The sequence below is a fragment of the Pholcus phalangioides genome, unplaced genomic scaffold (assembly GCF_987345545.1).
Source record: "Pholcus phalangioides strain wild (caught in Gottingen) unplaced genomic scaffold, Ppha-v1.0 ptg000007l_1, whole genome shotgun sequence".
In the NCBI taxonomy this organism is placed as follows: Eukaryota; Metazoa; Arthropoda; class Arachnida; order Araneae; family Pholcidae; genus Pholcus; species Pholcus phalangioides.
Window position 1 is genome coordinate 63,098,598 of NW_028301600.1, and position 54,198 is coordinate 63,152,795.

Genomic DNA, 54,198 nt, shown 5'->3' on the forward strand with positions numbered 1-54,198 from the left:
TAAACCAACCTCAGCCAACCAATGCTATGTAGTTGCTGAGTTTAAACCCTAGTTTTTGCATGTTAAATAGCTTCATAAAAACATGAGAGTACAATACTGCCTGATTGTTGAAGATGAAATTATAAATACTGAATATCACTAAATAATGGTTTTTTCATATCAGAATTATTGGGCAGCGTGATCTTGTATGATGAGAGTCATGGGCATGTCTTTTTTTCATTACATAACTGAACTATTGAAATTATATGAGTTCCTTTTTTCTGTAAGTTTTTTTTTACTTTATTTCTTGGAATTCTTTTTCCCTGGACAAAAAAGAAAAATATTGATAAATGCAGATACAGAAGCAAATATAATGCCAACTTGAACAAACTTATGCATGTTTGAATACTCTTTATACATTGAAAAACTATACCTCTTCATTTAAAACTTCAATAAAATACTGAATCCAAAGTAAAAAAATCTCGTAAGAAAATGTATCAATATGACAAATTAACAAAATGTTAACCATCTTTTCGGATTGTAAATGAGAATCTTGTCAACTAGATCTGTTGATATTCCCCTGTTCAACATTTTAGGTACCACATTCATGCTTATATGTGAATAACCATGTCCTCCAAATCTCTTCTAGAATAAATTAAAAATAATTATTAAAATTCTAATGGGACTACATTCAAGTAATTTTAAACTATTTGCGTTCAAACCACAATATTTTATTATAGTTGAACATGTGTTAACCCTTTCAGACTTGAGAATTCATTTTTTGGAATTTTCAAAATGTTTTTGTGTGCATTTTTTTATACTTAAAAAATGTATTAAAAACATAAATGTCAGCAAATCTTTATTTTTCATTTTGTTTCCAAATTTTTTAATTTTTTTTTTTTGTGAAGAAATAATTAATTTTGTTCAATTTTTTTCAACCAAGATGATGCAGAGTATATTCACCTTTACATTAAATTTTTGTCCAGAATTTCATTGCTAAATTTTATGTAATAAATCACACTTTTCCCAAAGACACTTTCTTCTCGAAGCCATCTTAAAAACATTCTGAAAATTCAACTTTAAGTGCTGCCCTCTGATGAAAGCCCCCAAAGTTCATATTCACCATATTTCTAACTCAAAACTTGCACAATATTTTTTGTGATGGTTTAACTCCCTGAGGTGAAAGGAAAAAATTCTGTGAGAAAAAGCAACCCACACATTTGTGATTACGGGGTCTGAAAGGGTTAACCGTAATCAATATCAAAAATGTTATCTAAATTTGACAGTAAAATGGAGTGGAATTTAAAAATGCAAACAGAGTAAAGGAAATGGTTATGCAAGGATCTATTGTTATTCAGTTTATCATTATCAACTAAGATGATTTTCTTAATAATCTTTTAAAATATGTTATATACAGTGGAACTTCCGTTTGTGAGCATAATTCATTCCCTGAACAGGCTCATAATCAAAAACATTTATTTTATATCACAGTGAACTTCCTCATGAAAAATAATAAAAACTCACACACACAAGGGATTTTTATTTCATGTTCCACGCTGTCTCCCTCATGCCAGCCATGATTGTTTTCAAAGATAAATTGTAGGTCTTTTTATATATTTTATATTAAAGGCTGGAACATTTTCAGAATGATGTAAAAGAGAGAAGCCTTCACTGTGAAGTCCTTGCTTGCATAAACTCCCAACAAGAAAGGGTGAGACAGTCTTTCATGCACTTGTGCTATGAATGCCCCTCCCGTAGTCAGTTACGTCTAAAAAAAATAGGCCCACATTTTCTGGGAGGAATCCCAAGTCAAACAGCAAGCTCTGAGCTATTGAAGGTTTTCATTTATATATCCATACAATTGTTTTTTAAATTTGGTCCTCCATTAAAATAATAAAAAGTGCCCAGAAAAAATGCTTGGGTCCAGCCTCCAAACTCATTATGATGGTCTTGATGCTGTCAGTGAGAGAAAGGACCGTTGGCTTGATTGCATTCAACTGATACTCAATAGAACATTGTGAAAAATTCTAAGCTTCTTATAGACTAGTTGTCATTTTGGAGGATTTGGTAAAATACTAGTCATATCAAAAAAAGCCTGAATGATGTGGTGGTAAGATGCTTGTTCATCATCGCGAAGTTTGCTATCAGTTCCCTAGTTTGAACCGTGGGAAAAAAATATAGATAACCAGATATTTTCCTTAACAAGCTTGAGGCAACCACCGATAGATGGTGACTTTATTTTCAATCCAACTTGTTAGGGGAGAAAGTGGCAGTAAATTGCAATTATAACGATATGGCTGGAGTTGGTGTTTGACAAAGTAGTTGTATCAAAAGATATCACTATCGTATGAAGTCAAAATTTATTTCAATTTTTTGCTTATATCATGAGACATTGCTCGCTAAATCAAGTCAAAATTTATTTTAAATTTTTGCTTGTATCACAAAACACTATTAAACTAAGTTTCTCCTAATCTGAAGTTTTAGTGGTTCAACAAATGATGTTCATGGCTGGAACATGTTATGGCTTACATAAGCACTGTGGCATAAAATATCAAATTCTACCTAAATTGCTAGGTTACCCAAATCAACACCATCTGTTCCAATGTACTCAGACTTGGAAGATGAATAAACGATTAATATTGCATAGTGATTTAGTTTTTAGTTACAAAGCATACATGATAAAGCAATTGTCTCTTCATTTCCTGCATCTATCCCTTATATCACGGGTGCACAGAATTTGTGTCTTGGATGCCATATTTTGCCTAAAATAAGTTTTGTAGACATATCAGAGTTAAATCACTTCAAGGGTAAAATACAAAAAAAAAGGCTGATGAAATTAATTATACATATTTGTTAGAATTGGTAAAAAGGTCTTGACAAACATCAACTGATGTTGAAAGTTTGCTTAATTCTATTTTGTATATATATATATTGCATGTAAACTCTCAAGCAGGGCTGTCTTCAGAGCATCGTGGGCCCCTGGGCCAAGTGATTTTGTTGAGGCCCCAACTGGCAAATTCTCAAAAATTTCAAACAGATCTAATTTTTGTGAGGGCCCCAAGCCATGCCTGGGTTGGCCATTTGTTAAGACGCCACTGTTCTCAAGTCTTATATCACAGTTTAAATAATTAAATATTTATCAGATTGTTAGCAGCTGACCTGAATAAAATTCTCAAATGGGTCATATTGACTCAGACGAGTTTTTGCACTCATGCTTTGTACATCTTCCTCTGTCCTAGTATTATTTGTAGGACACCCTGGACCAGCACTTTAAAAAAAAATTCCACCTAGCAAAATGAAATGCTCACAGATACCTGAAAATTGGCTCTATATATAGTTGTTTTATACCTTTGGTAGTAAAGTATTCATACTCATCTGTCAACAGAAACTAATTTTTGTCAGTTTCACAGTTAAAATAAACGTGAAAAACAAAATTAAAAGTTTCCTTCAGAACTAAGGAAGATATATCCAGCAATTTAGGTTACATGGTTTTTGCTAAGCATGGGAAGAGATTCACACCAATTACCTGCATATATGTAGCCAATTACTAATATTACCAATACCAATCACCTGCCTATATACATAATTAATTCATAATTAAATTTTAAGTCAACATAAAAAATAGTTTAAAATGATGCAAAATACTGCTCACCAGTCTGTGCTTAGTATGTATGTCATGGCTAATAACAACCATATCTTCAAATCCTTCTCCAATCAAGTACCGAATAAGTTTTATCCGTTGTGCATCACTTGGCATGTCCACATTTTCTTCGAGCTGGTAGTGAGACACTTCAATGCCAAATAAATCAAACTCACAAATACACTGTGCTGATGTTGCAAATTCAGCAAGATCTTCTTCATTGAGTAATGTTCCTGAAATAAAAATTAATTTCTTCTGTCTTTCTAATAATTACATAAAAACCATTAATAAAGACATGTGTTCAGAATTTATTATTTGTAATCAGGGCTGTCTTAAGAGCATCATGGGCCAAGTGGTTTTTCTGAGGCCCTACCTTGCAAATTCCAGAAAATTTCAACTGGATCTCATTTTTGTGATCCTGAGGTCCCCGGGGTGTGCCCATGCGTTAAGACAGCACTGTTTGTAATCAATCAGAGATTTCAGTGCAAACAATTCTATTCATTAGTTATTTATGTAATTATGAATTACTTATTTGATGTACTATAAATTTAGTAAATGAATATCAAGTTTTACTTTATATCATAAACTAAGCAATTATTCAGATAAGAACTTTTTGATAATATGTTTTTAATGCATCATAAATGGGAGAATCTTAATCCAACCTTGTCTGATTGGAATATAAAGCTCGTTCTCAAACTGCAAAAAGTTGCGGAGTGTGGAAAGCAAATATTCTTTGTTCATGTTTTGGAAACAGGAAAAGAATAATGTTTGAAATAGTTGTTTTTTCTTTCTGTTTGTCTAATTCAAGGTAAATGAATAAATATACAGTACAATAGAGTATATAGATTGGTATAGCAACAGATAGAGTATTTCTCTCATGGGTTTATATCTTAAATAGTAGATATATATATATATACATACAAAAAGCAGATTTGAGTATGTATATAGATTTAAATTATATTTATATATTCTAAATTATATTTATTTAAATATGTTTATATACTGATATAATTATATTTATATCTGGTGCTATCGTATATACAATGAAATATATAGCATATCTCTACACTATACAAGGTGAAAACTTAAGTCTGTTTCAGCTCAAATAACTTGCAAACCATTGATTACAGAAAGTTACTTTTAATTTTTAAAAAAATATTTGAATAATGTGCCCATTTTAGATGACTATTTGTCATTTTTTTACTAGAGGGGCTGTATATGTAATGAGATACAAAATTAAATTTTTCATATCGTCCCCCGTCTTTTAACTTCCAATAAAAAAGTTGTTGCCCTGTCTTTTGTGATCCCCCCTCCAAAAAAAATTCATGTTTATAAGCTCAATATTATATTACCTAAGATATTTGAGTTCAAAAATCACTGAACATGAGTGAAAGAACAGCATCTATATTAGGGATGAGCTTGCTCTATGCTGTTCATATGTTATTCTCTCCCTCATTTTTAGCGATTTTAAATTCAACTTTCTTGGCTAATAGACATGAACTTGGCACTTAGAAACATGGAATTTTTTTGTGATGGTGACTAGAAAACCTTCACAATCAGTTGACTGACTACTTTACGTGCTAGTTTCCTTAATACTTCTGTATTGTGATTCTAAAATATTTTTTTATACTTGAGATATGCCCTGTCACATACAGATGTCACACACCCATCATGTACACAACTGCTCATTTTTAGATATAATCATCATCAGGATGCCTCCTCAAGCCATCATACATGCTAATACTCTGTAAATTGTTAGGGGGTTACGTTCCGGGGGTGACCGTGAATACGGGAAATACGCGAATAACCGAAAAAAAAAGAAAACCCATAGTTTTTCCTTGTATATCTCGTTTATTCAACAGCATCACAAGAGCAGGGTAACGCAGAGGTGTAAGGGAATTTAAAAGAGGGTGCAGCGATTGGCGATGTTTTCTGAAAGAACATTGTGATTTCTGTTTGCCGTTTCTTCTTCATATCATCAAATATGTTGGAATATGATGAAAAGGCTTCCTTTATCAATTTTTCTACATGTGAAGAGCAGGGCCGCAACTAGATGCTTGGTCAGCCGGGCCAAAAACATATTCTGGCCCCCTTCCCTGTAATGCTAAATAAGGGATTAATGGGTGAAATTTGCGCCCCTCTCTGGCTCGGCACCCGAGGCACCAGAACCGCCTGCACCCACCTAGTCGCGGCCCTGGTGAAGAGCGTACCATAGAGGGATCTATGTCATGAAAACAATCTATTGCTGATTTGAACGCGAACCCTTCCGCTATGTTATTCGTGGTGAACTTGTCTTCTACTTCTTTATCTTTATCTTCATCTGGTACCGCTTCAGTTTCAGGAGCAGTCAACCTGCATTAATTCCTCCTCGGTCAATACCTCTGAATTACTATAAATTAGCTGTTCGACTTCTATATCCATATCACTGAACCCTTCTCCACCCACCTGTTTCGCTAACATAACAATGTCTTTTTAGTCTCTTCAGTTGGCTCTGTAGATATGGTTATGTCTTCAGTGCACATTGTGGCCAAAGGTTAATCCAACCCGAGGTGACTGTTTCTCTCTTGGGAGCTGCCGCGGCTCTAGTGATGACAGTAATGTCATTAGCGAGCGATCCTAAACATACGAAACTGAAATTTTGTAAACAAAACACATGAATAACGATTTCTGAGTGTTGCAAAAAAAAAAAAAATCCAATAAAGGGAGAAAAAAAAGAAGAAAAAAAAACCGCGAATATATATATACACAGAAACCGCGAATATGGAGACCGCGAATACGGGGGCCGACTGTACAATCAAATATCCTTCTCGAAAGCCGGCTTGTTCTTCAGGGATGACGTTGTGAATATTTAACCAGAGTTTGAGTCTATTATTCAGTATTGTAGTGAAAATATTTAGTGTTGACGAAAGCAAAGAAATTATCGGGTGGTAATTTTCCACTCTGTTCAAGTCTCCTTTTTTGAAAATTGGGACCACCACTGCCTCCATCCAACTGGCCGGGACCCTCCTATTGGACAAAATATTGTTAAACGCTGCCAAGGGATAATTCTTAGCATAGCTCGTGCAATTCTTTACAAACTCATTCAGCACAAGATCTGCTCCATGAGCTTTACCAGGCTTACATTCTGTGATTACTTTATTGAGCTCCACCATCGTAATCTCGCAATCTAGGATGGAGTTAAAAGAGATGCAATGAAATTTGTGTCAGGTTCCAAATCAAAATTGAATTTATTAGTGGTTTTTATGGAGTCCGAGTAGTGACGAACCCACTCAGTAGCATGTATAGGTGAAAACGATCTCTCACTTGACCTGAATTTATTGATAATTCTCCAAAATTCGACCGAATTTTTTTCTTTGCTCAGTTTACCGTCCAAGAGAGTAGGAAACAGCCGTCTTTTTTCCGAAACAAAGGGATTTGTATTTATTACGGAGAGTTCTATATCGTGTAGCTGTTTCTGGTGTATATGATTTACCCATAATCTTAAAGGTGTGATTAAGTTCACATTTACTTCTTCGGCATTCATTATCATACCAGAGGTTCAACGTTATTCGAAGACCTGAGTATATGATACCTCTGATCTGATCTGGAAATAAGTCCGGCTGATCAGATTATATGTGTGAAGGTCTCAATATTGGCATTTACAACCTCAAAATCACGTATTTAATTCATTCTCGAGAACAATGGTTTCGCATTTTCATTCCAATGCGATCTCGGAAGAGAAACAGTGACCCGTGAAATTCCCAAAGTATGGCTTCGCAAGTTAGGGAAGTTATAAACTGTGTTTTTTAATTGGGATGTGGGGGTGTTTTAAAATGGTTCTGGTTTCGATCCGAAATCTCCCACAAACTCTGAGTACAATGCTGATGAAAAGAAAAATGAATCTATAACACTAGCGCCGTTATCAGCGAAGTGCGTAAAACTTCTCTACGTCGGAGGGGCACACACCGTTTATTAAAATTAAATCTGCTTGAATAGCGAAATCAAAAAGCTTATGCCCACGGAAATTAACAATTCTATCTTTGGATCTTCGTGGGAGCATAATAGATTGATTATTTTGAAGACTCAGTGGGAAAAATACAGTTTGTCACCCATTCTGGCATTGAAATCACCCGCAACAATTATATACATATAACTTTCAGAGGTTTGTAGCTAAAGATTAAAAATCAGGTTGTTTCGACGAGAGTAGTTTTCAGCGTTGACCAGCTTCCTCGAGAGCTCATAGTTGGAACGTTGTAAACTCTGTTGCTCTGTAGGTACGGCTTATAAATATGCCGGAGTTCTTTTCTTGTGCATGCGGTTTATATACGAGCGTTTTGTCCCTGGTGTGGCCCGCTACACTGCGTCTGACCATTATGTTGGCCCTCGAACAAAGAGAAGTTGGCCACCCCAGCCCGTAATAAACCAATACCCTGGCATCTCGTAAACATCAACCGAAGTTCCGCAAATCACTCAGACAACCCATAGTTAGTGCCGTCTTAATGCATCGGTCCGGGAGCCTCAAGAGAAGAGGGGACTCACAAAAATGAGATCCGGTTGAAATTTTCTAGAATTTACCATAGTTAGGGCCTCAGAAAAACCACTTGGCCCGGGGGCCCATGATGCTCTTAAGACGGCCCTGCCCATAGTACCACCACCATCGTGTTATCTCATCATGAGGTGGTGTTATCTCTCATCGCCGCTGTGGTGGTCGAGTGGTTTTAATGACGGACTCGCGATGCGAGGATCCGGGTTCGAACCCCACGGTGGTGGTCGGCTGAATTTCGTTTTCTGTGGTTCCCAACTTCAAGGCGCAAATGTGAGCCGATCTCCCCGTTAAAAAGTCTCGCCACAGAGAGCAACAGTCCTACAACGATAAATAATTCAATCATAACACTTCACTCATAGTTTGAAAAACTGTTGGCAGATGGCAGCACTACACATAACAAGCATTACAGAGAAACAAAAAACTTCACGTCAGGTTTCACTACACGTACACGCACATTCCCGCATGTACCGATTCGTTGTGTGGTGTAGCAGTAGTTTAAGGTAGGGCCTCCAAAAAATGGCTCGGGGATCCATGATGTTCTTAAGTCAGCCACCTCGTTGGGCAATTTGCCTGTTGTGGCGTTGTATTTGTATTATTGAACGATCGTGGTTATAGTACACGCGGTGTGGACGCACGCACTTTACACATTTCCATTTCATGATACGATCCACGCATGCTTCCGACGTGATTCAAAATGGTTCAGCAATGCTCTTTTGATGTATCATGTGTAGACAGCACATAATTTTTTTTGTTGTTTAAATGTATTACCTTTTTTTATAACATAATTTTCTTTTATAATATTTCTTTCATGATATAAAACATATTGGTTTTAAATTACACACATGTTGAATGAGCATTCTGCTCCGGTCTCAAGAGTCAGAAACATCGACTCGCGCCTTGGCGACCGTTGGCCACCGTCTTTGGTGAACCGCCGCGATGGTATATAATGAAAAAAAGTTATTTTACTCAAAAAACCGGTATGTATTCTAAAAGAATACGAAATACTTTTGTATTCTTGTAATTTTGAAATACTTTCAAAACCAATTTTCTGATCAGTAATGCAAAATCCTATTTTCGTAACTCCTCAAGATAATATTAACAAACTCTTCTTGATGTCATCAAAACTGTGATATAGAAGTGTTTCCTACATACTCATGCAATGCACTGCGGCGTCAGCTTCAGTCATAATTTCTCAACTGCTGTTGTCTGAGTTTTTCTTACATCAATTATGAGGTAATCTCAGTTATTTTTATTATACTATTTCCTGTTATGTTACCCTATTTTTTTTAAATGGTCATAAAAACTGGCCTCAAGAAAGAAGACAAAATTTTTCGTTTGGGCTGCGTCTACGGTTTCCGTCAAATTATTAGGCTTTAGTAAGGTACTGAGAAATTGTAGCTCACATTTTTACGGCCCGATGTGACCACAGCCTTCGAAATTCCCTATGTTCAGTCCTTTAGTCTACTGATAGTTTTAATCTATAGTCTGAAAAATGTATTGAATTAAATCCACAGCAGAGGCACCGACATGAAGAAAACATTGGGAGGGGGCTGAAAGTTGCCTGTCATCCCGTATACATGGGACTCAAGCCCGTATGTAGAAGGGGGTCCGTTGCATTGTAATTAATGAATAATAATTAATAATTGCATTAATTATCGGTGGGGGTTAAGCCACCTTATAAAATTTATTTGGTACTGAAATTTCTGACGCCTATGATCCACAATATTTTGGTGATAAGTTGAACAATATCATAATTACTTACGGTCAAGATGGGACATCACAGTTTTACCAGCACATCCACCAGCTTCAAGAAAGATATGCATTATTTCTTCTGGAGAATGTTTATTCCGTCCAGGATGTATTATAACGGGACATTTTAATGTTTGCTGCACTGACGCTGCAGATTTCAACACTTTTTTTTCAAACGCTATGAAATAAGGAATATATAATTTAAAATACGAAATATCTATTATATTATCTCTGAAATGCATGAAAACTTAGAAGCAATTAGTCCGTCTGAGAAACACAAGTGTAAGACTAACCTCCAAACCAAAAAAAAAAAGATGGTCATCTCCTTGTCGTGTGACATGGCGCATATCTTGTTGCAACTTTCTTACTTTAAAACCGAGCATAACTCCGGAGTGTGAATGCGCAACTGCGTTGCACCTAACTTCAGTCTGAGTCTGAGTATGTATATAATGTCGTGTGTGAGTTTTCAGTGCTACCATCTATATCTCGGATTTAATATTTGTACCATTGTGTGTAGGCCTGTTGCTATCTGTGGCAAGACTTTTTAACGGGATCATTTCTTGTTGGTTCTGACCAAAATTGTGGGTTGAAGCAATTTACAGCGGAACCTCAAAAACAGACACTCCTCGTTTTAACGAACGATTTTAAGTCTGAAACAAAGCCTCATATTTCACTATTTATTTACAGACACTCCCCATCACGGACGAAACTTTCAGACCCATGATGTTCGTTATTGAGATGCTGCACTGTATCTAGAATATAGGAACACTGACTAGCTCCAGCTAGAGACATCGTTATCATAAAAGGGTTAAACCTGGTGTGCAGTGATGTTCATGCACTGGACAGCGGTGAAGGACTGCTTTTTGGGAATAATGAGTCCTAATGTGCTTCGAAAAAAACATTGTCCTCACATTAACTTCGTCGCTGCCAGAATGCTTCCATTCAACACACTACAGAGAAGCCTAGCTCCAGTGTCGCTAACAGTAAAAAATTTTTCAATTAGATTCTTCATCAAAAACAACTAGATACCACCTCAAACAACCAGAATTAATTTTAGTCACTATTTGGATGACTGTACATCCGATATTTCCGGGACATATTCATATTTTCACGTACTAATTTAATATTAGACTGCTATACACAAGAAAATTTTTGAAATAGTCTAAAAAATAACTAGCAACTAGATGGGTATTTTTTCCAATTAAATGGCCAAAAAAAAAAAGACCAGATCTTGTTAGAAAATAACCAAGTTGATAACACCATCTATAGGAGAAGGCCTCCGCGAAACTCGTGATGTCACTGAAGAAGGTCATCTCACTTATAGCCATTGGATATATTACAAAAAAGGGTAAAGATGGTGCATGCGGTGACGTCACGAGTTTCGCGGAGGCCTTCTGCTATAGATAGTGTTGGCCTAGCTCAGTGGTTCAACATGGCATCGGCGGTAAGCGGTGTTTTCCTGAGAGCAGATTTTTTTACGCCTCGTGCAACGTGAAGGTGGGTTGGCCGCAGTGCCGTCTTAACGCATGGGCTAACCCGGACACGGACCGAGGGCCTCAGGAGAGGAGGGTCTCAGAAAAACGAGAAGTAGGTGAATTTTTCGAGAACTTTCCAGGTAGGGCCTCAGAAAAATCACTTGGCCCGGGGGCCATTGATGCTCTTAAGACGGCCCTGGTTAGCCGCTATAGCTGGTAGAGTCAACTCTGCGTTAAAGACGGCTTTACAAGCAAACAGATAGAACGGCCCGAGAGGGCCGAGATGGGGTATAAGAGATTACTGTGAAAGGGCGGAGAGGGGGATCATTGTGACAACTCTCGTCAGGGGCAGGAACGGGAAAGGCAAGCGTAGACGCTCCATCAATTTGATTTAAAAAGTTACACTCAAGTTTCACGATGAAGTTCACTGTTGTTTGTTACAATACAATATAGAAACTGAAGAAAAGATGGGGGTTAGGTGAGCAGTAAAAGAGTTTGGACGAGAGAGAGCCCATTTCAGAAATCAAAAATGGGTTATTTTTCCACTAGTTATAGGATAAAGACCAAAACACAACTATTTCTTTAATTAATTCCTGAATTAATTTATTTCTTTCTGAATTTTTATTAAATATTATTGTTGTTTCATTAGTTTTGACTTTTCATTAGCTCTTAATTTTCATCCATTATGGAATTATTTTAATTTCGGAATTAATTATGGGATTCATTAATTTCAAAATTTTCATTGATACACCGAATTATCACAAATTGTGTGATTGTTTAAAAATTCTAAATTGTCATTAATTTCGAATTTTCATTAATTTTTAAAGAAAAAATCCACGTTTTTTTAAATTAACCTACGAAATAATTTTCATTAAATTTCTGAATTTGGCTTTAATTACGAATATACATTATATTTCATCAATTGATGGAGGAATTATTTTTCATTAAATCTGAAATTTAATTATTAATTTCCCTAATTCTGGTGTTTCATGAATCTAGTTATTTTTCATTAAATATGCATTTTCAGTAGTTTTAGAATTATTTATTAACTTTAAATTGCGATCAAAATCCTTCCATTTATTTTGACTTTTGACAAGTTCCAAATTTTCATTCATTATGGGATTATTTTAAATCAATTTCTGAATTTTAATTCATTCCAATTTCTATTAATTATATAATAATCGTTATTTAATTTTATTAATTGTGTGATTCATTCTAAATTTTTAATTTTCGTAAAATCTATAAATTTTCATTAATTTTCATAAATCCTGAATTTTTATTAATTTTTATCCATCCTAAATTTGCGTTAATTTTTATCCATCTTCAATTTTCATTAATCTACCTTTAGTTTTTTAATTACGAAATAATTTTCCTTTACTTCTGAATTTTCATTGATTATGATATTTCATCATCATCAATCAAGGAATAATTTATCAGAAAAATCTGAATTTTCAATAGTTTTTTAATTATTCACTAATTTCGAATTGTCATCAATCCTGATTTTTTATCATTTTTTTGTGTGCACGTTTTTATATATGGTATTTTAATAGATTTTTTTCAGCATTCCCATACACTTTATATTTTAATTAATGTTGTCTTCATTTTAATGCCAACTTCAATCTATACATAATAACATGTCCTGACTGACTGATTCATCATTACCGAGCCAGAACCACTGAAGCTATAAATATCAAATTTGGTCAATAGTGAAGACTCGACCACTAAGGGGGTCAAATGGGGGGGGGGGGTTCAAAGGTAACATATTGAAATCATCCTGAGCCAAAACCACTGAAGCTATAATCATGAAATTTGTTCAGAAGTGTTATTTCATGATGTAAAAAAAGCAAAGAAGGGGTTTTTCGAAATTCGACCTCTAAAGCCCCGTTTACATGTGCAATAAAATATCCCGGAAGTTACCTGTAACAGGGATTTTCGCTACAACCCGTTTACATGACGTTTAGTCTATGCCGGTATTCCCCCTCTTCTTTCCGGAAGTCGTCACTAATTACGTGGGTTGAACGGAAGCGGTTGGTTCAAGATGGCTGACGAAGGAGCTTACAGTAGTTTTCGCGGCATAAAGGATTATGGGAGAGGAGGTCGGAGTCACCCACTATTATTCCGCAACAAAGATGGGACGCTTTTCACGGATCTTCGTCCCTCGTTTTTTCCACAAGAGAAAAAAAAGTTGCCATGCAAGCAATAACGAAGTGGAGAAGAAGGGATAAAGAATAATAAGAAGGGATGAAGGGCGTTAAAAGGGGGGGGGGTTCGAAAGTAACATGTATATAATCATGTCGAACAAAAACCGCTGAAGCTATAGTCATGAAATTTGGTCAGTAGTTTCATTTCATGAAGTAAAGACCCACTAAGAAAGGGTTTTTCGAAATTCGACTCCTAAGGGGGGTCATAAGAGGGTTCAAAGGTTACATACAGAAATAATAGAGCTGAGCCGAAACCACTGGAATTATGCAATTTGGTCAGTAGTTTTACTTGATGACGTAAAAACAATTTAAGAAGGGGATTTTGAAATTCGACCCCTAAAGGGGTCATAAGAGGGTTCAAAGGTTATATAGTGAAATCATGCTTGGCCGAAACCGCTGAAGCTATAATTATAAAATTTGGTCAGTAGTTTTAGTTTGTAATGTATAGGCTCACAGGTTTTTGTTACACCGTGCAACGAAAATAGTACTTTCGGAAAGCTGCTGTACGCTGTTGGTCAGTGGTGTAATTAGGGGGCTTGGCGGGCTATAGCTCAGGGCGGCAAGTTCAGAGGGGTGGTGAATTTGAGGAATGAGTGGCCAAGAAAACTAGTAGGATAAGAAAAGCGGCGAAATTTGTATAACCCTCGGTAAATTCGCCTCTTCCCAGACAGCAAGGGATTAGGCCAGTGAGGGACCATAAGAATGACCTAGAGAGTTTGCAAGCACGCGAGTGAGCAAAAGAGAGACTTAGAGTGAGCAAGCATGGGAAAGATCAAGCGAGTGACCTACAGAGCGAGGAACAAGGCCAGTGAATGAATTAGAGTGTGTGCAAGCATGTGGATGACTAAAAGAGTGACTTTAGAGCACACATGCTCAACCCATGGTGCTCGGAATCATCTAATGTGGCCCGCGATTTCAAACCTAATTTTTTAAAAATTAACTACAAGCTACACAATACTAGATCACTTAAGCAACCCACAGGGCAGTTCCACATCACTTAAGTGGCCCGCGTCACATTTACAGATCACTCACGTAACTTGATGATTCACAAATCGCTCAAGTGACCTGGGGTGATGTTCCAGATCACTCAATGGCCCGCGGCACATTCTCACTTCAATTAAGTTGTCCGCAGCACATTTGCAAATCACTTGAGTGGCATGCATGAATTTACAGACCACCTAAATAGACCATGACACGTTTTCAAACCAATGAAGTGGCCTGCACTCTCCAATGGGTTGAGCACCCTTGCTTTAGAGACGTGGGTGTACTTGCAGGAGTGGAGGGGAGGCCAAGTAGGTTATGACACAGGGTTGCGAATTCGAGGAAAGAGTAGTCAAAAAAATTTGACTAGAATGGAAGAAGGGCGGCAAAATCATAAATGCGACTTTTCTAATTCTATATGTGGTATACGGATGGTCAAAATTAGACGTCACAAAATATCATCAATTTCCACCTGGATGATAAACATTTGTCACTAAAATCACCAAAAATTTCTTAGTCAGTGTTTTGTAATGATTAATTTCACAAAAAAAATACATAACATGTTATACGTGACAAATATATGTATAAGATTTAAATATTTAATTTAATTTAAATATAGTTATAAAGTTATTAAAATTATCTACAGCCGCAATTTCAGTAAAGATAATGAATTGAAATCGGTCCATTGAAAATAGGGGACAAAACGGGACATTTTTATTAAAACGACGAGATAGTTGAAAAAAGCAAAAATTACGGGGAAGTCTCATTAAGTAAAGAACGTATGATTACCTAAGGCCAATGGCTACCAGAAAATTTAGCCTATTAAGAAATATAAAAAGAAGTAGGAAAAAGAAAAAAGAAGCTAGTGAAAAATCTTTCTTTGAACATTGGACACACCCGACATTTCTGCCGAGATCAGCTAAGCTTCATTTTCACCATTTTAAATACTGCATATTATCTTATTAATATGAAAAACAGAACAAAAAAGCCGTACAATGAAGAGGCCATGAACAACCGATTTCTCCTATTACGCCACACTTGACTCCATTTCCATCTATTCCATCAGTAATATCCTTACTAATTGTGGTTTCAAGGCTTTCTTGTGACTGAGCTAAAGTGGATGATTCTTGAGCACCTGCTACATAATATCCTGTAAAGTAATACCCGTATTCATTAAAAAAATAAGAGCAATAACTGATGTGGATATGGGTAATTAGAACTAGAACGTGCATTTTAAAATCTATACAGCCCTTCTGAAGTTTTTAATGAATAATTTAAAAATGAATAAAAGAAATTTACCAGTTCCAGCGATTATGTTAATCCCCGATTCTCGAGACAATTTTTTCAAATAGGAAGATTGATTTTTTCCTCTCAATCCAATAGATGAATTTTCTACAACAGTTCCAATCCCGATAGTTTTTAAATATTTCATTTCTTCAGTAACAGCTCCAGCGACATCACAATCAGCAAACTCTAAATTTGTGTCACAGGAATACCTGCATATGTACCATTTGAAATATGATGTTACAAAAAGTTTCAACTGCACTATGCAATTATTAATTCAAAAGTAAAGGAGATATATATATATTTATTATTCCTAGGTATCATTCCTACTTTTGTCACTTGTTACTTCTAAATTGTTTTTATTTTTGAGTCATAAATTGATTATCGCAAAGCAGATTGTGTATGCAGTGCCGTCTTAACGCATGGGCCCACCCGCATGGAGGCCTCAATAGAAGAGAGGCCTCACAAAAATGAGATTTGGCTGAAATTTTATAGAATTTACCTGGTAGGGCCTCAAAAAAACCACTTGGCCCGGGGGCCCATGATACTCTTCTAACCTGAGCACACCATAGGAACCTGAGTACTCAGGGTGTTTTGTGTCCCCTCTCCCCGCTCTCAATAAACTTTTCAAGAAGGCTTGCCCCCCCCCCTCCAGAATTCATGGATGTAGGATGTAGTTGTGTTTTATATAATGCATTCCCCCATGTGACGATCCTTAATTTCGTGAACATGGGACGTTCAGCAACTATACTCAGTGATGAAAAACCGAATAGGGTCGCATTGAATAGAAAGTCTATTATAATTATTATAATAGGCCATTATAATAATTATTTTAAGAATGCCTACCATACTAAATATAGACTTGACGGCCTACAAGACCATCATTCATAAGGCACTATAAAAGTTTGATAAAAGATATTTTACAAATCTTGAAAAAAACCATCAATAAGCACATTGGTTTAATAAGCGAATTGGTTACATTAGCTTGAATGTAACCGATTCGCTTACTTATTGCATTTTTATAAAAGAACTTTTACAAAACTTTTATAGTGTTTATAGAGCGAAGGATTGTTTAAAAATTCGAGAAAATTTCTTTGATTGAAAAATGGAGTAGGTAGAATTTCTTTACTTTTTTGAATAGCGTTCGTTTGCCACTTTTGATACCATGGCGTGCCAATTGTGGCACGCTTGCCGCAGGTTGGCCACCCCTGCTTTAAGTGGTTTTTAAAATTTTCCTGATCCACATTATAACTGCCACATTGGAAATAAAAGCGTGTTAAGAACCATAAATATTTCGGGGTGGCCAAAATAAAGCAGATCAAGTTTGACGAGATATCTCGGGATTGCCGCTGTAAGGATTAATAGTTTTTGTTACGAAAAAAAAAGCCACATCCATCCTTTTTTTTAATCAGGCGGCTACGAATTTTACGTTTTTCTCCTTATCAGAATATTATCTACCACACGAAGGTTTTTAACAGCTGCCTGATGAAACGATGAATTTAGGAAAGGGAATGCGGGGAAGTACCCTAGACCACTAGACTACAAAGGCAACGAATTTCAATCTTTCCTTAGAACTCGTATGCACTGAACGTTCTTTTATTATCTACCAACCATCGGAACACTTCAAATCGTAATTCTGGATAGCCGATGAAAATGCAAAACACTCGAGTTCATAACGCCGTCTGTAAACAAATTCACCATGGAATAGAGATGGATGATGATTGTTTTTGCTCGGCTAAGATACGTGAAATCAATAGGCTTTCTTGATATTTTGCCGAGGTGAACAGGAAAAAGTGTCGTTTTCCGGTGAAGAGAAACTACACTTTTTTCCTGTTCACCTCGGCATAATATCCAGAAAGAATATTGATTTCACCATGGAATATTTATTCACGATGTCTTCACGTTAAAAAGTTTTTAATTTACGGAGGATTAAGATTCATGGAATCTTTATTGGCCTCAGGAGAGACAGGGCAACAACTTTCTTATTAGAAGTTAGAGGGCAGGGTGGGACATATAAAATTTTAGGTTTTTTTATTTTATGACACACTCTATTACCACTCTTGAAACTAGTACAGAGTGATTCTTGAACACATTTTGATCATTTTTTAAATGAGAACTCTACGACGAGAACGGTTGACGAGATAAAGGCCGGATTGATACTTGGAAGACATACTGTTTATATGTTCATAGTCAATTTCATTCAAGTTCACACACACACAAATAAGATAGATAGATTCAAGTATCTTACGGATATTGGTGAATGGCACCTAAATTTTCTATGCTGAATTTTTCAAAATGCGACGGTGGAACCAAAGGTGGTGGCGGGGTTTTAAAAACTGATTTCTTCAGTTCATGAAGTAAATGCTCATGTGTCAAAACACGACCCACTGAATCAGGATCAATCAATCCTAAAACTGAAATTCATGTTTCATTAAATTTCACAAAAAACTTGATATAAAGGGTGTCCCATAAATTCGTAAACAGTTTAAAAATTCATAAAAATTGAAGGAATTGGTATGTAATTGAAAGAGGTTTGCGAAAAAATCATTCACACAAAGGGGTTTTTTTTGTTTCATAGAAAATTTTTTTGTTAACATTTTTGTTGAGGGAAAATTAAGGACGTTGCACAAAAGTCTGACAGGAGTGATTGGATCTGAACCTTTCTTCAATCTCTTATGCATCCGAAACGTTCGTAAAGCTTCAGCCGGTGATTCTTGGCTGAAGTAAAATAACTTCACCAATAGTGCTTTATCCACCAATGTCAACATCACAATGAAAATCTAATGTAAGCAAATTCAGAAATGAGCTATAAATCGAACACCCTGCATTTTATAAGAGTCTGATTTGCATATTTCCAGTGATTTGCTTTTGTGTAACACCCTCTATGGACAAAAATTTGAACTAAATTATTTTTCTGTACCAATAAAAATCCCCTCTTAATATAAATGAATAACTTTTAAAACTGAGAATAACTTTTTCGCAAACCGCATTCAAGTATAACAATATATTTTTATGAATTTTTAAACTATTTACAAATTTGGGGCATTACACACACACACACATTTACCCTGTACATTACATTTATGCGTGCATTTATTAACTTTTATGTATGTCATATTTACAGTAGATTATGTATCTATGTAATTAGATTACAAGTTTATGTATCCTCCTCCTCCTAACTAGAACATGGCCCACGGCTCTGTCTCAACGAAAAGATATAAACAGGTGAGTAGTAGGTTGTTGTGCGTGTTTACTACTCAGGTGGTCAAAAGTTTATGTATCCAGATATCATTATTACCGTTGCATGAAGCCATAGCGTTTGTGCAGATTTAGTTAAGTTACTTTTTCTTAGCGCCATCTAGGGTCAAAGATTACGATGCCCGCGCTGCGCTCGGGCAAGTCAGTTTCGGGAAGAAGCTGATGCCCGACGGGCATCTCGTTCTGTCACGTCTCTAGGCGCTGCCGTCAATATGTAGAAGCAAGTGTCGGAAGGGTAATTCGTTCATACACCGCAACGACTTATCTAACCTTTTTTCAAACAGACATATGACCAAAGCGTCTTTAATACGCTTTGCATATGACACCTCCACATTTACCAACGTTCACGTTAGTTCCACGTCACACCCAACTGCCACTAAAGACTCCATAGATATTTCTGATTCCAGGAAGAAATCGAAGATTGTGCTTGTTCTATGCATTCAGATGTGCAGAATTCTGCTTCCATTATCAACGGAATATGCTCTTCAAGAATGCTCTGTCTACATTTTTTCCGTCCTTTTCTGATATAATTAAAGTTTTATCCTACCGTGTGTGTGTGTCCGTCGAAGTATAAAGCATTTATTTGTAGGACTTTGGTCGATTAGGAAGCTTTTCTCTCTGACAGGTATTTTTTGTATTTGGAACAAATGTACTCTTCGATGTTCTTACACTTGCAGGATGCAAGTTAAACAATAATTTAGGGCGAAACTTCTAATTGCTTCTTCGGTATTTTAGGGGGGGATTTTAAAAGATTTTTGCATTTCAGATGATACACCTTCAACATTGCTTTCACTCATTTATGTTGGACAGTAGGAATGGAAGCACTTGACCATATTTCTTCAATTTTTGAAACGACAATGTCCTCTATTTCTTTATACGTGGGCTCTTTTTATTAGTTTCATTATCACGTTTTATCTTATGTGACGGTTCCACTCATAGAACTTCATAACATCTTCGTAGGCTGATAACATATTGCATTTAATGCCACTTGAATCACAAAATAACGGACATTTCCACTTTGAACGAGTACGATCCATGATGAAAATAGCGCAAACGAGTGCAACACAACTTCGCCCTATTTCAGTCGGAGTTACACTGGAACCATGGGCGGAGATACCGGGGGGCGTGGGGGGGCATTGCCCTCCCTGCCTCAAAGGTGGAGATCTACTGATCTAATATATATATGTATATATGAGCTGACATCATCATCGTGCCCCCCCAGCAATAATGACCTTGCCCCCCCAGACTTCCAAGTCAATCTCCGCCTATGACTGGAACTGGAAAACATTGGCGTCGCATATGCGCACGCGTATGGTCTTCCTAGATTCTCCCCCACTCTATCCACCCCTCACACCTACAACGTGACGAATTGTCTATGTTTGTAGAAAGTAACGTAATTGGTCGAAACCCTAACTGAAACTTACCTTGAAAAAAAAATCAAAAATATCGAAAAAAAAAAAATCGATATTAATCCGGAGTTAGTTACCCTTATCAGAATATTAAAAAAAATCGCAGTATTATTTTGAGACCATTTAGAACCTGTTTATCGTTGCGCCCCTTAGAAAATGCGAATTTTATTTTTTTGACCCACCCTAATGTCCGTGTCAGGCAAGTGGTTAACATAATTATTCCGTGGGCTTTTTGGCTCACCAGGCGTAAATGGATATTTTGTCAAACTATACGGCGGGCAAAAAGTCCGCGTAGAAACTTTAAAAATTCATAAAAACCGGGAAAATAACCGAAATGAAAAACTGTTTGCAGGGTTAGTATCGCAAGGTCACGGGAATTATTTTAAGACAGAAAAAAAACAGCCAATAGGTGGCGCTGACGTACACAAGTCAAAGAAAAGATACGCAAATAACGAACAGAATGCCTCCAAATCGTTCATTACAGCATTATAGCAGTATATGTTCCACATGACCACCACTACCACAGGGGATAACACATTTCAGGCAAGTTACAAATCCAGCAACGGCAGAGTGCAGCACGAAGAATATTGCGTATCGAGGATGGTGGTAAGCCAAGTCTGACAGCTTCATGAGCACTGCTGGTCCCTGCAGCTGATTCGGACGCCTAAACAAGCTTTAAGAGGCCTATCGCTGTTAAAGGCCCTTTTCCAGTTCTCACATTCTTCTGAACTCGGAATTTACGCAAGGCAATGGTCGCTGATTCCTGGTTCACGTAAAACAACTTAACCAATAAAGCTTTATTTTTCGCATTCAGCATCCTTGTTCATGTACACGGTTTACAACGGTGAACTGGTTGTGGATTAGAAGCGTAAGTTCTTATAACCGTCTCATTTGCATTTCCACCGAAGTCGCTCGGACCAGTGCCACCTATCTGCTGTTTTTTGAGTTTTTTTCCTGTCTTAAAAGAACATCGTGACCTAGCAATGATAACCCTGCAAACCGTTTTTATTTCGATTATTTTTCCTTTTTTAATTCATTTTTAAAGTTTCTTTTTTCCCACCCTGCATATACAACTCGTAGTTGTGAAAAAACTAAAAATTATTACAGTTATTTCGCAGGATTTTTTTTTTTTTGAAAGGAGAAAGGGATTCGTCTTTTTTCCCGAAAGGGATTTTTCTTCGCTTTTTACTACAAAGACACACCAAAATCTCAACTCAACTGAGAATTTCGGACATCAATATTTGCTATTCAAATATAGCATATATCAATATATGCTATTTTGCCAATCACACACATCCAGCTTTCAAATTATTCATAATAAACGGTTTAGTGCACCAATATTCGGTGCCAATCCTTGTAAGACACATGGACGCAAATACATGGATTCGATTTCAAATTTGTGGGAGTTAGATTTCACTCTTTCTAATTTTTTTTCTTGCCGTGAATACTTCAATTTTAAGCTCATGAAAACTGCATTGTTATTAGACAAAATATAGTACATATCAAATTTTTAAGCCACCCTATTTTCCTGGGTTTCTTTTTTTTACCACTTTGATAGTTCGGTTAATAGGAAGTTGTAGTTGTTTGCGTTTCATGACAAAAAAAATGTGTAAAAATATTGATACCTACCAGTTTGGACCTTTCCTTTCATCATCACAGACAATATGAGCTCACAAAATTCTTCTGTAAAAAGATGTTTACGTATAAGTTTTAAAGAAAACTTATGGAAAAGTTTTTACATATGTTTAGGATTAGACATGTATAAGAATTCAACTTTGTTATTTAGCCCGAAATTTCCTGCGCATAATCTGAGGATTATATGTTGATAAAACTTCTGAATTTTTGGTGCGGAGTAAAGACCGCTGAGCAAAAATTTGCTGATTTTTCTTCGAAGAGGTTGGAATTAAAACTTGTACAGTATATTTTCAATAAAATAAGATTTCATTAAGATTCCAAAATACTTCATTATTTATGAATGAAATTTCTCTTGCCAATTGTACGCCACTGCGACCAGAGTAGCAATTGGGGGGGGGGGGGCTGGGGGTCTGTTGCCCCGGCCACCGGAGACACAAATTTCACCCTTCAAACTCTCTTTCAACATTACAAGGAGTATCAGAATGCGTGCTTGACCCGGCTGCGTTATTCCATCCTACACATAGGATTTTAACATGGGGTTACGCTCATTAACCATTAATCAAGATCACTATTACGTCACTAAAACACGAGTCGCTGTTAAAGAGGTAAGGAGTTTAAAATGCTTTAGCATACAGTAATGTTACGGTAAATGTGATAAATTGGTTTTTTGCATAATCGACAATCGTCTTCGTAAATTTTATAAATTTATCACTTTTACCGGCGATTATGCATAATACCCAAGCATCGGTAGTAAATTTGATAAATATTAAAAGAATTCTAATTTTCAGGGGTGATCATACATAATACCCCAGCGTACCTGGCTAATTTGATAAATAATTCAAATTTATCGCTTTTACCGGTGATTATGCATAATACTCTAGTGTAATTGATGGATTTGATAAATATGAAAAAATTCTCAAATGAGTACAAAATATGTTTGACCAACTCCGATTAAAAGGGAGTGTCACAACCCCTGAAGTCGATTATGCATAATCACCGGTAAAAGCGATAAATTTCAACTGTGGCCGTATCTGTCACACACCCCCGATGGTGACTGATCAGTTTAATCCAAAGCTGCATTAAGAGTTTAACCTTTCAAGCGGCTTTGGTTTAATCGGATACTAAATATGTAAGTATTATAGGTGGCGCTTGACCGCGTAAATGCCCATTTCCGCCGCTAGGTGGCGCCACCGGAAATGTTTTCGATTTTTCGCGCGTTTTTGGCCGACTTCCTTTTTTTAGCCGGATTTCGCACCAGATTACCTGTCCGATATATTTTCCGGATCTCGCACCTCTCGAACCAGACTACCTGTCGACCGTATTTATTTTCAAAATGGCGGTTGGTCTTATTTATTTGGAAAAAAAACGGGATTCCAACCCATGACAACAGATAAAGCATTTCATTCTCCAGGCTAGTGTGCTAACCACTGAACCAAATAGACTTGCTAGTCGAATGACTTATGAAATAAGTATATAAAAATAATACAACGTAGAACGTTTAAGGAAGTGTATTAAAAAACGTCGCTCATAATTTTGATGTGCCTATGATCGACGATTGTCCACGGAATTATTGGTGAAAAGGGCGAATATTGTGAACCATATCTACTGTTTTTCAATTATTTTCCACGATCCATTTTTTTAAAATAAATTTTTAAAAATTTTCTCAAGATGGTCAATCACTTGACCCACGTTGATGACGATACTAGATGGCAGCACTACCGATATTTAACTCCCGTGAAAATTATTCACTATGTCGTTATATAAAAAATTTTATCAAATGTCGTCTCGATTTTCTCTTTGGACATGAAGTTGTATTAGAAATGAATTTAAAAGAGAAAAAATTAAGATGACAAATTACGGCGAAAATGTCAATTTTGGCACTAAACTCTCTAGCTGTTTTCAATCCTCAAGTTTGAAAAGACATAGTTCGTTTGTGGTTGATGATGATGCTAATTAACCACTAGTGTTCAAATTATGCTGCTTCGAGAAGAGCCTTTTTATAAAAAAAAAATATCCAAATTAATCAAACATGATCCAAAAAAACACGCTCACTTTCCAAGCGTTATTATTTTTACCCATCGTCTTTGGGTCTTTAAGAGATTAGATACCAAAAATATGCACAAAAAAAAACAACACACACAAGTTTTCATTGTCAACATTTCTATATTTCTCCCATTACGAAACGAGATTTGTAACTACACCCTTAAAAAGCTTATTCTTTAGACATCACTTCTTATACCACATAAATAAGAAAGATATTGTGTCTTCCCGCACTTTATTATTTTATTTCTATTTTAGTTTTTCATTATGTCACTTTATTCATGGCTTTTATTTTATTCACTTCAAACACTTAAAAATTTATTTATTTCACTTTATCCAACTTATTCTATATTTAATTATTCAAACTTTTATTCAAATGGTGGTCAATCACTTGACCCACGTTGATGACGATACTAGATGGGCAGCACTACCGATATTTAACTCCCGTGAAAATTATTCACTATGTCGTTATATAAAAAATTTTATCAAATGTCGTAGGAATTAATTTAAATTCCAGACAAATGTATAAACTTATCGAGCATGCGATCGATATCTTGATATACTTATATACTTATTTCATAAGTCATTCGTCTAGCAAGTCTATTTGGTTCAGTGGTTAGCACACTAGCCTGGAGAACGAAATGCTTTATCGGTTGTCATGGGTTGGAATCCCGATTGGGCACTGAAATAGTTTTTTTTCCAAATAAATAAGACCAACCGCCATTTTGAAAATAAATACGGTCGACAGGTAGTCTGGTTCGAGAGGTGCGAGATCCGGAAAATATATCGGACAGGTAATCTGGTGCGAAATCCGGCTAAAAAAAGGAAGTCGGCCAAAAACGCGCGAAAAATCGAAAACATTTCCGGTGGCGCCATCTAGCGGCGGAAATGGACATTTACGCGGTCAAGCGCCGCCTATATTACTTATGTATGTAAAATAGTCATGTTTAAATTGGGCTGGAAGCGGTCGGAAGGGCTTTCTGATGATAATTAGTGCTGAGAGTTGGAACATTTTAAAAAGAGCAATTCCTTTGTTCTCAATGTTAAAATTATTCAAGTTTTAAAGATTATGGCTTCTGAAATCCACTATATACTGTATATAATAAACTTAAAATTATGTATAGGCATTTTTACAAAAAAAAATTGAATACACGCAAAAAAAACAACATTTATGGCATTTTGCATAACTTCCGGGCTCTAGTTATTAGAATAAAAAAATTAACTTTTTATACGGACACCCTGTCCTCAAAAACACAATTAAAAAGTTGTTATTTTGTCTTTCCTGTGTGTGTGTGTGAGGCCAATAAAAAAAACTTTCACGTGTCTTTGATAATCATTTAATCATTCTTGTCACACCATGGTCTGGGTATCGAAGATGTTGGGGTAAGTCGAGAAGCTATCCATAACTAGGAATAAGACAACCATAAGTATTCTTTATGAACATTGTATAATATTTTATCGTGTATATATATTGCTTGTAATTGCATTTTTAATTGGGTTGCTGTATTTTAGTAATATATGGCATCCATATTTGTTATGGACATCTTTTTCTCAGCTACCTCGTTGGGCATTTTGCCTGTTGTGGCGTTGTATTTGTATTTTCTGCACACGAGGGCTAATTATACCGGGACCTGCAATTTATTTCCGATTCCGAACGGCAGCCTTTTTTATACTCATTGAGGAGTTGGTGCGCTAAACCCTCAATGTGGGACTCCCTGCGGTAGCAATCTTTTCTGTGGTCATGCCACCGTTTCTGCTGTACCCCTGTGTCAGGAAATCAGGAAAGTTTTCTGACGAGGACGAACCGGGTATCGAACTCGCACCACTCTAAACATCCTTTGGCAAGGCCGTAGCGGGGGGGGGGGGGAACTTAGAGGTCTGTTCTCCCCCCGAAATGTGGAAATGACCGAAAAAAGGGAAAGAGATAGCCAAATCTATTTTTCTATCACTCTGGTCCCCCCGAAATGAAAGTGGTTCCCCCCGAACGAAATTTCTGGAAGCGAGCCTGTCCTTTGGTACTTCAGGCGAGTATCTTATGGACCTGAGCTACCGCGCCCATTTCTAAATGCAATATTCACTGAGATATTTGATTTCAAAAATGGGAGGAAAGTTTGGAAAAAAAACTAACCGAGACAACGCGCGCTTCTTTTTTCCCCTTCATTTACGTTGTTTTTTTCCAAACTTTTCTCATATATTTTGAATTCAAATACCTCAGTGAATATTAACACTTAGAAACGTGGAATTTTTTTTTTTTTTGTTGGCCTCAGAAGAGACAAGGCGACAACTTTCTAATTGGGTTTTTGAGGACAGAGTACCCGTACAGAAAGTTAATTTTTTTTTATTTCAATAAGTATACAATCCCTTCCAAAATGAATGAAGTATCTGAGTTCTACACTTTATTTGGATAATTTTTGTAACTGGAAGTATGCCTCTCTCTCTCTCTCTCTCTCTAGAATCAACGATTCATCAGTAAAATGTGGCAAGGGGAATTATGGAATCGCCCCTGTATGTAGGTATACGTCAGGTCCGAAATCTAACGTCTTATGTTGCCCAGACTTTACACACAGGACACCTCACCGACCAGTTGCTGGGTGTATTGCAAAGACGTTAAACTACAGACACGAGCCGTAAAAAACACACACACGAACATAAATAAAAAGAGAAAATATTAACAAAATCATGTTCTGTTTCGGTTCTTTCAGTTTATTCGAATTTATTCACATATCAGTTGGATAAATAAGGCATCGGATTTCGTAAGGCTGGATTGAAATAAACAGCATGAAAAAAGATGAATAATGCAGGAATAGAATTTCATTTTGGACGTTCCTATGACAAGAGAATTAATCTCAACCCTACTTTGAAAACTTTGTTGTTTTTTTTTACAATTGAAAATTATTCTAATTAACAAGTTTCCAGTCTACTGTTATTTCTTGCTCTTAATTTCATCGAATTACAATGCATATATTGCAATTTAGTTCGTTTTAATGTAGGCATACTTTTTCTACTGTTGTGCCAAAAGTATAGTCTACCTTGCTTTCTGAGCAGTGTTGCTGAAAGTACAAAAATTAACCAACTAAAATCCTTGTAAAAAACAACTAGAATCGTGATTTATAAACTAATAGACATTTTTTGTCACTAATTGTGATATAATTCTTTAACTTTTTTTTTATAAATTTATGATGGGTATTTTTCCAACTGAATGGCCTAAAAAGAGATTAGATTCAGTTGGAAAATACCTAAGTTGGCAACTAAGATATATAAGCTTATTTTCTAAACTAAATTTTTAATGAATTTTACTTACATTTGCATATACGACAGACTTCTTTAGTGAGACAAACTGGCAAACTCTGAAGTCACGACAAACGCAAGATAGTAGGCAATAGAAAATAAGTAAATAGATATATAGGAAAACAAAAAAACACACTCTCTTATTGGTTTAGAAGATTGTTATCTTAAGTTACTCCTGGACATTTAATCTTATTTGTTACTATCGGGCATTTTGCCAGGGAAAGTCAATAGACTCTTCCAAGTAACTTTTTTTGAACACGGCTCATTATTCAAGGTTTAATGTATGGTATACACAGACGAAGGTTGTAAGGGTAAACCCAACGTAGGTTTTGGCAGTGTGGAAAATGACTTCACTAGATTCATTGCGTTTATCCCATTTTAGCGCCACCTTAAAACAAAAAATTTCAAGTCATTAATTTAATTTTTTAAACTGATTTGATACCATTGAATTACGTCGAATGGATTAAAAAAAGAGCACTAATAAAAAAAAGTCGTGTCCCGTAAAACATGGGTTATATGGTCACCTTATATGCAGAAAAGTGAGCGAAGATCAAGCGCCAAATGAGATTTGGCTTTGTTGCAGTAAGAATGCGAAGAGGGGAGGGGTTTGTTACACACACAAAAAGTTATATTTTTTGATGCTGCCATTTATCTTTTAAATCTATATATGAGTCGTGCAGTTGCAAAACTCGTTAAGCGCCAATCAAATTTTTTACAGAGAAAGTGAAAAAAAAACTTTTGTGGAGTATTTTTTGAGCTGGACTGTTTGAAATTTAAAATTTTAATGGCATAACATTAACATTTTAGCAAGCGGCAGCTCGAAAAATACACTCTACATAAGAGGACGATGCAGACTTTTAAGACACTTTAAAAGAAAAAAAAAGTTTTTCCAAATTTCTCCAGGAAAAAAATTGCGTGTGAGACCCACAAGTGCTTTTATACTACCATCATGAACATTCTCTGAGCAATTTCTAATGAATTTGTGTATGCTAGAACGTGTTGAGTTGTGACGTGTGACTAGAACTACCAATTGTAAGCTTGAGATTTTTTTCATTAGGAAGCTAATAAATACTTTTACAGTTCGGAAAGCGATGAACCCCGAGGAACTCGTTCCTTACGGACATATGCACTTACAAAGAGCACAAAAGCAAAGCAAAAGCATGCCAGAACATTCTCGATTGGGTGATTTGCATTTTTTTCCATCTCATCTCAAATTTCTTGGTACCAGTGAAAACAAAACTACTCAGCAATACTTCAGATATTTTGACGCGAATCTTATAAACGAAATAGTATATCAGATTTACCCCTATGCTGTGCAATATATGCCCTGTAAATGCACGGCTTGGTAATCGACGTGAGTCGAAAGATTTTCTCTAGAAGAAATCTATATATAAAATAACATGTCCCGATTCATCATTGCCGAGCTGAAGCTATAAATATCAAATTTTGTCAATAGTTTTGTTTCATGACGTAGACTCACCAAGGGGGTCATAAGGGAGTTCAAAAGTAAAATATATAAATCACGCAGAGCCAAAACCACTAAAGCTATATTAATGAAATTCGGTCAAACGTTTTGATTCATGGCGGAAAGACTAACAAGGGTTTTTTCGAAATTCGGCCTCTTGGGGGAGTCATAAGGGGGTTAAAAATAAGAGAAATTTAAGTTGAGCCGAAACCGCTGAAGCTATTTATGAAATTCTTACAAATGTTTTGTTTCATGACGAACACTACTTAAGAGGTTTTCCGAAATTCGACTCCTGAAGGGGACCCAATAAAGTGTGGGGGGGTCATATGGAGAAATATCACGCATAACCAAAACTGCTGAATCTATAAATATGAAATTTGTCAGTACTTTTGCATTGCAATGTAGACTCACTAAGAAGGGTTTTGAAAAACCCTAAATGGGGGTTCAAAGGTTATATGGAGCAATCATCACTGCGCCGAAATTGCTGAAGTCATAAATATGAAATTTAGTCAGTACTTTATTTCATAATGTACGTATCCACTAAGACGAGGTTTTTGAAAATTCATCCCCAAGAGGTTCAAATGTTATATGGGGGAAATCACCGCCCAGAAAATTTCAGATTACCGAATCTACGCAAGCGAAGCCACGGGTAACAGATAATTATGAATGCTATCAAGAGAAAAAAGCCGTAGGCAATCTTTAGACGTGGAACCTAAGAAGTTACTATTTCTTACGCAGGACAATCGATATGATTCGTATAACCACTGGCCCGAGCATGGATCAAAAGGACGATGCAAATTATGAAAAAATGGGTATTCAACTGTGTTGCTCAAATTGTGAAAGGGTTTAGTGCCACACAATTTCAAAGCTACAACACAACTAAAAAAAAGCGTTCAAAAACATTTTATCCCCTACAGCATATATATCTCTTTTCAAGGTGAAAAATTTGAAAATTCTTATTTTGCCAACTTTTTCTTCTTACTGGGTTGGCAATCATCATCATTCCGTATTTTTTTTTCAAATATTTTAAAAATATTTTTTTTTTGCACATTTCAACGTTTGCCAAGAGTTAAAATTTCTGTCTCGGCAATAATTCCATGTTTATGCTCGGCTTTCAAAAACGTGCATGTTTCACAGAAAGTCGCGAATTCCGAAATCTCAACTCGGGGTATTATTGTAGTGAATTTTTATTCAGGGATTTCAGAAAAAATGTCAGAATGTCCCTTAAAATGCGGTCACCTTTTTCACACCTCTCATTACAGTAGCATTTCCAAAAGAGATCTCGAATATAATAGTATTTTTATTTTTTTAAAAAAATGTTTAGTAAAGCGTTATCAGATGGAAGAGAAAAATTGAAGTACCGTAAACGCGGGCTACTTTGGCCCATTTTGAAAAAAAAAAAAAATTCACATTTTGCTAAAACCCAATATATTACTTTTAAGTTTTTTTTACATCGATAGGTTCTCTTATATTATGTAAATGAAAAGACTAAAGTAGTGTCAGGATATAAAGGGTTAAGTTAAAGTACCGGGTTAGATAATTTGTTTTAAACTGTTCCAAAAACTTTTTGCCTTTAAATAGAACCAAAAAATGACCTACCAAATAATTTACATCATCATTACATTTAAAAAACTATTTAATTTATAATTTTCTTCAATTTTTTACAATGTAGGATAAAAAGGGTTAAGCTAATTTTAAAAAAAAACTCAAGCCAATGTTACCCTTGTATGTGGGTAACTCTCTTCAGCCCACTTTTTCATATCTTAAATCATTGAAGAGCTGGGGTACTTCTTGAATCTGGCTAATAATAAAACTTCAATTTTCGAAAGAAAGCTTTTATTTCAACTTGTATTAATCATTAAAATAGTAAGCAATATTTACATTGTGTGTGTTTTTTTTAATTTTTACTTATCTTACGTCTTACAAATTGACCGAAAAATACCTCTTTGGAGACAATTATTGGGAACCCATAATCACAAATTTTTTCGTCGTGACTAGCTTCCTCGAAACTGAAAAACTTGGAATGACCTAGTTTGATAAAAAAAATTCATTTTTGTTTTTAATGGTGCTTCGAGGTACTTTAAAGTTATCTGCAGCTTGCCTTCGATTCATTTTAACAGATTAAATTGCATCTAAACAGTTTTGAAGGTGGTCATTTGATGCAGTTAACTTCCAGGCCAACGTTTGTAAGCTATTTATGCATCATCTTTCCAATCTGGAAACAAAAACTTGAAATAGGATAGACATTTAAAAAAAAAATAATTATGCATTGAATAATTGTAAGTATACTCGGAAACAAAAATTACCAAAGTAAGTCGTATTTTTAGTTTTTTTATACAAATACAACACCACAACAGGCAAAATGCCCAACGAGGTGGCTGATAAAAAGATGCCCATAAAAATATGGTTGTCATATGTTTCAAAAATACAGCAACCCAATTAAAAATGCAATTAACACAAATTACAAACAATATATACACATGATAAAATATTATACAATGCCCATAAAGAATACTTATGGTTGTCTTATTCTAAGAATGGATAGCTTCTCGATTTACCCCAACATGTTTATCGTATTTCTTTTTAAACGTGTCAATTGTGTTACAATTTACTACCTCCGGGGGTAAGCTATTCCATTTATTAACAACCCTATTGGAGAAAAATTCCCTGCGACACCATAACCTTGCATTGTCCCTCACCAATCGATACTGGTGTCCCCTTGTAAAAGCAGTCGATTGGCGGTGTACTAAAAGTTCATGGTCCATCCTATCCATCCCATTGAAAATTTTGAACACTTCGATCATATCTCCTCGACACCTGCGTTCATCCAATGTAAACATATTCAAAAAATGAAGTCTTTCTTCATAACTCAAGCCCTGAGGGCCAATAAGGACACGCGTAGCTCTTCTCTGCACCCCTTCAACCAAGTCTATGTCCCTCTGTAGGTATGGTCTCCAAAACCTTACAGCATACTCCAGTCCAGGACGAACTAAGCCTCGAAAAAGCGGAAGAATGACTTTAGGAGAACGCGAAGAGACCTTTTTGAAAATGAGACCAAGCATTCTATTCGCTTTTTTGACAACCGCTGAACAATGTTCAGAAAACTTAAGTCGCTCGTCAATGAGAATTCCCAAATCGGTGACTCTAGTTGCATCCGGGATAGTCCAGGGTTTAAATTTTCAATTGTTTTCGGAAAAAATTAAACGAAATTTTCTATTATACTACAGTTAAAAACATTAAATTGTGTTTCTAATTAGATACCTACCTTACTTGACGAAGCTCGGTTAAAACACCCAGTTGAAAGTTCGAGATGAAAAACCACCACTGTCGCTGCCTAATCGGTCATTCGTGAGCTATTTGATGCACTCAGTGGCCTTGTTTTACCTCCACTTAGCAAGAAAAAACACGCACACAAACTAGTTAAAAAATTTCTTTTTCTGCAGTAATTATATAGAATACGTTTTATTTTACCGTTTTTGGCCAAAGAATCCCAGGGCTAAAGTAGCCCGCGTTTACGGTAATCGTAAAAATACACTGACAATTTATATATACGAAAACTATTGTTTATTAGCAATAAACTTTCGTTCTGAAAAATTTTAATGGCTTTAAAATAAATGTTTTATAATACATGAAAAAAGACAACAAATACTTTCGATTTTACAATTTGTTTTATGTGCAATAGGTTATCCCATCCAACTCTCGTGCCGATTTGTTCAGTTTAGGCGGGTTAAAGTAGTTTAGGTTGATTAATCCCTTATATCGTATAAATGCCCAAGATTGTTCACAATATAATACATTTTGAATTTTTCTGTTTTTGCTTTCGTTTGGATTCTGAAGATTGATTGGCAGCTTTAGAAGAATTTATCGCTCGCAAAATTCCCAAGAAAGCCTGAAAAAAAAATGTATACAGAAAATTTAGATTTTCGTCATTTTGTTTTGTGAATTGCTGACAATTATCGAGAAACTAACAAACTCGTGTTAAATTGAATTGAACTGTTGATTTATACCTCATCGACATTCTGTCTTGTTTTAGCCGATGTTTCAAAGTATGGTACGTTCCATACTTGAGCTTGAGCTTCCGCCGTTTCAAAAGAAACTTCACGTTTATCTTCCAGATCAGCTTTGTTTCCAATTAAGAAAAACGGTACATTGGTATCATTGGCTTTCATTCGAAGCATCTGTTCTCTGTAAATAAACATAATATTGGCTTTGTATTAAATACGTTGAAACAGTTCATTTCTTTCAAACTGCAGGAGGATAACTTGGAAGAGATTAGAAACTAGAATCTTATATTTCCAATATTCTAAAAATGCTGAGAAATTCAGAATTTAACATTGCTTTCATAGAAGACAAAATATATTTCATCCATGGGACAACGTCGATCTCAAAAGGTATTGAATCCGAACACCATTTGCTCCGTCGAGCTAATCCTTTACGTGGCATAGGAGCCAGCTGCCAGAAGGCATTGCAGAAGATAGTGCACAAAGCACATGTTGCCAGGACAAGTGTACTCGGAAGTACGCCTGAGCGGAGACTTGGAGGCTAACATTCCATAGACAGTCGGGCTAGCAGATCAACCAACTGTACGGAGAGTAAGCAGAGAGATCTTGTCCGCACTCGCACCAAGTCTCTTGGCCTGACCACTGATCTGTCCCAAAAAGTGAGGACTTCCCATGCTCACCGCAAAGACAGAAAATGCCATAGTGAGAAACAGTGGGCGACGAAGGTATCGCGGAGCCATCAATTCCATAACAGCAGTGCGTACCTTCTCGCGGAGTGTTTTTTTCTGCGGCAGGCTTAGTTGCATCCTTTTCTTCCTCCGTAAATGCAGTCTATTTTACTATATAAACTCCCTGTAAAATGCAGTCTCTTTTTTAAAAGATACTAGCTTACCCGTCGCGCGTTGCTGCGATCTCAGAAGAAAGGAAATTCAAGGAAATGAAGGAAAGGAAAAAAAAAAACTGCCAGAAAACTTCGCGGGAGTGTACTCAACTTCCCAGTTTCATGGCGATCGGTTGAATGGTGTAGTAATGCATAAAGGACAAACAGACATACATTCGTTTTTATATATAGATAAAGTAGGCTTTCTTCCTATTTTCTGCGAGTGCAAAATAAGGGGATAGGGAGTTTCATTGCGAAATCAACTTTTCAAAATATCTGGGCTTGTCAATGCTAAAATAAGAGGCTTTTGAAGTGGTGATCTCTTATCAATGCCGCTAGAAGGTTAAATAACATCAGTTGCACAGTAATCAGAAATTTGAAAGTTAAAATTATAATAAATTGCGCATTTTCAGGTAGCAATTGCAATTTAAACTGAAAATCCTGGGCACTGTAGCTCCAGGTCGATAAGATACTTGCTTAAGGGGAACACAGTACCAAAGACGTTAGGTTTAGAAATGTTGCGAGCTCGATACCCGATTCATCTTCGTCGGAAATTTTCCTGACAAAAGCTACTACAGCAGAAACGGTGGCATAGTGGCCACAGAAAAAAACTACCGCAAGGTGTCCCACACCGATGGGTTAGCGTATCAACTGCTCGGTGAGTATAGAAAGGCAAAAATGTCAAACGCTGCCGTTCGGAATCAACAATAAAATAAAGATCATGGTCTAATTAGCCCTCGTGCGCATAAAATCCCCGTGGTATGGAAAAAAATGAACCGAAAATCCTGCCAAAATGCACGAGTTTATTATAATTCTAATTTTTTTCCAGTTTCAAGAGCATTTATATAGTACAGGGTGTCAGGGCTAAAGGTATCCAAAAGTAATGGCTTATACTGAGACAACCACACATGCTTAGTTATGAAAGTACTGCACCGTGGATAGGCACGACCTCCTATATAACTATATTATCTAGGTGGTCGTGGGATAGGGCGATTGCTAAAAGTTTATCAGAGCTTTCTACCAAGAACGCGCATGCGCAATATCGACAGTTTCTTTGAAACGCTTTTCGTAGCAGTTGCGCAGACTGCTAGCGTTGAGACGGCTTGGTCGACTGAAGTTAATTTTCTTGAGTTTCTCATCTTCAAAGCAGGAAGGCACGAGCCGATTTCCCATTCAAAAAAAAATCTCTCCACAGAGCGCACACACAATCAGGTCTTTAACATTTAAAATTCAAGCATAGTATGCGATACTGGCAAAATAAACCGCCTAGCTGTTTGTTTCCGAATTCGGAAACCAGATGACAGCATTTCTGGAACGCAGAACAGGCATTCCTCAGAACATAAGCGGATACAAGGCTTCGAACGGGGGTGGGGATGAATCACCGATAGTATGCATAGTGAACAGGGAGAGGGTGTCCACCTGCACCCTCCCATCTACGCCAATACAATTTTTTCATTGAACTGGAGGGGACGATCACTCTCCCCTGTATCCGCCTATGGCTTAGCAATAAATTTTATGATACACGGCACATTTCGACAAGCACCAATTCATTTGAAGTTTCTCAGAGGAATGTTTACAAGATGCATCCAAGTTGTAGTAGCATGTGAACCCTACAACATAAGGTTAAAGTGCGTGCTTAGGCTAGCTGAATTTGAATCAGCGAAGCGTGTTAAATGCCGTGTACGAACCAAGTGGAATGTAGAGAATCCCACATCCGTATCAACAGTGTATTACTGCAGCATTGATTTAGTAACCCCTCAGATGCTATTAAACACTTGGCAAGAGATCAAATACCGTGTGTGCACATCTTGCAGAGCTACTAAAGATGCTCAACATTTGCACTTTACTGACTTGAGGAGTTTGCCCTCTGCAATGCTAGTTCTCTCTATATAAGCCGTTACTTTTAGAAAAATTAGCCTGGACACTATATTGCGTACCAACCGAAAAAGACTTGGTTTTTTTTTTAATTTTCAGTTCAGTCCCAATTACAGGTAGAATTTTTTTTTTTTTTTACGCATTTAAATTCTTATACAATATTTATTTTGTCATTTTTTGATCATGAGAACAAAAACAATTGGAAACTAAGTGCTTTGTTTTTCATGCTAGTCAGCATTCGATCAGTTGAAATTATAGTTTAAAAATGTTGATTTTGTTCTATGAATGTCAAATATGAAAACATATTAAAAAATCGCCAATTTTAAGGGGTTTTTTGGATCGAATTTAATGATGCATTTACTGTCAATATTTTGCTGTATATTTAATTTAACCTCAAGTCGGATGTTGCAACGAAACTGTCGTGTTCTGTTACGGAAAAAACGCAGGCAAACCCTTCACCAGACCGCAGATAATTGTCCTTGACGTTCACAAAATCTTCTTGACCAGCGGTATCCAAGATGTCTATTTGCACTTCTTTACCGTCTAAATTGACTTTTCTTCGGTAAGAATCGGCTTTAGTTGGCTCGTAGTCTTCAACAAACTGAAATGAAAAGCAAAAATTCAAGTCTAGATTTCAGATAATATACGCACAAAATAGGTGTTCATGCTTCAAAGTTGGAAAAACACAGAACACCAACTTCAGCCGACCACCGTCTCATCTGGGATCGAACCCAGGATTTAAAATGTTAAAAAAATTTTAAATACTGCAAGAGTCAGGGCCGCAACTACACACTTTGTCGGTCGAGTCAAGCACACATTTTGGCACTTCAAGTAACGTTAAAGCAGCAGTTAAAAGGCGAGTGCAGTTCCCGGGCCATCAGACCCGCCGGCTTTCCCCCCTAGTTGCGGCACTAGCAAAAGTTCCCCCCGAGAATTTTTGTTCCGTTTATTAAATGAAAAGGGGATTTCAAAAAAGTTATAATCGTCTTGAATTTGAAAGCACAGTGAGGAAATTTTTTAACAAAATGAAAGCTCATTCACATTACAATATACCAAAATTCCACCTTGTGACAATCAATTTTCAGTATTTAATCTCTACGTACTTCTCCATACATGAACTGGATAGTTAGGGCCGATTTACCGACTCCACCAGTTCCCAGCATAATTATTTTGTGCACTGGCAAGGACGACATCTTTGATCTATGATAAAAAGAAAAAAAAATCGCATACAAAGACACTATATCGCATCGCAACTAAATAAACTTATAAAAAAATAATGAAAAACTCTGAACTGATATTTAAAAATGAAAGGACCGCAGCCCTCTCTCCCCCCGCTAAAATCCTGACATTTAACAAATATTTACCGAGATCTTCTAATACTTGTACCCCTATGCAAAACCGATTCTCAAATTTTGAGATCGAAAATGTCACGCGATATTTCGTGGATGAAATGCTTATATTAGTAACTAGCTGTTACCCGTGGCTTGGCTCCCGTGGATTTGGTAATCTGAAAATTGCTCACATCAGTGGTTCTCAAACTTTTGTCATCCGCGGCTCCCTTAAAAAATTCATGGTTGATATGCAGCTTCCCCAGAATAGTTTCAGATATTTGACCTTATACTAGTAAAAGAATCGCTTCAAAGCATAAATAGACACGCAAATCAATATCTCCAGCTTCCCGCGACGCCCCGACTCACATTTTGAGAAACACTGCTCATCATAAAATATTAATGACCAAATTTCATATTTATAGCGTCAGCTGTTTCGGCTCGGTGATGAATCAGTCATGTTATTTTACATGTATAGATTTAGTAATTCAGCCAGCGTCATGAGTTCCAACGTTTTTAGGATGCCACAAAAGTGCCGCGATGCACTCAAAATTCTAATCACATTCCACAGGATGTAGCAAACGTAAAATGGATTTGTTCGTGCATTTCAATTTTTATCTTAATCGGAGTTGAAAATAATCCAAAAAAAATCATGACATGTACGTTCATAACCCTGAAATGATTGTTATGGCCATCTCATTAAATCAGCCGTGACAAAATGAGATATTCCCACTTTGATGATCTTTGTCTAATAGTTTATAGTTTTCCCATTGCGATGAATTTTGACGGTGGATCAATAAATCGATTGATAGTAGTAATCGGTCAATTAATAAATGAAAATGCTCGTTAATGACGATATTAATAGTGATTTATATTAAGTTATAATCTTATTCCTCACTTCAACATTTATTGAAGCAAGAAATATTATCAATCATGAAAAACCTGAGTTTTTACACATCGTTTTACATCTTATGCATTTTTACAAGATTTGCGAATCGACATTTAAAAACGAAAAAAATCCCACCATCTAAATTATTTTCAGGAAAATTTTTTGTATGTAATTGTTTGTCGTGTGTGAAAACAGTTGTCATTTTTTTTTTAAATTGTCAGAGAACCCTTAACGAATTTTAATAATTTGTGGCATGAAAATGCCAATCCATTATTTGACCTTCCCATTCGTGCTCAAAAAAATTTCATCGAAGGCTGAAATTCATGTTAGTGGTTAGCTGGTACTTATTATTTTACGGCACATTTTCCAAACTCGTGTGGCACACCGGTTGAAAACTAAGATGTCTATAGTAAACTTCGATATGAAAAACTAAAATTAAGTGCGATGAAAATTTTAAAATGGTACTCACTATTGTAACGGTGGTTTATATGTAACGTCTGGCCAGCAGACATTCATTGATGAAACACTTGGTGGCTAATAAAAAAAAGTTGGCGAGGAATATTTTTTAACACATCGAGTTTTGATCCTCAATCTCAAACTTAAAAAGTTACTAGGGTCCAAGTCACCTAGAAAGGAGAGCGGAATCATCGTTCTTCATCTTGCACCAAAAAACTGGTTTTGCCGCTCGAAATGACGCCAAATCGTTAAAAAACAGGATAGTGTAAAGGTGACTAAAAACCCTAGCGGACTCATCGAGGGTGGAAAAATCAGTTTTCTGTTGTTCAATCTGATGTCAAAGTGCCATCTGATCTTTAAAAAAAATTGCGTATAAAGAACAGCTATTGGCTGTAGCGATAATACTGACATTACACTGCACATTAATGGCGGGTGATACTATACAGAGGCCTCTGATCAGTCGTAGAACCAGGCACAAACTACCAATTTTGATCCTATCTGTGTATACAGTGAAACCTCGCTACAACGATGCTCGATATAACAATAAATCCCTCTACAACAATATTTTTCCTCAAATCGTGTTTGGAATCGCCTATAGTCTAAAAAATGTTAAACCCCTCTCGGTACACAAAGATATTCTTTAACGATATTTTTAGAGGAGATTTTGAAACGGCCACAACGGCCAACTCGAAATATCCTTCATATATTTTTAAACTTGTCACATATTTTAGTTCTTTCGAGAATGTCTAATAATATCGGTATCTGGTACACCGAAAGTGTTGATGAAGTTTTGAGTATCGTTACTTTTGTGATACCCCAAAGTGTGTACCGATAAACCTCTTTACAGGGACAATACATCTAACTGAATTTTGTCTATCAACTGAAGTTAAATTTTTTTTGCGATGAATAAATATTCTAAAGCGAATTTTTTTTAGTGGTAGTATCAACGCCGATTCAGAAAAGATACCAACAGCAGTATAAATTTGATAGCACGTGACGATAATGTTGCCTTTCGATATAACAATAATCTCTCTACAACGATATTTTTCTTGGACCACAAAATATCGTTATATCGAGGTTTCACTGTACATTCGAATCTTCTCAACTCTAGATAGAGCGCGGGCTAGCTATCCACATTAATCTTTTCAAGTGCCGTTTGTTGGGTACTAACTATAATATTTTCTACGCAAAGCTTACCGGTTAAAACTAACTATATTACAATGTATTTTCCATGATTATACAAAGTGTGAAGTTGTATACTTATACACCCTTTATCCTTTGAACCGTTGGTGATAGAAACATACTTTCAGTTAGAAAAAGTACTCAAATAACGTACCTATTTTAGGTAAGTCATTTTTTCTACTAGGAGCCGTATATGTACTGTAGGGATTAAGGAGGAAAACCAGTCTGAATTCCTGCCTTAGAGTAGAATGAATGACAAAGAAAAAAACCCCCCAACAGACCATTATTAGGCCACCTTCAGCTTTGCTAATTAGACGGGGTTAATTTCAGTCCTTCTCTAAGTACCTACCGGGTGCTTCACGAAGCGAATTAAAAAAATTCTGTGATTAATTCTAAAATTAAGCAAAATGCGGGAAAAAATATCAACAGCAAGAGGTAAATAAAGCTTCAATAGTTTCAGTACCGAAAAATGGTAACTGTAGGAAATATAAAATTTAACCCTTTAAGCGAGTTCATTTCTGAATGAAACACTTTTTCCTATACCCCTTTAGGGAACGAATATAGTGTACTCTGGTTTCCGATTCTGTGTGTCGGCACCGTTTGTGGTTCGTTAAAAACCTGAATTTCCTGTCTTTTAACCAATCCGTAACGAATTCGCCAACTCACACAATCGGAAAACAGCGTGCACTATGTTCGTACCCTTACTTTGCTCCTGCTGAAAACCGAAAGAAAGCCTACTTAAAAAAAGATATGACATTTTCTAAAAGGTTTTCTGCTATGCCGTTCAGAGTTAAGAGAACCCCAATCAAAAAAAAAATGTCGATTAAGTGAAACTTGCACCTCGCTCTTTTCTACTAGAAAAATTCACCTCGTAAGATTTGAATGAAAATTTATCGAGATATCAATGATTGAAATTCGTGATCTTTGACTTCTTTTTTGATGTTAAAATAGCCGGGTCTTGAAAAGAATACGAAGTCATAAGAAATAGTAAAAATCAAAAATTCCTATCATTGATATCTCAAAAAATTTCCATTCAAATTTTAAGGGGTAGTTTGAATTTCTATTCAAATCTTGCGGGTAATTTTTTTAAAACAGAAATATTTTTTTCTTTAAACAAAAACAGAAAATTACAAATTACAGAAACAAATAAATAAATAATAAACGCAGAGACATGATTACAGAATACTAAATACAAAATTGAAAATTATGTTTATGAGCGGTCAAGGAGCGAGAGTCTTATCTATGCTTAGCCACCAAAATAAAATTAGATACAATTAATGTCTAAACAATGTTTTGAACCACATTTTATTAATAAAAAATAGTAGCAAATAAGATTATATGGATATTAAAGTAAGAAAGAGAGAGAAATAAAAAAAAATATCAGAGTGGAGATATATCCAGACAACTTTTTTCGGCTTTATAGAGAAGAGAAAATTTTAATTAGTGGCATTTTTTTTTTCATTGGGGGCCGTATCAAAATTTCATTTTTTTTCATTTTTCCCAACCATCAAAAAGAATGAAATTCCGCTGTGTTAGTTTTTAACTTAGCTCAATTTCAATCTTTCAACTAAAATTTCATCATATTTTACTCTGATTTCAGAATAAACAAAAGAATTTTAATTCTTATCAGACGCTCTTCGTGAAACACCCGGCATACAATGTTGATCATTAATAATGAATGACATAATATTTCAGAATATTTTGACTTACTTTTGTCAATTTACATCCCTAATATAACTGCTAGCCTTAGTTGTGATTTACTCATCATGTAATAAACGTATTTGTTGGATCCGCCTCTTATTCTCGGCGAAGAAAAAACAATAGGATTGCTATCAGTGATGAACAAGAAATTACTATTCCTGTACGTAAAAAAAATTTATCTTGATACCGATGCCACATTGCTATAGCAACCTTATTCAATCCATGTTCTTTTTCTGATTCATACTCGTTACTGATTTTTTTAACACTTAAATATGCATAACAACCTTTACCATTTCGAATAGTTTTATTGATGGTCGGTAATCTTCAGCTATGTAACTTAATTTTTGTTGGAAAGGGAAAATGAATGGTTTTAATGGATTAAAATTTAACGTAGAAGATCGAAATACGTACATAGAAAAAAAAAATCAAGAAACCTTTTTTTAAGTATAAAAATCAGTACAACTCACACTTCTACGCGAACCTATTTAAGTTGAAACGATGACTAAGAATCTCCCAAGTATCGTTTTTTATTAATATATTTTTCTTGGTCGTGATATTTATTTTTTAATACCATATATTTGTCAATGACAAGAATATAAATTTTATGAAAATACGGGTTTCAGGTTCCTATCATCTTTTAAATTTTAATAATAAAAAAAAATTATGGTATTTCATAATCCACGCACTTCCTATATATGCATTACGTTGTATATTATTGGAACATTGAATGATGTTAAATCAATAAACTTAGATGATTTAATTAATATACCAATGTTGATTTGATGTACAATGATTACGATATTCGTGATTTTATTAAATATATTATTTTTTGTTAATTTATATTTTTAATTAATTTTCAGTAAATTCAACAAAAAGTGAAATCATATAGCACTATTCAATGACGTTCCCAAGATTGTTTTCGTGAATATATTGATGCAGCTGCCATCCATCAACTGGCGCGCGTTTACACGTAGCTTATTATTTTTCTAGGAGTTTTAAACGTCATCTGAACAATACTCAATAATAGCGAAAGAATAATGTTCATCATAATACATGGTACATGGACAACATATATAATACAATACATGGTACAATACAACGTTACATGTATTACGTTCATGTACGTTATTATGATGAACATTATTATGAACATTATTTACATACGTCCATGTACATGGCGTCTGTTAATTCGGCGAAATCCAGTTTGAACCATCGCATTGGTTTCAAAAGAAATATTTGAAAAAACGACACTATAAAATTCAATAAAATTTCTTTTGAAAGCTTAAAAAAAATTCACAATGCTCGATTTTTAAAAATACGTTTATTTTTTTAAAGCTTCCACACACGCATCAAAACAATGGTAAATTAAGAATGACGCGTGGTCTGATCAATTTGTAAATTTAGCAACTGTTTTTAAAATTTTCCCAATGCTTCAAATGCGCATTTCGGGGAATAGTCAATTTCCAAGTCCTACATAAGCTTGTGCGATTCTAATATGCTTTCTTGACTTTTGCTCCTGAATGAGAGAGAGAGAGAGAGAGAGAGAGAGAGAGAGAGAGAGAGAGAGAGAGAGAGAGAGAGAGAAGAGTCATTGCTCCAAAATTCTCCTGCTTTCTTCAGGCTGCAATTTCAACAAAATTGATTATTAAGGTGATTTCATTTGTTTCATCTTTTTCAATACGATGTTCATGTTATTCCGCATTTTTTTTTCGTTTTTTATGCTCTGCGTATCTCCATTACTGCTCGTTTCTGAATTTTTTTTTTAAATTTTTTAGCCTGTCCGTTGTGGTGCTTTGCACCAATACGGCACCTACTTGAATTTGTACGTATTTCAAAAAACACCATCTCCAACAAATCAACTAAGAACATTCAAATATCGCCTGATTAAACAGCATGAATATTTAAGCTATTCAGAAATAACAGGGCACTTTAGCAAGCATTTTCAGATAAATATTTATTTTTAGAGTACAATAAAAACAGTAATTACATGAAAGTTTGAATTTCATTTTAGTAAGATGAGTGCTTAGCGTTGAATGCTACTACAGTACAATTAACGTTCGTTATAACGACCCACCTCTTTCCACGGAAAACGGACGATATATTGGGAGGTCATGATATCGAACTTTTGAAATAAAAAAACTAACTTCTCTTCAAAAAATTCGCTATAAAGCCTTCCTCATGAGAAAGGTTCCTGGATGTTTGTTCCTTTTACGGTTTTTGTCTAGCTTATGAATACTGCTAAGAAGCCAAATATATAGGTGCCTTCCTATTATCCTAAGTTGTAACAACAAAGTACCGTTGTTTCCTGATACGGTCTTATGTCAAGCTAGACTCGAAATAGGATTGCAAGAGGTTAAAAATTACTGTTTCACAGTCTGAACACTATTGGTTTTCAGACCTTTGTGGGGAATCAGTCAAAACCAAAGCTGCATTAAGAGTTAAGCTTCAAGCGGCTTTGGTCAAAACCGACCACAAAGTCAAGGTCGTCAACAATGTGCTTGGAGTTGGTTTACGAACTCGCTCGTGAATGGCCGCGGTTGTTGTTATCAGGAAGAATGTTTTTATATTCTTTTATGTTATAGTCTTTTTGTTCCTGCCGTATACATAGATAAATTAAATATAGTAAAACCTCTTTAAACGGCCACCTCCGAACAGCGGTAATCTCGAACAACGGCCACATTTTGTTGGAACCGAACGCCTCCAATAGACTTAACATTACAAGAAACTTTCGAACAACGATTTCCAAATAACGGCCACTTTGGATGTGGAGTCGGGGGGAAAAATAGGCATATCGCTATGAGAAAAATAATTTTCAAGCTGATTTTAAAGGGAGTTTTCCCGCTCCCCGAACTTTATGGGGGAAAAGATTATGTATGCTTTCTTTCCTTGGGTAAAAATGCTAGATGGATATATTGAAGGCAGTGGAGAGAAAAAAATCTTGAGATAATATGTAGGGGACAGCAGAAGAGACCTGTAGTCAACACCAGTGCAGTCTTAAGGTATGGGCCCACCCGGGCACGGCCCGGGGGCCTCAAGAGAAAAGAGGCCTCAAAAAAATGAGACTTGGTTCAAATTTTCAAGAATTTGCCAGGTAGGGCCTCAGAAATACCACTCGGCCCGGGGGCCCATGATGCTCTTAAGACGGCCCTGGTCAACACTCTTAATGACTAGAGGGATATGCAAGTTCACGGCATTCCCTAGTTCATGGGATGTCTCTGTCCAAAAGAAATGGTGCTCGCAAATAGGAATAGAAATGTAAAGGGTATTAATTTTTTAAGAGGGGGATGTGTCAATCTTTTTTTTAACAAGAATGTGTGTCAGCGCCAATGCAGGGCCGTCTTAAAAGCATGGTGGGCCCGCTGGTCAAGTGATATTTCTGAGGCCCCTGGCCGTTCCCGTGTAGGCTCATGAGTTAAGACGGCACTGCGCCTACGTCTCATCGGATTGGACTCGAAAACGCCCTGGGAAGGTCTAGTTCCTAGTTTCCTAAACTTTTTGTTCAATCGTGCCCCTTCTTCGACACTTTTTTGCTCTCATTGCCTCCCCCACCAACTCAAGACAGTCCATAGGATCCTATATTATACCCATAGCTTCTACCACCCCTTGGATCATTCCATCTCTCCCAGGGGGTGATATTACTCACTTTGGGAAACACTGGTCTAGTTGGAGGTCCAATGTGAATAAAGAACTATTTGGGGTTGCTGGTACACAGTCTTGGTCCATATCAGTTTTTCTCGTTTGTTGTGTTCTACCTGAGCCCTGTAAGCCTGAATTTTAGAATGTCATAATAGTGCTGTAGATCGATTAATCAAAATTATAAATAGTATCAAAATATAATTAATTTTTTTAATATAATCAATTATATAACTATCGTAATCAGTTGCCGAAAGGATTGTCATTTCACATACTATGTACGAGCAACGCAAATTTCAGTTGTTTTCCTTTCCCAGAAATAAAATTACCTCTGCCAATAACTTCCACCTCCCAATATCAGCCACATTTTCACGGTACCGTTAGTGACTATTTTTGGGAGATTTTACTGTATATTTTTATACTAGATGTCTTCACTTCTTCCATCATGACACCTGCACCTTCTTTAATTCCTGAATGTGAATAGAAATCCTATTCGTAGGCAGTAGTGGATTGTCTGGTTTTTTTTTTTTTCATTTTATTAGAGGTGATGGATTTCACACTAAAAAATTGAATTACTTTTATGGAAATACTTCAACATGCTGTATATATATTTTTTTCGACTTAATTCAAAATACGATATCATAAATTTGCTGCTCTTCTGAGAAAGCTGTACGTCCCAATTCATCAGTATATCTGTGAATAATTGAACCCATCTGTGAAGGTATGCAATGTATTAGTTGTGTTAAATTATTACTATATAAATTTAAAAAAATGAACTACTCAAATATCGGTAAAATAATACCGTATTACCCGCATTATCCAGCATGACGTGAAATTCAAGGAACACTACCTTTTGAATGGTAGGGTCTGATCCATTCTTGGCATGCCGGGAAAAGTGAAGTTTAACAACGAAAAAAAGAAAAAGATGGCCAAATCTTTTGTTCAATCACTTTCGTCCCCCCCCCCTCCGAACGAAATTTCTGGCTACGCCCCTGCATAAGTAGGTACTTTCAGCTAATCAGGGGCCCTAGAATATCACTTTTCTCGGGTGCGCATGGTGCTGTTAAGACGGCCCTGCCCTCATGATTATGTTGTATTACAGGATTATTATCATTTTTTGTGTGATGATAACAGAAACGAAATTTCTTTCAGTTTAAAGAAACTCATTAGCAAAACGTGCTTTCATTCTCAATATGTATAGTATTCATATTTTATTATTAATTACGCACAGGAATAAATAGAAGTCTATCCGGAAATGAATTTTCTAAATTACTTTGAGAGTCGATTGAGTTTTGTGGCTTCGAAGAAAATGACCATTCTCTCAAATCCGAAACCCAGAAGGCGGAATGATGCGTTACATTGCATATTCATGAATTATTGGGGGGGAGGGGGCTCAAATAGCCTCAATCCCCCAAGCTCTGGCACCTATGTTTCTTGTTGCATGTCAAACTTGTTGAGAAAATTATTTTTTCGATGGAGTTCTCAAATTTTTCCCTGTGATTTCAGAGCTTTTCCAAAAATGCAATCATCCTTTCTCGTTCCTTAATGGTCTCGACCGGCCTTTGCTTTCTTCACTTCTAGATTTCACTTTATTTTTAACAGAGCAAACTCACATCGCAGTTATTTGCGCACGCTTAACCGTTCGCGTGTGCCAATCATAGATATAGCAACTCACTCCGAAATAAAGTTAAATTCTAACGTCTCCGTATCGTTCGGCAGAGTTCTTCATAATCACTTGAAAGATTGATGAAAACTTTCAAGTTTAAATTCGAAATCTTTCAAGTGTAATTTTTCTACAGAAAAATAAAAATTCCTTCACAAAAAAACTACATTTTACCTAATTGGGTATATACTTGCCTTGCTGCCAACAGCAAAATATCACTTGCGTACTCTTACCCACTTTTTACTTACAGTATTTTTAAACTAATTTATTATTTAATTTATCATTTCCATATTCAGTTTTTCTTTTTTGTTGATTATTATTTATTCTATGTATCACTTCGCTGGAGGTTTGTTTTTGTGGTCTGTTATATTGATAAAACCAAGTGTATCCAGAGTTAATTTCTCGTGGTTATCAAGAAAAATATTTATGATTTTTAAATACGTTTTTTTGATTCCACGAAAAGTTATTGCATCTGTGTGTGTAAGCGTGTTGCTTTCATATTTTTTGTCAAGAAAACACTGAGCCCAAACACATTAAATATGTGTTCCATGGGTTCCCATTTTCATAAAAGATATCGAATCCGTTCTGAAGGACGAGCATTTTTTTGTTCACTCTCGCAGCTCCAGCTTCACCATATCGAAGGACCGTAACTGATTAACCCCTTTGCGTACAGGCTTTTGGCAACAAATTTGGATCATCTCTATTTGACGAATCGGCAATAAATCTGGTAACCTTGTCGTAACCTAACCGCACGTTGGAAAAGAAAAGGGGAAATAAAAAATGGAAGAAAATGAAGAAAAAAAACACATAAATAGAAAAGGGGAAAAATATAATAGATAAGAGTGAACGAGATAGGAATAGAGATTTCTCTTTTCACCCTCACCCTACGTGTTCTGTTTCGCTCCTTACATGTATATAGTAGAAAGATACATTATATGAGGGGAAAAAATCACTAACAGAAGTGTAGGAAAAAAGGGGGAAAAACAACATCGGTTTATAGGACAGCATTAAAAAAGAATTAAAGCTTTGCGAGGGTGAGGAGAGAGAGAGAAAAGAAAACACAGAGAACTGGAATAAACTTATTCCGCTGGTGTTTGAACGAAATATTTCACCCGTGATCGTAAAGGGGTTAAACACATTAAATATGAAGCTACCACCAACAGTCACGTGTACTGTAAGGTATTAAAACTTCTGCGACGTACCGTAAAGACCAAATGTTTTGCCCGTTTGAATAAAAACAATGCTCGTTCACATGTGTTCCAGCCTGTACCAATCTTGTCAAATTTAGCCAGGAAGTACTGGAACAACCGCTATTCAAGACTTTGCCCTTCCGTCAAAAATCATTTGAAAAAACGGTGGTTTGCATTGCACGCTGATATGGAAGATTGCTTGCTTGACGGTCTAAAGTTTCTTTTCGGTCTAAAGACTGCTAAAGGCGCGTATACATTAGCACGCGGATCATGCAATGAAAGCATTCGCAATTCGTTGTTCAGTAATTTGTTCGGTGTTGTGAACGATTCTTGAGCTGTTCGAAATGGACCCACCTGGAATCGGTTTTTTCAACAAACACAAAAAGGAAGTTTGTGTACCCATGAACGGATTAGAACCGCAGCAGGGGGTCGTATGTTGCGAGTTCTGCCATTACCTACTGTATCTCTAGGGGGTAATGGATCGGCACGCTCATGTATACGCGCCTTTTAAGTATTTCTTTTGAGAAGGGGCATCCACCAGCTGACGAAAAATATTTTCAACAAGGCAGTTACTTCTACTTGGTTCGTTTATTTTATCACCAGGAAGTCGTGCCACCTTTTTATTTGATCAATCCTCACATTAAAATCCTCCAATACATTGTCTATCACGACTTCCAAAATGCATTCAAGCGGTCTAACACGGTAAACAGTTGGACGTTTAAATGAAATCGGGATGGAGAGAATCCGCCTTCACCTCAAGTGTATAGGGAGATCTCATGATAATGAAATTCGGCACTATAATTTTTGAGTTGGGGTGTTCGAGAGCACAGCCACATCGTTGGACATTTTGCCGGATGTGGCCTATTTGTATAATTGGTATGCAGGCACCCCAGAACATAACTTTGCCCATGATGCTCTTAAGACGGACCTGGATAGATCACAGCGGGGTCATGGTGAACGAGAAATTTTCGGATTGAGCGATTGGAAAGAGTGGAATGCCTCTAGGAAGCATCCTAGGTCCGATTTTTTATCACTTTTTTTTAATCAATCAACTATATTAAGGTGTCGGTGGGATTGTCAGCAAATTCCCAAATGACATGAGATTGATGGGCGTAGAAACACTATTGATAATTGCATGGTTGACCATTTTCGTTTTAACAACCCACGTTTTATCTTGGAATGACGGAAAAAAAAGGCGAAATAATTCGCAAATCTGCTGACTGCTAACAGAGAAATTAAAACCAACATAAAGGTTATTTTTATTTACTAAATCTAAAATAAAAGAAAATACAATTTTTGATGAGCTAGACATCTGCTGCTTCTCTGTTAGAACATTATATACACTTGACTGCAGTGTTGCTTCTGAGATATAAAGTCCTATATTAATTCTCGCTATACAGTATTCCGTTTCTTTGTTTGGTCTTTATTACTGACAAATCCATTTACAGAAATAGCTGCTCACCCAGCAAATAATGTAGCTACCAAACATATATTAGCTACATGAATTGAGAGAAATCAGACGAAGAACACTGGTCTAGTGTATGGCATGCAGTTTTGCAGACCATACCTACAGAAAAATATTGACTTGATGAAGGTGCAGAGAGAAGAGCTATTGGAGCACCATTAGGTACATCATGCTTCAGCTAAGAAAAGATTTTAAATATGTTTTTATTGGGAGAGCGTATGTGATGAGTATATACAAGGTGCATAGCTAACACCTCGCACCGCAAATTATTGCAGAACCATTGAGCCTAGAGGCATATTTCCAATTAGGAAAAAAAATTCAAATAACGTGGGGACTTCAGATACTTTATTCATATTATAAGGGGTTACAACCCCTTATAATTAATAAAATAAAAAATATTAGTTTTTTATATGGACACCGTGTGCTCAAAAACCTATTTTAAAATTTGTTGCCGTCTGTCCTGGGGTCAACAAAAAAATTCCACATTTCTAAGTGCCACGTTAAATTCAAAAAGCAGAAAAAAGTTGGGGAAAAAATCGTTTTTTGTTAGTTTATGCCATTTTCCCCCCAATTTTTGAATTGAAATATCTCAGTGAATATTGCTCTTAGAAACGTGGAATTCTTTGTTTGCCTCAGAAGAGACATGACAACAACTTTCTAATTGGGGTTTGAGCACAGGGTGTCCATATGAAAAATTTAATTTTTATATTTCAATAATTATACAACTCCTTATACGTATGACGTATATATATCTGAGGTCTATACACTATTTGAGTACTTTTTCTAATTGGAAGTATGCCTCTAGGATCAATGGTTCTCCAGTAATTTGTGGTGTGAGGTGTTAGCTATGCACCCAGTACGATTTTAAGCATTTAAGATTCTAATGAGATAAATCACAAATTATTATACTGCCAATCAAGTGCTTTGAAAAAGAACACTGATATTGGTAATCTATTAAAACTAAGTAATTCTATGTTATGGTGTTACAGGAAATTTTTTTTTTCTAAGAGTTTTACAAATACATGGGATATTTTTGTGTTCCTGATTTAGGCACAAATTTAGAAAGTATTTCAGATGTCAATAAAAAACTGAATTAAATTTATTTTCTATTTTTAGTTCATCTTTAAAAATTAAATTAATTAGTTTTTGATCAATTTAATTACTTTTAATTTCGAAAATTTTAATATTTGAGTATATAGTGTATACTCGTACAAACTCTGAGGCACAACTGGCAAATTGCCCAACTACGTGGGTAAAAGTCAAGGCGGTATTTCGAGAAGCTGGAACTCAAGCCCACACTTGGTGGTTGGCTGAAGTTGGTTTTCTGTTATTCCCAACTTCAAGGCACGAATGTGAGCTGATCTCCCTGTTAAAAAATCTTGCCACAGAGAGCAACAGGCTTACAACGGTACAAATATTTAATCATTACACGTCACTTATAACTAGATAATAAATAGCATATGGCAGAACTGTAACAGTACACAGAAAAAGATCACATTAGGTTCCCAACACATACCCCCACATTCCAACATTTATTCATTCTTTAGAAATTCCATAGAGGAATATGAATGAGGTGCATGCGTGGTTTAGTAGCAGGCAAGGTGCTTACAGATAGTTCTGTTTCTCTAGGTGAAGAGCTTGAATACAATTTTGTAAAATGGTGATAAGAAAATCCTTCCGCTTTTTCTGCTCAAATTAATAGCGACAACCCAATCACAGTGAAATTGCAAGAAAAATATTTCGCACACATATTTCAAAAGTGACATAAGTCAAACTATTTTTGAGTAGTTATCACCATGAAACAATTGGATATAATGTCCTCTATCAAACATCAAAAGTTTACCAAATTTAGCTTAAATCCCGCCTCGCCAGAGCACTAAATTATTAGTCATGCAAAAATGTTTTTTAATAGGTTCACTTCATAGTTTCTTATGATTACCTCAAAAGAGAAGAATTTTTGATTTGTGACACTTTTGAAAGACATTATCGTAAAGAGCGTTTTTTTTTTCACTTAGGTGTTCATTTTTTTTAGTCGATGAAGTTAGAAAATGTACTTAATATTTTCCTAATTTTTTTTTTTAGATCAAAAATCCCTTAGGATAATAGGTACTAATGTAGGCAAACTTTTGAGTGTGAGACATAATTATAAGATGCCATGAATATTCACGAAAAAAAAATTGGAAAGAATATTTTTACAATAATGAAACTTAAATGCATGTATTGGTCATATTGTTTAAAATTATGAATGAAATTACAAGGACATCCGAGAAATAGTTTTCGATGTTTTAATATTTTTGTGAATTCCAGTAAGAAATCAAAGGGACAGAAATATAAGACACTTTCATTTCCACCATTTTACAGTAGTGTAGCACAGCATTATTTTATGCAAATCAGTTTTTTTAAATCACTGGATAACAAGGCAATAAAAATATATCCTTTTTATAAAAACTTCATCAGTAGAAAAATGTCATGGGTACAGAGCTGCAAGAAAGTGAGATTCTCTCTCGTGAAATTTGGCTATTGCATGGCACCAGCATTTCTATAACATATATAGCAAATAAAATTGGACATTCTCAATGTACCGTCACAAATGTTTTAAACTGTGGCTTTGTAAAAAACTGATCTGGGCGCACCCCATGCTTGTCTGCCCAATCAAAGTGCAATGTTTGTGCTTCAGCAGTAAGGAGCAAAATGTGATCAAGAAATATAAAATCTTCCTCACAACCGCAGTGCTTACAGTGAAAAATTTCAAGAATTTTGAGTTCTACAAGTAACATTAAATTCATGAAAATGAAGAAAAAATACCACCATTAACTTTGAAACACAAACAGGACCCTCACAAAATGTACCATGCTTTGGACTCATCAGTGGTATTCTACGGTTATTGGATGAAAAGAATTTCATTATTGATGGTCCAGATGGTTTCCATTCATATTGGCATGATTTGAGGTCTGCAAAGCAGCAATTAATGCGCCATCAAATGGGTGGTGGTTCAGTGATGGTTTGGGGAGCATTTTCTGCTCAAGAAAAGACTGATGTAGTTCTTCTAGCCTCAAGAATGAACTCAAAAAGCCATGGAGAACTTTTGCAGGAGCAACTTGGAAATTACAAAGAAGTTCTTTATGGCAAAGATTGCATATGCCAACAAAATAATGCACCAATTCATGTGTCAGTTCACACAAAGTAGTGGTTCAAGCAAGAAAACGTCAATGTTCTTTCATGGCCAATGCTCATTCCCCTCACTTCAACCCCATGGAAAACAAGTGGGGGTATCTTTTGCAGATCAGTATGCGCAGGTAGGAGGCAAATTTCATTCATCGAGCATTTAAAAGCATCCATATCACAGGCCTGAAATGTCTCTTGCGACACTCTCATTGATTTGGTTGAATCCATGCCAAATCACATTTTTGCTTTGATTAGCAAGAGGTGGTTGTGAATTATTGATTTTAGTAAATTTATATGCAATATGTTTGAATTTCATTTTACTTTTCCCTCAAAAATCAGTAGGTGTCTTATAATTGTCTATACTGTATTTTGTTTTTCCATAGTAAAGTGAATATCTTTTTTAAATTTCCAATATTTGGTATGAAGTTATTTTGCACCATCATAAAACTGCTCAGAATTTTTGATATTTTTTGCTTTGCTCCTTTTTGTGATTTCACTAAAATTTAAGAATGTCTTATGTGAATGTCTCGCACTATATGGTGGGAAAAAATTTGCGATGTTTTCTTAGATGACCATATTTTTTTGTTGGCAATATGTGTCTGTGCATGTGCAGTATTTTCATTTTATTAAATTTCTCAATTTTTTTTTGTTATTATTAATTCTGGGTTGTTTTTGGATACTGAATACTGCACAATGTAATAAGGTCCCAATGTGCATTATTGAAATAATTTTTTTCAGCCATCTAGTTGGCCTGTTGAGACCTAATTTCTCTCAGTTCACCGTTACATCTGCAGCCCGATTTCTGTTTTAGATGGGGGAGAAGTGTAATAAAACTTGATATAATGATCCTTAAAAACAGTGTACAGAATATTTTTAAACTGTGGTTTGATACATCAAATATCTTTAAAAATATGTTTTCTCATTTTTTTTCTTTTTCTCTAACACCAAGCTTTACCATCGTTAATGATGAGCATCATCATCGATTCAGCTGATAAATAATTAAGTTTTTATAAGTAATAAAGCACCCACTTCCTGTTGCATTATTATATTTTATACATATTTTATTTATCACGTGTATATTTGTGCTATCACACACATTTTGTTTCCTTTAAAACCCTACTCCCTTTCCTGTTTTGATTTTTTACGTTTTTTTTATTTTTACAAATACATTTCATGATTTTTTTCTCTCTCCAAAATTACTAAACACTGTAATTTTATTTTATATTTTATAACAATTGTAATGTTATTGAATTAACTTCATTGCAACAACCAGTATGGGACCTTGGTGTCTCCTTGGTGGTTTTCATTAATCAATTGTAATGCATTCATTAACCTTATATATTAAAAATTGAAATTGAAAAAAACATGGTTTATTGCCAAGACTAATTAGAAAAACATCAAATTTTACATTTTTACAACTGCCTTATGATAAGCATTTATGCTTACACTGATTATATATAAGAAATATTAAAAAATTTCTCAAAGTTTCCATTAGGATAGAAGTTTTATCAGTAAATAACAAATTAATATTTTATACTACCTCAGGCAGGAAATCACAGCTTCACATGAAGACTTGGCATATAATCTTTCAGTGGAATAGATTTCAAGTAATTTTCATTTGGTAGAGATAATTCAGAACTTTTTGGACATCTTTATTTATTTATTTTTTTAATAATACCTGCATGCAGTGTTTATAATGAGAACAAACAATACTAGTAAAAAAGTTTTTTTATTTCATTTATGAAGAGGTTATAAAAAATTATTGCTGCCTCTATCAAGATTTTAAAAAAGAAAAAAATTTCAATGAATATAAATGAAAATTTTAGCATTATTCATTCAGA

At 35.7% G+C, this 54,198-nt stretch overlaps 2 protein-coding genes across 4 annotated transcripts; both read right to left on the reverse strand.

Annotated features, from left to right (window-relative positions):
* Nucleotides 1-370: 370 nt before the first annotated feature.
* LOC149085609 (N-acetyltaurine hydrolase) lies at nucleotides 371-27,722 on the reverse strand. Of its 2 annotated transcripts, none has more exons than XM_089233746.1 (8): nucleotides 27,478-27,722; nucleotides 22,131-22,184; nucleotides 18,083-18,248; nucleotides 15,850-16,046; nucleotides 15,545-15,700; nucleotides 9,907-10,071; nucleotides 3,632-3,852; nucleotides 371-624 (listed from the first exon to the last, which is right to left on the reverse strand). In XM_089233746.1, the coding sequence occupies exons 2-8, from the start codon at nucleotides 22,153-22,155 to the stop codon at nucleotides 490-492; spliced, it is 1,065 nt and encodes a 354-aa protein (XP_089089872.1). In that variant the 5' UTR covers nucleotides 22,156-22,184; nucleotides 27,478-27,722; the 3' UTR covers nucleotides 371-489. The 2 variants fall into 2 exon arrangements, with proteins under 2 accessions (XP_089089872.1, XP_089089873.1); XM_089233747.1 differs by having other exon boundaries at nucleotides 371-621; nucleotides 27,478-27,598.
* Nucleotides 27,723-32,366: 4,644 nt separating this feature from the next.
* Nucleotides 32,367-41,377, reverse strand: LOC149085610 (ras-related protein Ral-A-like). Of its 2 annotated transcripts, none has more exons than XM_089233749.1 (5): nucleotides 38,372-38,571; nucleotides 36,789-36,885; nucleotides 36,078-36,286; nucleotides 32,937-33,114; nucleotides 32,367-32,818 (listed from the first exon to the last, which is right to left on the reverse strand). In XM_089233749.1, exons 2-5 carry the CDS (start codon nucleotides 36,876-36,878, stop codon nucleotides 32,711-32,713), a joined length of 585 nt encoding a protein of 194 aa, XP_089089875.1. In that variant the 5' UTR covers nucleotides 36,879-36,885; nucleotides 38,372-38,571; the 3' UTR covers nucleotides 32,367-32,710. The 2 variants fall into 2 exon arrangements, with proteins under 2 accessions (XP_089089875.1, XP_089089874.1); XM_089233748.1 differs by lacking the exon at nucleotides 38,372-38,571 and adding an exon at nucleotides 41,251-41,377 and having other exon boundaries at nucleotides 32,378-32,818.
* Nucleotides 41,378-54,198: the final 12,821 nt, after the last annotated feature.

Coding starts and splice junctions, on each gene's coding strand:
- LOC149085609 (XM_089233746.1), bottom strand. CDS start 22,155: ATGATGAAAGGAAAGGTCCAAACTG. Junction 15,701..15,849: donor TAACATAATCGCTGGAACTG/GTAAATTTCTTT, acceptor ATTACTTTACAG/GATATTATGTAGCAGGTGCT. Junction 3,853..9,906: donor TGTGATGTCCCATCTTGACC/GTAAGTAATTAT, acceptor TTTTTATTTCAG/GAACATTACTCAATGAAGAA.
- LOC149085610 (XM_089233749.1), bottom strand. CDS start 36,878: ATGTCGTCCTTGCCAGTGCACAAAATAATTATGCTGGGAACTGGTGGA. Junction 33,115..36,077: donor GTTGCAACATCCGACTTGAG/GTTAAATTAAAT, acceptor GTTTATTTACAG/AGAACAGATGCTTCGAATGA. Junction 32,819..32,936: donor CAAGACAGAATGTCGATGAG/GTATAAATCAAC, acceptor TTTTTTTTTCAG/GCTTTCTTGGGAATTTTGCG.